The 50,805-nt window shown below is 42.7% G+C and overlaps 1 protein-coding gene across 1 annotated transcript; it reads left to right on the top strand.

Annotated features, from left to right (window-relative positions):
- The first annotated feature begins 3,098 nt into the window (after positions 1–3,098).
- ptk6b (PTK6 protein tyrosine kinase 6b) lies at positions 3,099–30,173 on the top strand. Its single transcript, XM_031283832.2, has 8 exons — positions 3,099–3,678; positions 8,456–8,577; positions 9,468–9,631; positions 10,046–10,211; positions 15,771–15,932; positions 17,501–17,682; positions 18,318–18,471; positions 29,312–30,173. Exons 1-8 carry the CDS (start codon positions 3,275–3,277, stop codon positions 29,497–29,499), a joined length of 1,542 nt encoding a protein of 513 aa, XP_031139692.1. The 5' UTR covers positions 3,099–3,274; the 3' UTR covers positions 29,500–30,173.
- Positions 30,174–50,805: the final 20,632 nt, after the last annotated feature.

Genomic DNA, 50,805 nt, shown 5'->3' with positions numbered 1-50,805 from the left:
AGATAACTATACATGAGCATCAAGGCGTGGCAGCGCTGCGGTACAAATTCCACTCATGTTTAGTACATGTTAACTCAAAGACTCGTAGGAAAAATATAAACGTTGGAGGCCATTAATCGGCGCGCAAAGTCCTTGAAATCCATTCGGCAGTTAGCATTGTATAGCCATGGCAAAAAGAAAACAAGGCAGTTTAATTCATTTTGGTTTTACTAAGAAATTGTGTAGCGATGACGTTAATAGCACGACCGATTCACCTGCTGCAAGCCCTGTTTGCACACCTCCCGCCGGGGTGACAACACAAGAAGAAGCTGAAGAAATAATGTCCTCTCTGGCTGAAGATGGTGGTGGTAATGGCTCGTCAGAGGCCGGTCACCATCCTAACCTCTCTGGCTGAAGATGGGGGTGGTAACAGCTCCTCAGAGACCAGTCACCATCCTAACCTCTCTGGCTGAAGATGGTGGTGGTAACAGCTCGTCAGAGGCCGGTCACCATCCTAACCTCTCTGGCTGAAGATGGTGGTGGTAACAGCTCATCAGAGGCCGGTCACCATCCTAACCTCTCTGGCTGAAGATGGTGGTGGTAACAGCTCGTCAGAGGCAGCAGTGGAGGGACTGGAGGAGCTGATATACATGGCTGTTTGTTAACCCTTGTGTCGTCTTTAACCCTTGAGAGAGATTATCTATTGGTTGATGGAATAGCTGACAGTATAGCGCCTTTGCTTCTTAAGCAAAGTCACACTTGGCCATTGGCTGCATCCTTTGGTTTTATTCAGAATCGATGCAAGTAACAGCTGCATGTTTATCACTTCACCTTTTCACATTTTAATAGCAAAGTTCTTATTGTTTATTTTCAGGCTGGAGGCAATTCCATGTTCAACTCCCAATACACTTTTGTTTGCAGAGTAAAGTTGAAGCTCAAATGGAACATGTTAGAGACCGTTTCCCCTGCAGGGAGATCAACAACTAAAACCTAAGTGTTGCTCCTCCAAAAGGCCTCAGGCAATCCTGTAACTGCAGTCCGCACACACTGTGGACACACAGCACTTTGTTCAAATGCCAACACGCTGCTGGCAAAACGGTTAAGGATGGAAGATTGGGGTGCGTCGCTTAGGCCTAATTGAACGCCTGAGTAACTTTAACCGTTGTTCATGTGAAATCTCAAAGACAGCCTGATGTTTATAGACTATTTGTGGGTGGCTGTTTGCTGTTTGACCTATCAATTCCTGTCGATAAAGTATAATAGGGTAAATCCTGTATAGTGCATACACTTGTAGCTGTTAAGTATCTTTGTAAGTCATTGTAAGTCGCAAGCGCATGACCCAACAGTTTTACAGGTTTTTATTTTATTATACTGACTTACATTATTTTATAAACTTTTATAAACTAGACAAAAGTTGCAAACAAACTCCTGCAAATTTTCTAACTTACAAAAGACAAATTTAATGTCAACATTTCTGTACTTACTCAATTTCCGGTGATGCTGAACGTAAAGTTCGTAAAGTTTAAAAAAAAAACTAGCTGTTTACTTTTACAGTATTTTCAAAAGGGACATGAACCCTGGTCTCCTGGGTGAAAATGCTGTGTTTGTTTGATCCATCCACCAACCCAACCTGAACATGGCACCATTATACTTCGTCACCTTACTTCCTGCTTTACTCCCGTTATTATAACTAGGGCCACTAGAGGGAGCCAACACTAGAAACATTAATATCGTATTATGTCGTTATGTCGTAATTGCTGCTTGAACTAACAACCTTTTCCTGTTCTATAAACTAGCCAGCTTTTAATTTAGTCAGCACTAGTATTGATCAAGCACACTGGTGGTTCACCTGGTTGAACGTGCGCCCATATAAGTATCAGTCCTTACCACGGTGGCCAGGGTTCGAGTCCAACCCGCAGCCCTTTGCTGCATGTCGTGAAATGAAGACAGATTCAGCAACTGCACGGCCTATTTCTCGCTTAAAATGTTTTCAGAAACAGTTTCGGTGAACTATTTCCGTAATATACAAGATCATATTTCGAACTAGCCGCCATTATGGTCGGTTGTAAAATCCGGGAGCAGCCAGACCCACTTGACGTGTTCGTCCAATCAGCTGCCAGTTTTCATTTTTTGGGCGACAATACAGATTAGCGCTGCCTGCTGTTATGCAGGCACGTGCAGAACGTACGCTCAAGTCGGTGTGTTCCGAAGCACCTTTTTGACCAACTCGGGGAGGCAGTCAGTCTGACTGCCTTTTCTGCCGAAGGTCGGCAGTCGGGTTGGTGTGTCAGAGCCTTAACACAATCAACGGAGTGTAATTTACATCTCCTTTCAACAATGTTGGTGTGTCCAGTTCTCCAAAAACCTACCCAAAGAATGTGGTTTGACAGACTTTTACTACGTTTGTCTCTTAATGCAGTCTACGAGTACCACACTATTCCTCTAAAATAATCATCTTAATCAGTACAGTATAACACCTGATCTGTTCCATATAAGATAGATGCTTGTCTCGCTTTTAACGATCACTATATGTTATAAGTATTACATTATATTGGCAGTCATTTTACAATCTTAGAAAATAGCAAGACTCAACATGAAGTTAGTTTAATAAGACTATCCTGGGAGCAAACAGTTCAATGATGAGTGATGAAGGTTGTTTCCAGAGATAACTTCCAGTAAGTGGACCTCGTGCTAAGAATTTAGATAGAAGTGCTTTCCCCCCAAGTTTAATAGTAGAACCCTCTACAGTGTAGAAATACTCTCTTACAAGTAAAACTCCTGCAGTCAAAATTCTAGGTAAAAGTATTAGCATCACAATTAAGTACCAAAACTTAGAGTACTTATTATGCAGAATGGCCCATTTTAGAATATACATACTAAATGATTACATTAGAATTCTAGATGCATTATTGTGCTCATCACTTTAATGTTGCATCTGGTAAAGGTGGAGTTCATTTAAATGACTTTATATACTGTTGGGTAGCTTGTAAACTGAATGATCAACAAAGTTTGTACATCATTACCCACCTGGGATTTATAACTAGACCATTTCTGAGATTTATGACTCGTCTGTCAGATAATAGGCGTGGCTCTCGTGCATTTTATCATAGGAATCAGGAAGTTTGTGACAGTCCTTTGAGTAATAGTCTCCCTCTCAACAGCACAACCCAGAAGCTTCGCTGCAAAGGCATTCCGAGGATTCCTCTCCCCCTGTCCGACAGGTGTAGCCGGCTGCGCTCAGTCGGAGGCACACGGGGGCACGGCGGCTGACAGAGGGGGTCATTCATACTCATCTATGGGTGAGTGTCTGCGGAAAGCTTGCCCATGTCTGGACGCACTATGGCAGAGGATTTTCGGCGAAAAGCCTCCAGAAGGAGAAGGAGAAGGAAGAGGAAGCGGGGGTGGTAAAGGAGAAGAAGACAGCAGCCGTCCCGGCGGCGGGGAGGAGAGACCGAGACCAGCCAGTCCTCCGCCGCCGCCGCCGCCGCTGGAGAGCGGCTTGATGTACACGGCGCTCTGGTCCTTTCAGTCCCGGCACGTGGATGAGCTGTCGTTCAATGAGGGGGATCTGTTCAGTGTTGTCAGCCGCAGCGGGGACTGGTGGACCGCACGGAAAATCGACAAGAACGGGTGCGTCCTGGACACCGGGATCGTTCCCAAAAACTACCTGGACCGGGCCGAGTCCCTACAAATACAACCGTGAGTGGTGACGCCTACTTTTTATAAATAGCCTAATAAACATTCTAAGTAGTCTTTTTCTCTTGCTCATGTCCAACCATTGGTAACTTAACAAAACATTTCTAAATTCAGCAGACCTTGCTGTAGGCGTTTACAATTTGACTTGTTATGCAATGGAAATTATTTTTATTTTTATTCTAACAAAATAATGGTGAAAAGTCATGAAACAAGCACACTGCTTCGCAGCATAAAAAAATTAGGAAATTCTTGTCGCCTGGAGGCATTGTGGGAAATATGGACATAAACATACCCTGCTTCCATTACCCATAGGCTACAACGATACTAGTATGCCAGAAAAAAATGTAGTGGGCTATGTCCCAATACATAGTAGGCTATGTCAAATGCAGAATGCCAAAAAAAGACAGGATGTCCTAATGCATCTGGTCAGATTTTGCAGTATGCAAGCCAGCATGCTTTCTTGGCTATTCTGACCCACAGCATATGAACAACAGGGTCAAAGATCAGGGCGCAATTCTATGGAGAAGTAGTAGCCTATGTCCCAAACAGTATGCACTTTATAAGGACAGCTGCAATACATTAGGGGCAGGTGGGGCACAGATTATTATCATCTATAATTTATTATCTTCTATGAATATAACATCTTCCTAAATTGCATATAATTCATGGTAGGATTTTTTTTTCACATTCTGCCACATAGAATGGATTTGTACGCATCGCCGCATAACGTTAACCTTTTCTGGCTAAACTCCTAACATTACCCCCCTAAAAGCACCGTGATCTGGCGGGGCCTGTAGCCGGGCTTACAGTCACCTATTGACGGCTAAACAACTGGCGCTGGTAGGCGTTCAGGTTACAACGCTGTCTGTTTGTGGAGCCAATGCTGTTTGTTGACATGTTAACAGAGTGAGATACAGAGTATTCTAGCGTTACTGGTATGTAGCCTAGCTTTTGAAATTGTGCTTTATCTTTATCTTTAGATATGAAAACACCAATGTACATACTAAAGGTAAAAATAGTCTCCCTACCACTGTCAAACTTTAAAACAAGGCTGCTTGAGGCTGTAGAGATTGTGCAATAGTTTCATGGGTTATGTGTTATATGTGTTACGTGCAATATGTTTTTACCATGGGATGTGTACTGTGTACAATACTGTGATTGTGACTGCTACCGGTGCTGTATTGTTTGGTTTATAATTGTCAAGGCATTATTTATTTTATGTCCCTTAAGGGACAAAAAAAGTGTATTGTATTGTATCATATCGTAGAACAAGTAGGCTATGAGGTTTGGAACTCAGCCACTAGACTACATTATAAACTTTAAAAAAATGTTCTAATGGATTGCATTATATGAGTTCAGCTCGAAGCTCCGTTCAGCTCCAGCCACATGAGTCAGTTTGGGGTATGCCTGTTTACTGATTGTAAAACACATGCACATCTTTCTTGTCCACATACTCACAGCACTGTGGAGCACTCCCTTTTCAATTTCTATTTCATTATATTAGGCTAGTAGACCAGATTAAGAGTCAATTTGGGATCGAAATAGTATTTTCTTATGTAATAAAACAGAAATGTGCGAGTTTTTGGAAGGCACAAAAGCTAGTTTAGTGCCAGTGATAAGGTTAAAGCTTTAGGGTTAGGGTATTGTTTGATAAGCAGAACTTTGCTTGAGTTTCCTTGTTAAACTCAAGTCTTTTGCATTTCTCTGAAAACTTGTAAACACGTGCTGTTAAACACACTTTATGGAGTGGCTGAACTGCAGTAACGGAACCTGGACAACATTATCAGGTCAAACAATAGGAAATGCAAGTTAATTATGTACTTCCACACATAATTACGAAATTGTAAAAGTATAAACATTGTTGCTGTGCTACTCGTTGGACTTGTATGTGTGCATTTGTCGCATGTTTCAATGTTGTGACAAACTGAGCAGGTTGGTTTGATAGTTGCCAGAGAAGCTGACAGGAATGTCCTTTGTATGCATCTCATTAAGCTACAGAGACACCGTAAATAAGATAATTATACTCTATACTTAGCAATAAGATACATTTGGATGCTATTTATTTATCTACAGAAGATCTAATATGAAAAAAAAGCTACAAAATAAATATGTCCATCATCACTCGGCCGCATTTATATTTTAATATTGTGTGCTTGGGGCTTTACTATAACATGTCACCTTCTACTAATGTCCCTTTGTCTCTAACAGCAAGTGAGCATTTATACAGCATTAACTTCATGACAAACAGGACATGCTTCCCTACATCACACCCCTCAACCCTCTGTTGTAAGCAACACTGTGAGAAATGTAGATTACATCTTTCATGTCAAACACATTGACAGCCAGCGCCACCACTTCTTGTTTTGTCTCTCTCTCTCTCTCTCTTGCTCTCTGTTTATTGCTTTGACAGAATGGGAAGTGTGTAATGTAAGGTTATTCTCACATGTCAACAGCTGCTGGTAGGCTGGAATCAATTACAGTGTTGCTGGTTTTTATTTCATTACAATAAATGTTATTTATTAGGTGATTTTATACGTATATTGTTTATCATTATTAAGTGTCCACTTTAAAACACTTCAGCCATATTCATACAACGTACGATTAGCAGTAAGAACAGTTATTTTAGGGCTGCAACTGATTATTGTCATGAATAACTGATCTGATAATGAAATTTAGAAATGTCCATTACAATTTTCAAGGCTCATTTTGAAATCCACTAACTGTCCACAACCAAAACATATTCAATTAATAATCATATCAGTATGACAAAGAAAATCTGTAAAATGTCACATTTGAGATGCTGGAACCAGTGAATGTTTGCTTGCAAAATAACAAACTATTAACTGATTATCAAAACAGCTGGTGATACATTTTTAAGGTGACCTATTGTGCTCATTTTCAGTTTTTGTTGTGTGTACTCTACTAGAACATGTTTCTGTGCTTTAATGTTCAAAAAACCCTTTATGTTTCTCATATTGCCCACGGCTGCTGCACCTGTATTCACCCTCTGTCTGAGACGCTCTGTAGGGGCACCTGTCTCTTTAAGCCCCCCCTCCCGAAAAAGCCCAGACTGCTCTGATTGGACAGTGTTTCCGGGTCCGCATCTGTTCACTTGCTGTCTCTGTACTGTCTGTCATTGTAGCCGGGGAATGACTGTAATGGAGGATAGCAGCACTTTCTACCATGAAAAACACCAATAAATGCCCGTTTCAGAAAGCAGGTTTAGTGAAAACTCTGAGTTAGTTAACCCTGAGACGAGGGAAACAGAAAGGGAGGTTAATCTAACCTGAGAGAGAGGGGCAACTCCAGCTGTTTCAGAAAGATAAGAGGTAACTTAACCTCAGAGTCAGTTACTATGGGAACTGAGCCTGTGAACCTAACCTGGTCGGGAGCAGGTTTTCTTCCCTCAGTCTCCTCCCTCTCACACAGCTCTCTTTCATTTCCTCATTCATTCATTCAGTCTGTATCAGGCATCTTTGAGTGCAGTTTGTTATCTGCATGCATACATAAACAGGGTTGGTTTATTATCTGTAAACAGGCAGACGAGAAGAAGAATGCCTTTATTTATCCCACGAGGGGAAATTCACAATGTTCACTCTGTTAGTACAGTTGTACACACATTGAACACAGGCCTGAATTACTAATTACTAAAATGAATGACCTTTTTTTGCAAACGGCTGTTTTCTTTACAACACTGGTGATGCGGGACATTGTAGTAAAGCTGCTGTAGCAAAGCGCCGTCAGAAGAGTGGGACTTGCTCTGAAACGTTTTTTAAACGTTTGTGTAGTGTTCCCTGGACACAAACCAGTAAGAGCCATTAGAAAGGAGTTCCACAGTATTGCAGGTGAATGATGTAAACCCTTTGAAATAAAAGATTAGGAATTATAATTCTGTGAGTGATGGTGTTGCAGCCTCAGAATGGGATTAGTAGGCCTAGTATTTTTATAGATTATAGGTCCAACACCATTTCACCAGCAATATTATACTTGCGATTAAATATGAAAATAATACACTATATTGGAACCAACGCATTTACTCTTTACACTTCTACACTTTGCCAGATCTTGTACACAAAGATACACAAAGTGGTCTCACCATTGCATTGCACTCGCACGCTCAAACGCTCTGACTTACCAGAACTACATAAACAGCCACACTATTGCATTTCATTTTCAGATTCAAAATTGCACTTCAGCAACACTTGCTGCACTCCTCCCGACACACAATATGAGACCAGTACGCCTCACTAGGTCAGTCTCACAGGCACTCATTCCAGTACCCCCCACCCCCCCATACAAAAATAACTTTGGTCAGAAATCCTTTTTTCATACATACACCAACATTTGGAATGACATTCCCCATCACATCAGAACACTACCATCCATCACATATTTCAAAAAGACATACAAACTGTTCCTTCTCAACAGTTAAACTTGCACACATTGATTGTTCATGTATTGTTGTCTTTAGTTGTCTGTATCTGTCTAGCCCATGCTAATGTCCTGTCCATGTGCCATAACTATGTTCAATATTCTATGTTTCTGCAGAACAGGAACCAAGTTTTTAAACTGAGTCAGACCCATTTATATTGTAACTTAATGTTACTTTTAACGTTCCTGTATAATGAAATGAAATTTTAAAAGATGATTTCAGAATAGATCATCTACCATGTGCAAGATATCTCAGATGATTATTTTAAGTGTCACACAGTTAAAGTGTGAAACCATGCAACCACTTCCTAATAATTACTTTCATCTATGGCTTTCTGTCTTAAACCAGGTGGTATTTTGGGACAATGAACCGCCATGAGGCCCAAAGCCACCTGCTGGGATCAGGAAACGATAACGGAGCTTTCCTCGTCCGACGCAGCGCGAAAGATGACATTGGATACGTTCTTTCACGTAAGATAAGAAGAGAGAGGGGAGGTGGAGAAGCCCAAAAAGAGAATAAGAGGCGTGTGGTGTGGTGTGTGTGTGAGGGTTTAAATAAAACGGAGGGAGGAGGGAGTTTCACTTCAGTTCAAAAACTGTGCAGTATGTACTGTATTTATTTATAGTGTCAAATCATAACAGGAGTTATCTCAGGACACTTTACAGATAGAGTAGGTCTAGACTACATTCTGATTTAAAAAAAATATATATGTTAAAAACAAGAACTAACATAAAAGTAAAACAGAATGCCCTTTTAAGCATGTGCATATATACAAAATTAATGTAATTATGAGTTTTAAGTTAATAAAAAGATGTATTACACGGTGCCAGATGGAAAATGGAGATGCAGTCTTTGAATAGCGAGTCCAGAGCATCATCATCAACACATTACCTGACCTTATTTTGTGATCGTAACCTAATTTCGCCAGCGTGGGTTCTGTTTGAACTAGTCTCGCTTTGCCAGACCATCCTCCAAGGTACTGCGGAGGAAGGTCTGGCTAGTCCACGCAGCATCCTGGGATGGGAGAAAAACGTGTTCTGGTTTATTGGCATTTCTTTAAACCAATCACAATCATCTTGGGCGGTGCTAAGCTTCGCACGGTGCCGCGGTAAAATAGTCTCGGGAAGGAACTTCTTTTGATGGAACATGTGTGCGTTCAAAACACTTGGAAGAAAAGTGTTAGGAGACAAACACAAACACCCTTTGAAATGTAAATGTAACTGCATTAAAATAAAATCTTTGCATTCCTGTTGGACTCTTGAAAGTCCCTCAGCATTCAACTTTTCATTGGAATCTATTGGGGATGGATTTGTAGCAGCTTAAACTACAACTTAAGACTTGTGTGTGAATCTTCCTGCAGTGAGGTCGAGCAGTCGGGTGAAGCATTTCAAGGTCCTCAAAGCAGATGAGAGGAATTTTTACGTGGAGCACGGCCTCCATTTCACCTCTCTGATCGACTTGGTGGAGCACTACCGCGCAAACAGCCTGAACAACACCGGCACATTGGGAGTCTCCTGCAAGAGGGTAGGACAGGCTCTGTTGGTTGTTTGTATCTTCTTGCTTCTTAGTTCCTCTTATTTTCTGGTCAAAACAAAAAAAGGGTTGACAGAGAATTCACTCAAACACAGTTGTTGCTAGAGCGATGTACTGTACATGAATGTGCTTCCTTGTGTTTGTAGATGTGGTGTTATTTACAGTAGTGTTAATTTTGTCACTTATTTTTAATTTAGTCTTAGTTTTTGTCGCCTTTTTTGAGTATTTTTTGGATAAAAATTTTACCTTTTTTCAATCCATGCAGCCATGTCCCGGGACCTCCCTAGATAGTTGGAGATCTCAACCCTCTCCCAATGTTGAACCAAAAGTTACGCCCTTGAATATTTGTATGTACGACATTTGTGTCCCTTTATGAAGTGTGTGCGTGTGTGTTCCCTCCATCAGAAAAAGCCCAGCACTCGGGACTTGAATCATTTTACGGTGGATGAGTGGGAGCTCCCCAAAGAGGAGTTCACCCTGGAGGAGGAGCTGGGCAGCGGCTACTTTGCTGATGTCTACCGGGGGCGCTGGAAAAACCACATTAATGTCGCCATCAAGATCATCAAAAGTGGTATTTCATCATCTCTGTTGATCTAATGAAGCGGGCTTTCATCAAGGTGATGAAGGCCTGGGAGCGCGGGCCGTGACTGCAGTGCTTGCGTGGCCATGTAAAGGGATACATATGTTGGCAGCAATCCAAGGATGGATTTGTAGATGAAGTTATACCGGTGCAGAAGTCTACGTATGGATAATGATGGCCAATTGAGCAGAGAGTACAGAGTGCAATGATGGGTGGGGGGTTTACAACCAGTAATGAATCTCAGGGCACTATACCTGCCACATAAATATAGTGGAGTAAAAAGTACTATCTTTCTCTTTGAAATGTGGTGAAGTAGAGGTATAGCGTAGCATGAAATGGAAATACTCCCATACCTCATAATTCTACTTTAGCAAATTAACTTAGTTACTTTCCACCACTGGTGTCATTCCGCTACTGTGTATTTAGTCTGGTTTGTGAAAAGTGCAAACGTTTGTTGGCTTTCTCATCAATAATTTGTTGATTGATACTGAAGTGCTTGGTTGGTGTTAAGAATTTCAATTTCAGGCTTAATTGAGATGAAAGACTGGAGGCTTTGAAACATCATTACAGTCAAGATTTAAAGGTGCACTATGAGTTTCTGTGTGGTTTCAGCACAATTTCATTTTTGTCTCAAATCGTAGTCATCTTTTCTTGATCCAATAGCTGCCTGCCCCCTGAACACACTGTGAAAAAGCCCGGTCTCGGGAGACAACACGGGCGTAAACGTCAAACACTAGGGGGACAGGATAGGCACCCAAATAAAACAAACACATTCAAGCTAGTAGTCCTTACCTAGGTACTGTCAGGGCACGCCCTCATACTCTGCTTCTGACTGGCTAGTAGTCCTTACCTAGGTACTGTCAGGGCATGCCCTCATACTCTGCAACTGACTAGCTAGCAGTACTTACTGTGCATGTTGAGGTTGTGCGCTAGAGTTGTAGTTCCGTAATGGTGGCGGAGAAAGATGCGAGCGAAGCCATTCGGTCCGTTGTGGCAACGCTGCAGAATATCCAGAAGTTAAAGCCCGAGCAAGAACAATCTTTGCTGAGTTGTGTTGGTGGCCATGATGTTGTGGCCCTCCTCCCCACGGGGTTCGGGAACAGTTTGATTTTCCAGCTTGCTCCGTTAGTGGTGAAGTAGTTGGCTAAGGCTAACGCTAGCCATGCTAGGCCGATGTCACGACTAAACGTTAGTGATTGGTTATGGCAGATCCAGAGTGTCTCTGGGCAGATCCAATAGTTTTAAACTTCAACAGAGTACCCGCCTTCAAAGAAGGTCACACTTGTCAATGGAGAGTGGCCAGACTCTCTGTATAAATGAAATGTACCAGAGTCTGGTAGGACCAGGCTAGTGGACCAGAGTCTGGTAGGACCAGGCTAGTGTACCAGAGTCTGGTAGGACCAGGCTAGTGTACCAGAGTCTGGTAGGACCAGGCTAGTGTACCAGAGTCTGGTAGGACCAGGCTAGTGTATCAGAGTCTCGTAGGACCAGGCTAGTGTATCAGAGTCTGGTAGGACCAGGCTAATGTACTAGAGTCTGGTAGGACCAGGCTAGAGTATCAGAGTCTGGTAGGACCAGGCTAATGTACCAGAGTCTGGTAGGACCAGGCTAGTGGACCAGAGTCTGGTAGGACCAGGCTAATGTACTAGAGTCTGGTAGGACCAGGCTAGTGTACCAGAATCTGGTAGGACCAGGCTAATGTACCAGAGTCTGGTAGGACCAGGCTAGTGGACCAGAGTCTGGTAGGACCAGGCTAATGTACCAGAGTCTGGTAGGACCAGGCTAGTGTACCAGAGTCTGGTAGGACCAGGTTAGTGGACCAGAGTCTGGTAGGACCAGGCTAATGTACCAGAGTCTGGTAGGACCAGGCTAGTGGACCAGAGTCTGGTAGGACCAGGCTAGTGGACCAGAGTCTGGTAGGACCAGGCTAATGTACCAGAGTCTGGTAGGACCAGGCTAGTGTACCAGAGTCTGGTAGGACCAGGCTAGAGTATCAGAGTCTGGTAGGACCAGGCTAATGTACCAGAGTCTGGTAGGACCAGGCTAGTGTATCAGAGTCTGGTAGGACCAGGCTAGAGTATCAGAGTCTGGTAGGACCAGGCTAATGTACCAGAGTCTGGTAGGACCAGGCTAGTGGACCAGAGTCTGGTAGGACCAGGCTAGTGGACCAGAGTCTGGTAGGACCAGGCTAGTGTACCAGAGTCTGGTAGGACCAGGCTAATGTACCAGAGTCTGGTAGGACCAGGCTAGAGTATCAGAGTCTGGTAGGACCAGGCTAATGTACCAGAGTCTGGTAGGACCAGGCTAATGTACCAGAGTCTAGTAGGACCAGGCTAGAGTACCAGAGTCTGGTAGGACCAGGCTAGTGTACCAGAGTCTGGTAGGACCAGGCTAATGTACCAGAGTCTGGTAGGGCCATGCTAGTGTACCAGAGTCTGGTAGGACCAGGCTAGTGGACCAGAGTCTGGTAGGACCAGGCTAATGTACTTGAGTCTGGTAGGACCAGGCTAATGTACCAGAGTCTGGTAGGACCAGGCTAGTGTATCAGAGTCTGGTAGGACCAGGCTAGAGCATCAGAGTCTGGTAGGACCAGGCTAATGTACCAGAGTCTGGTAGGACCAGGCTAGTGGACCAGAGTCTGGTAGGACCAGGCTAGTGGACCAGAGTCTGGTAGGACCAGGCTAGTGTACCAGAGTCTGGTACACCCAGGCTAGTGTACCAGAGTCTGGTAGGACCAGGCTAATGTACCAGAGTCTGGTAGGACCAGGCTAGAGTATCAGAGTCTGGTAGGACCAGGCTAATGTACCAGAGTCTGGTAGGACCAGGCTAATGTACCAGAGTCTAGTAGGACCAGGCTAGAGTACCAGAGTCTGGTAGGACCAGGCTAGTGTACCAGAGTCTGGTAGGACCAGGCTAATGTACCAGAGTCTGGTAGGGCCATGCTAGTGTACCAGAGTCTGGTAGGACCAGGCTAGTGGACCAGAGTCTGGTAGGACCAGGCTAATGTACTTGAGTCTGGTAGGACCAGGCTAATGTACCAGAGTCTGGTAGGACCAGGCTAGTGGACCAGAGTCTGGTAGGACCAGGCTAATGTACCAGAGTCTGGTAGGACCAGGCTAGTGTACCAGAGTCTGGTAGGACCAGGTTAGTGGACCAGAGTCTGGTAGGACCAGGCTAATGTACCAGAGTCTGGTAGGACCAGGCTAGTGGACCAGAGTCTGGTAGGACCAGGCTAGTGGACCAGAGTCTGGTAGGACCAGGCTAATGTACCAGAGTCTGGTAGGACCAGGCTAGTGTACCAGAGTCTGGTAGGACCAGGCTAGAGTATCAGAGTCTGGTAGGACCAGGCTAATGTACCAGAGTCTGGTAGGACCAGGCTAGTGTATCAGAGTCTGGTAGGACCAGGCTAGAGTATCAGAGTCTGGTAGGACCAGGCTAATGTACCAGAGTCTGGTAGGACCAGGCTAGTGGACCAGAGTCTGGTAGGACCAGGCTAGTGTACCAGAGTCTGGTAGGACCAGGCTAGTGTACCAGAGTCTGGTAGGACCAGGCTAATGTACCAGAGTCTGGTAGGACCAGGCTAGAGTATCAGAGTCTGGTAGGACCAGGCTAATGTACCAGAGTCTGGTAGGACCAGGCTAATGTACCAGAGTCTAGTAGGACCAGGCTAGAGTACCAGAGTCTGGTAGGACCAGGCTAGTGTACCAGAGTCTGGTAGGACCAGGCTAATGTACCAGAGTCTGGTAGGGCCATGCTAGTGTACCAGAGTCTGGTAGGACCAGGCTAGTGGACCAGAGTCTGGTAGGACCAGGCTAATGTACTTGAGTCTGGTAGGACCAGGCTAGTGTACCAGAGTCTGGTAGGACCAAGCTAATGTACCAGAGTCTGGTAGGACCAGGCTAGTGTACCATAGTCTGGTAGGACCAGGCTAATGTACCAGAGTCTGGTAGGACCAGGCTAGTGTACCATAGTCTGGTAGGACCAGGCTAATGTACCAGAGTCTGGTAGGACCAAGCTAATGTACCAGAGTCTGGTAGGACCAGGCTAGAGTATCAGAGTCTGGTAGGACCAGGCTAGTGTACCATAGTCTGGTAGGACCAGGCTAATGTACCAGAGTCTGGTAGGACCAGGCTAATGTACCAGAGTCTGGTAGGACCAGGCTAGTGTATCAGAGTCTGGTAGGACCAGGCTACTGTACCAGAGTCTGGTAGGACCAGGCTAGAGTACCAGAGTCTAGTAGGACCAGGCTAGTGGACCAGAGTCTGGTATGACCAGGCTAGTGTATCAGAGTCTGGTAGGACCAGGCTTATAAGCTATGTCCTGCTGTGCAGCTAAACAGTTTTTAGACACCTAAAAACTCTATATTAGTTTAAGTGTATGGTATATTTAGAATATTTTCACAGCTTTACCTTGCTGTCAGACAGCTCTTGACGACGGGGAACTGAAGCTGTTATCTCTGCTCTCTGTTGTCTTTCCTTTATTGTTCAAGAATGCAAATATGCATAGTCAATAACATGTTAGACCACTGAAACTAATGAGAGACAGAATAAGAATGTAGAGATATGCATCATGGTAATCCCTATTGATACACCTATTTCTTATGTGTGGAATTAATTTGGCACCCAGTTGTATTGTTCATTTAAAACTGCTGCTGCTGTGTTGTGCAACGCTCAGTAAAACCCTTTTCTGGTTGGGTAGAAACCCATCATCTGTACAACACCTGTCGAGAGTAAAGTGGGAGTAGTCGGCTGAGCCATTTTAGAAGCATGAAGCAACTTGCAGTGTATCGAGTAGCCCTGAATAACCTGATGACTCATTGTACAATAATAATTTAAGGAAGTAAATGGTTTATGCGTCTTGTTATTTCCAGGTATTACTATAAAAAAAATAAATAAAAAAAAACAACTGTGAATGATTCATAATATCATGTATGATCAGTAGTTTATGACACAGATCAACACTAATTATACTGTTTGAATCTAATAAAGCACAGCATTTTTAGGCCGCTATTATCTCAGTATCTGTGTCTAAAACGTTGGAAAAAATAGAGCGGATAATAAATAACTTACACTCAAAGAGCTTAAAGGCAAAACTTGCTAAAGAAGCCAGCTCCAATCATTAGATCTCTGAAAAGCTTTTCAGTTGCATTCATTCTTAGGGCTAAGGTGCTGCCCAAAACGTCTCGGGTGCAGCACCTAAACCTTATAATGGCCTGCCAAGTAGTACTGTACAGTCCAATTTTGAGGTACTTTTGAACACTGACTTTAAAAAAAATGTCACACAATTGTTTGTTTTGTCCAACCAACAGTCTAAAATCCAGAAATATTAAATTTTTATTGGTATGAAACAAAAGTTCAGCAGCAAACCTTCACATTTTAGAAGCTTTGTCTCATTTTTTCAGCATAGTTGAGGACACAGTCATGTCAGTGTTCCGTTCTTACGTTCAGTATGATCATGGTCATTTGATCTGTACAGTGAGAGCATGAAAGCCTTTCGGCCAGAAAGTCTGATTTCAACTTATATATATATTGTCTTTCTCTCTCCCTTCAGATTCCGAGTTGAACCACCGTGAATTTCAGAGTGAAGTTCAGATCCTAAAGCGTCTCCGCCATCGTCACCTCATCTCTCTGTTTGCCGTCTGCACGGCCTCGGCACCGTACTACATCATCACCGAGCTGATGGAGAAAGGCAGCCTGCTCAGCTTCCTCAGAGGTAAAAAAAACTCAGTCTACTTCAACTTCTCTCTTTTGTACCAGTCAAATATCACAATATTTTTGACCAAGTACCTCAATATCGATACTTAAAATAGAAGTATGTTAAACTAAGTAAAGCGCTGTAACGTGGACACAGAGGGCCAGATGTTCGTACATTTGCGAATGTAGCGTTATCAGCGCCATGGCCAACCCGCAGAAAGCGCACGCTGTGATACTTCAGCTTATGTCGTATTTACCAAACCTGCAGTTCATCGGGTAATCAGCGCCTTTCTCCGCCCACTATACCGTAAATTGTGCTGTAGCAAAGCGTTAAGTACTGGTGCTATGATACGGCTGAGTGCAGACTGAGATATTCCCACTGCTGATGCTATGACTGTTTGAAATGATCCTGATGCCAGTATGTGTAATGTAGCGAGGAGTTTAACAGCTGCTGGAATGGAATGTGAACGCTGAGTCAGAGATATGATGTCATCTTTGATTTCTTCCAGTAACTGTAATATGCATGGCTGCTTAATCTGTTTGTACATACCTCGCCATGCTTTTACACGCACGTTGCGAAACAAATGCGCCTGAAGTGGGCAGAAAAGCGTTAGTACATCGGCCCATAGTGCCATAGAAGGATAAAACCCGAGCAGCAGTTGCTGGTTGTATTTAGCTACTACAGAGCTCCGGGACGCCGGCTACCAGCAGCAGTTGTTTAGCCGCCAACAGGTGACTGTGAGCCGGCTACAGGCACCGCCAAATGACGGTCCTTTCAGGGGCCGTGGTAGTGGAGTTCAGCCAGATAAAGTGAGCGTAATGCACCGCTGACAGTTAAACGTATTGTTAAGTTTAGGAAAAAGATCATGGTTTGGGTTAAGATTTGAGCGTTTCCGAGCGTTTCCTAGGTGAAAGTATTTTGTTTTCGCTGCGAAGTGAACTCCGCTCTCCTGCTTGAAAGCACTGTATTTTCCATTGAATACTGAAGTGCATATTTAAGTGTTTGGCATGCCTGGCTATATCCATGGTGGTATTGAAAGGGGGATTTAATTTGTGCATGTTTAGTTTTGTTGTGCATGATCAAAAAACATCCCCCTCTCTGCTATTTTCACAAATCGCACCCTAGATCGATTGATAGATAGATAGATAGATAGATAGATACATTATTTATCCCAAGGGAAATTTTAGGCGTCCAGTAGCTTAGACAACCATAACACAACAAACACACATACACACATACATTATATATATCAAAAATCTATTACGATATCATATCACGATATTGATATAATATTAATTGCCCAGCCCTAGCCGAAGGGTTAAAGTAAAGAGTTAGAGGCTCTGTTTGTTTACCTTTTGCCTGTTATTAAATTAAGGAGCGCATAAAGAATTTTAGGGGCGAAATTAAAATGTATCAAATAATGTTTAATAAAAAGGAATACGAGGAGACATTAACAAGGAAAGTGAACGTATTTATTTGAATACCATACAAGAGGTTTTGCAAATCTAAGGTTATCATCTAGACCTTTTTGGGGTCTGATTCTCTGTGCTGATTGTTTTCTCTGTTATTTTCTTGTCCTGTTTCAGGTCCAGAGGGGCCGGACCAAGATGTTGTATCACTCATTGACATGGCGGCCCAAGTGGCTGATGGGATGGCATACCTGGAAGAGCAGAACAGCATCCACAGAGATCTGGCGGCTCGAAACGTTCTGGTGGGAGAGGACAACATCTGTAAGGTGGCCGACTTTGGACTGGCCAGAGTGATCAAGGTACGGGCAGGGGCGTAGCACCAACTTCTGGGCCCTGTAGAAGGGCATTCTCTATGGGCCCCTCCCCACATCCACAGCTATTCATTCTAACATCTTTTTGGGTCCTCCTCACCCAAAATCCATATACCAATATACCATATACCGATACCAATACTGTAACTTTGATACCTAACTTTTTTACCGTAGCTTTTTTCGATACCAATTTTATAAAACAAAAATAAATTACCAAATGATACATTACGGCACAAATCTTTTTATTTATTTTTCAGCTCCTACTAGCCCCTACTCTGTGTGTAACAGAGTTTTTCCTGCGAGGCTCTACGACGCGTAAGGTTAGGCAGCCAATCACAGACATTATTAGATCTTGGTAGAAGCATGCTGCAAGCTTATTGGCTCACTGACGCTGATGAGATTTACTCCTTAGGTATTGAAATTGGGTATTGAATAAGGAGGCATTTTATTAATACTCGATACTTCGGTACCCAGCCCTACTCCTCACATGAGGGCCCTGGGTACTCGGTCCCCTTTCCACTCCCAGTCCGACAACCCTGGGAACAGGGGAGGAAGGGATATGGAGTGTCGTATCTGAAATCAAGTCAAACCTGCAGTTTTTAAGACCAATATTTCTCATCCAGGAGCCGTTCTACATCACAGAAGATAAAAAGATTCCCTTCAAGTGGACCGCTCCTGAGGCCATCAGCCATGGGAAGTTCTCCAACAAGTCAGACGTCTGGTCTTTTGGTGTATTGCTCTATGAGATTATTACCTGTGGCGGTGCTCCTTACCCAGGTTGGTGGAATTAAGTGGTTTTTTGGATTAGATGTTTTAAATATTTCATTTATAGCACTTTCAGTCAATGATGAAAAGTAACTATATGAAATGATGAAATAACAAGTCGAAGTCCTGCATGAGAGATCAAAGTTTGTAACAATTCTCCATCATTTAAGATCAGTCAGTACCACACAGTAGTCTATAGTACTGCTTGGATGTGTGTCCTCAGGTGGGATGAGAGCTTTCACGATCCTTATTTATCCACTGTTCTCAGCTTTCCTTGAATCATACTTTGTTTTTGGACACCCTTTTAGGCTGTAGGCAGACAGAACAAACAATATCATTATTTGTAGTAAAGGACACATTTTTTAACAGCTGTTTACTACTATCACTGTATGGATGTGATATGATTTCTATCATTGTTCTTATACTCTTTGTGAAACATGAACAAACACAAATAATGAACGCCGTAATACTTTCTTTTACTATCCAGTTTGACAGCGAGTGATAACGGAAAAAGAACATAAATAAACTATTTTTAAGTTGATTTTCTTCAGAGGTTAGGGTTAAATTACGTGGTATCAGATCGGTGCATAAACTCCAGTACTTCCGATACCGATACCAGCATTTTAGGCGGTATTGGAGGCTTTTCAGATACTGGTATCTGTATCGGAACATCTCTACTTTCTTCTCTTCTAATCATTTACTTACAGTACATTAGGCCCATATATTGTTTTGGTTAAATTTATAATAAACATCAGATTTTATAAACTACATGTGTTTTGTGTGCAGAAATCTTACAACAATTCCAGTAATTCCCCCAAGAGCAAGCATTTAGTGTGACAGTGGCGAGAAAAAAAGTGGTGAATAAAACTTCCTATTAGGGAGAAACCTGGGACAGACCCAGGATCTTGGTGGGCGGTTGTCTGCCGGTGCCGGTTGGGGGTGTGATGAACAGTGGCAATAACAGTCACAATAAAGATAATGGAACTATGACTATAAATGGTAGTTGTAGTAGTTCATGGCGTAGCAGGGCACTGCAGGGTGTAGCAGGGTGTAGCAGGGTGTAGCAGGGCGTAGCTAGGCACTGCAGGGCACAAACCTCGGTTTTGTCTAAGTTTAACATCAAAAAATTGTAGGTCATCCAGAATGTTATATCTTTAATGCATGCTTGAAGTTTAGCTAACTGACTGGTTTCGTCTGGCTTGATTGATCGGTATAATTAGGTGTCATCCGCATAACAGTGAAAGTTAATTACTATTAGTGATGAGTAATAGTCTGATCTGGTATTTCTGAGGGCCTTCCTTTACGTTTTCAGACTGTCTTGCCAAGCTAAACGAGATTCTTCCAGATTGGTGGAACGCCATTTACTTTCAAGTTTTTGTGAGGTTTGTTTTAATTTGCGAGTTTGGCAGTTAGTTTTGGCAGTTATACATATATATATATATATATATATATATATATATGTAACCCAGGTCCCATGTAGTTAGAAAATAAAGCTGGAGTGGTTAATACAATGAGACTGGGCCTGGGCTCGTTGTAGGGAAATACAACTTGTTTTGTATGTTACTTAATAAATGTATATTTGTAATACTCTTTGCTGTTCTTATAATGACCACCACAACTGTATTTTAGATGCAAAAATATTCAAAAGTATTTATTTACAACATGAAATAAAAAAAATAAAAAAAATGTATCTTAGAATAAAATAAAACAAATCACAGGGGTATGGAAAAAGAAGTGAAAATAAAACTTACAAGCCAATAAAGCTTCACTTTCCCAAAAGGAAAAAACCTTTCTGTGGTTATATTAAAATTAAATAATTATTTATTCCCTCTGAAAATGTCCACACCCGTTGCAGGCCTGTTCGATGACACTTTGTGTGCGGTGGGGCCTAAAAACTGGAATGGCCGCTTCACTCAGAACTGAGCATAAAGAAAAAGCACGTGCATGTGAATGTTAGTACTCACGAATCCAGGTTAAGTCAGTACAGCAAAGGCAATGGTAATGGCGATGGTAATGGCGATGGTAATGGCACAGCACCAAAAGTCACGGGCCGGCAACAGGGCACGCAGAACAGCAGGGCAGAAACAGCAGGGCCTTCGGTTGGAAACCCGTCTCTCTCTCTTTCTCTCTCTCACCAACGTCCGTCTCCTCTTGCAGGTCACACCAAAGTTTTTGTCAGGACCACGAGTAGTCGACCTTCATAACAAAACATTAATGCTTCCCACACCACGATGCCTCCTTCATTAGCTCTCTCTCATTAGCGTCTGTTCTCTCTCCTCATGCGTGCTCACTACTCCTCACACAAACCTGTCCCACTAGTCCCGCCCCTTACACGGTGATGTTACTCTGATTGGCTCAAGTATTAACACAACCAAAAGCAAAACAGGAATTAAATGATTGACATGTGCCAGGTAACAGGTTAGGTTACACAGATAAACACAGCTTCTTCTTCTCTACTTTTCTCGCAGATGAAACTTAAAGACTTTTATGTGAATTTATCTTTAACTGTAAATAGTCTTATTTATTAAACTCTACATATTATATTTATACTTTTAACCAGCACACCTTTTAACCAACTTTAACTAACATGAACTCTATTTATGAACTTTTCTTCTTTTATTTTTTTTTGTGTTACACTGTTAATGATCTTTTATACTCTGTAACTTATAGGAATTTTGTACAGGGCTACACCCTCCCTCTTCTGAATGTGTAGATGTCCTCATCACACCTTTTGTCCCTCTTCAACTTGAAAGGGTGATTCCTTTTATCCTCCTCCATATACCTTTGGGATGTTTTGGACTTTTTCCTTGGTTTGTTGTCTTGGTCTGGAGGGTTTAACTTGAGTTGGATGACCATGCCATGGTGCATGATGGTAACTGGTTCAAAAGATGGATGACCAGGTTTCTCATAAGTAAATCTCATAGGTGGCTTTGGTTTTCTCAGGGATGTCCGGACTGTAGAAGACCTTTCACTTTTTGCACTTTCAGCAGCTATATTACGTCTGTTTCTTTGTAAGGGAGGTGAGCTTGCTCCCTCTTCTGAATCTTGAGAATCTTCTTCCACAGATTCAGTATTTGTCTCTTGGATATCGGAGTGTGACAGAGGAAGTGCAGCACCTTCAAGCGGTTCCTCATACTCTGTTTCTGTAAGTTGTTGAGTTTCTGTAACTTCACAGCTTTCCTCCTCAGAGTTTTCACTCTCATCATTCTCCACAGAGTGATTTATGTTTATCCGTCTCCGGACCTCATCCATATCAAAATCGGGAGATTTGTGGACAGTTTCAAACTCTGAACCTGATGACTCTGTGTCACTTTCTTCAGACTTGGTTGGTTGACGTTTCTGAGCACGTTGAGTTCTTGTTACAGGTCTCCGAACAGAGCTTGTATCATCTGATGGGTTAAACATCCTGACCATGTAACCGATGGGCAACAGTTGATCTCGATGGAGAGTCTTCAGCACACCTGAACCATGCTCCGGTTTGACCTTATAAACAGGCAGGTTAGGCAACTTCTCCACAACAACATATGGTATTGATTTCCAACGATCTTGGAGTTTATGTTTGCCTTTTAGACCCACGTTCTGTATGAGAATTCTGTCTCCTTTCTCCAAAGGTTGGTCTCTCACACGTTGGTCATATCGGGCTTTATTTTTCAGGTGATTCTTTGTAGCAGCGTCAGATGCCAACTGATAAGCTTTTTGCAACTCTTTCCTCATCCTGGCAACGTACTGTTGGTAGGAGGTTTCACTTTCACCATTTGGTGAGATTCCAAAACAGATGTCAATGGGTAACCTTGCTTCCCTTCCGAACATGAGATGATAAGGGGAGTATCCCGTGGAATCATTTTTTGTGCAATTGTATGCATGTACCAGGTAGGTGATATGTTGACTCCAATGTTGTTTCTGTACAGCATCCAGGGTACCAAGCATGGCTAAAAGTGTTCGATTGAATCGTTCTGGTTGGGCATCCCCTTGAGGGTGATAGGGAGATGTTCTTGACTTCCGAAACCCCAAGCATGGACAAGAGTTCTTTTATCAGGCGACTTTCAAAATCTCGGCCCTGATCCGAGTGTATCCTTGCAGGTAGGCCATAGTGCACAAAATACTTGTCCCACAATACTCTTGCAACTGTGATAGCCTTTTGATCTTTTGTAGCGAATGCTTGTGCGTAACGTGTATAATGGTCTGTCACTACCAACACATTAGCAACACCTTTAGAGTCAGGCTCTATTTGCAAAAAGTCAATACAAACTAAATCCAAGGGGCCATTACTTGTTATTCGGTTTAAGGGCGAGGCATGCTGAGGGAGCGTCTTTCTGGAGATACATCTACCACAGGTTCGAATGTACTGCTCGACCTCAGCTGTCATTCGCGGCCAATAAAATCTGTCCTTGATCAGTTCGGTGGTGCGTTCGACTCCCAAGTGTCCACACTCATCATGTAGAGACCTTAACACCATTGGGCGGTATCTTGTGGGCAAGACAAGTTGTTTGATCTGTTTTCCACACATCTTTTCTTTTACTCTGTAGAGTAATCCATCTCTTAACTCCAACTTGCGGCTTTCACGAAGGAGCAGCACAGTTTCAGGTGAGTCGTTCTCTGAGCGTGTCAGGCCTTTATTCTTCTCCAGTGTTTTCTTTAATTGTCCAATTGTTGGGTCCATATCTTGTGATGCTTGAATGTCTTTTGAGCTCAATTGGTCAAGTGTATTCATGCTAAGGTTCACTGGAAACACATAAGCTTCAGGTACTGCGGTGGCAGGAGCTCCCAACTGATCAACTAATCTGTCTGGCACATCAGCCTCTTCACTGACACAGGCTCTTTTGCAGAGGGCTTTGATGCCAGCAGGTGGGACACTAGTCCACTCTTTTGTCTCCTCTGAAGAGTACTGTCTGGACAACAAGTCAGCATCAATATTGTGTCTCCCAGGTCGATACTGGATGGTGAAATCGTAGGTGGCGAGGGCGGCAAGCCAACGATGTCCGACTGCACTGAGTTTGGCAGAGGTCAATACATATGTTAATGGGTTATTGTCAGTTCTTACTATAAACTTTGCTCCATACACGTAATCGTGAAACTTGTCCACGACAGCCCATTTTAATGCCAGAAATTCCAATTGATGGACTGGATAGTTGTGTTCTGAGTCTTTAAGCTTACGACTGGCAAAAGCTACTGGCCTGAGGCCCTCAGGATATTCCTGGTTCAGGACAGCGCCTAAACCATCCATACTGGCGTCCACATGTAAGATGTACGGTTTTGTGGGGTCAGCGAAAGCTAGCACTGGGGCATTGATCAAACAGTCACGAATACGCTCAAAAGCATCCTGGCAGGCCTTAGTCCACCGTTCTCCGAATGGCTCTGATGGCTTGAAATAGACTTTGCTTGGGTCAACACTTTTTTTAGTCTTGGGGTCTTTCCAAGTGGGGGCGTAACCCTTGGTGAGCTCGGAGAGGGGACGGACAATGGCAGAGTAGTTTGCAATGAACCTCCGATAATAACTGCAAAATCCGAGGAAGGACTTCAGCGGTTTCAGGTGAGTGGGCTCTTTCCAATGCTTTACTACCTCCACTTTGTCTGGATCCGTAGCTATTCCGTTAGCAGAAACAATGTGACCCACATACTTGACCTCGGGCTGACAGAATTGGCATTTGTCAATAGAAACTTTCAATCCGACCTCCTCTAGTCTGTCCAACACTTTGAGAAGACGTTGCTCATGCTCCTCAAGTGTCTTGCCGAAAATGATGATATCATCCAAGTACACGAGAGCTTCCAGAAGATGCATATCGCCTACAGCCTTTTCCATTAAGCGCTGAAATGTTGCTGGCGCTCCGGTGATTCCTTGTGGCATGCGCTCAAATTGATAGAAACCGAGAGGGCAAATGAACGCTGTCTTCTCTTTGTCCTCCGGAGCCATCTCTATCTGGTAGTAACCACTGCGCAAATCCAGAACTGAGAACCATTGGCTGCCTGATAGAGAATCCAAGGCGTCGTCAATGCGTGGCATTGTGTACTGGTCTGGTGTGGTGCGGTTGTTCAGTGTTCTGTAATCAATACAGATTCTTATCTTCCCATTCTTTTTGCGGACTACAACGATTGGTGAGGCGTACGGGCTACGGGACTCAGTAATAATGCCAGTGGCCAGTAGTTGTTGTATGTGTCGCCGCACGTCGTCTATGTCTGCAGGGGCTAGTCTCCTTGACCTCTCCCTGAAGGGTCTGGGGTCATGCAGACGTATGTGGTGTTCAACACCCTTGGCACGACCAACATCCCACTCATGCAGTGAGAAAACATTCCGCCTCTCAGCCAACTTCTGCTGAAACCGACATTTCCACTCTTCGGGAATGGGAGAGTCCCCGAAATTGAAGAGACTTGGGTCTAGGGTTTCAGCTGGGAGGTCGGAGAGCCGAACTGGGGTAACTGTGTCCACAGCATACATCTCAGCAACGATGGTCCCAACTGGGATGGAAGTTGTCCTTTTGGACTCATTCTGAATGAGGACAGTGAAACTGTTATTGTCTATGTTGGCGTCTGAGAGCACACCAGGCTGTACCAGCAGACCGGCGGGGAGCAACTGTTCAGTGGGTGCATCAATCAGTACAAGGTCTTTGGACGGGGCACTCTGTCTTTCCACTCTGCACGTTGCATAGTACTTTACACCTGGAGCAATGGAGAGTAAACCGGGTCCATTCCACTTTATCTGTCCCAAGACTTCATCTTTTGCAAACTGCTCTTGTGCTTTGACAGGGGCGTAAACAGACTGAATCCTCATTGAGTGCACAGTGTTCTCGTCACCTTTTGTCTTCACCAGCTCCCATAAGCGGCGAAACAAAGATGTATTGGTGCCAACCAATACAGGGACTTGTTGCTGGTTTCTTGGCTCAGGGCAGATTAAAGCAAGCACTTCTACTCGTCCCGATACACCAGTGATCTCTTCAGTGAACTCCATCTCAACCACAACATATCCTTTGTAAGGAAACTCAGTGTCTGAAAGGCCCCAGAGTCCAAGACCAGAGAGGGGTTTTATCGGGACATCAGGTAAGTGTTTGTTATACCAGCTTTCAAAAATAATAGTCACGTTAGACCCACTGTCGATGAGAGCATCGCAGACCACATCATTAACTTTGATGGTGTGAATAAATGATGGACCTACGAGACCTTCAGGTAAGTCAGTGTTAGGTTCTGGGACTTCAACCTTATTGGTTCTAGCTACATGCTGCTCTTCAGCTGCAGGATTTGGGTTCTCTTTGTTTGGTAAAGGGGAAACTCGCACCAAGCGTATGAGCTTTCTAATAACTTTCTGGAGATTCTCAGGGGCAGTACATCTGGTGGCTATGTGGCCATTTTCCCCACACCGATAACAGAAAAACTCATCCTTGTCTTGTCGGGGAGGAAAAACTTTGGAATGAGCGGGCTTGTGAACTGGAGCTGCTTTGTATCGGTGAGGCTGGGGTGTGTGTTCTCGTGGGGGGTCTGATGTGTATTTCACTGCCATTACACTCATTTTATTTTCTAGGGCTTTCACTTGTTTCCTTAGCGATTGCAATTCACTCTGTGACTCATTTTTCTGTTTTTGTTTCTCTTTCAGACCTGTAAAGGATTCATCAGAGGTTGGCTGAGGTGGTAGGTTGCTGCTCTGCTCTAGCTGCGCTCTCAATTCTCGAATCTGAGCCTGCAGTTCACTCCTAGAGACTGATTCAGGTTCTTTCTCCTTTTCAGCTTGGACAGTGCGTACGCGCTGAGGACGCATGTGTGACACATGGCTTTGTCTGGCTGACTGGCAAACCTCCTCTTCCATCACTTCTCTTAACAGGTTCAAGAATGTAGGGGGATTACTACTCCGCTCCCTAATTTTCAACTGAAGCAACATGAGTTCAGAGGTAGACCCTCTAAGAAGCTGCTCTAAACGAGCGCTATTGGCAGCGTTAACAGGTAAACCACCTCCCTGTACTACTTTGACAAGGGATTTTTCTACTCTTCGTAGGAACTCAGACAGACGCTCACCAGGCTGTTGGTGGAGGGCTCTAAACGACAAGTATAGTTCTTCGGGGGACTCTACTGTACCAAAAATGCTCTCTATAGCCTTTATGTACTCACGTGGGCTAGCATCAGGTTGAGTCAGGCGCACAGCTTGAATGATTTCAAAGGCGGGCCCTTTGAGACTTTCCAGTATCCGACGTCGTTTTTCTTTGTCGGAGCACTCACCTTCCTCTACTAAGAGTGTTGCTTGTTCCAGCCAGTTATCTAAGGTCTCTTCTCCAGTTGGGGTGGGACTGACCCCGGAGAATGTCCGCAGACGTCTGTATGGATGACCGTCATGTTGTTTGTTTGTTCTGCTCATAACATCACCGACCGCACGGATGATGTCTTCAGGGTTGCTGTTACCCTCTTTGGTGGGGGAACATAGACCTTGTATGTCCTCTAAGGTTCTCCCTTCGCTCTGCAAAAAGGTAAGTAGCTTCTCTTCAAAGTTATCAAGCTGAGGCTCTGTGTAATAGACGGTTTTCCAACCACTTCCTTCACTTATAGGCATTATCTCAGGTGGGATTTTAGAGGGGTCAATCTCTTCACGACACTCACATAGCACCATCACTGATTGTTGTTGAGGGTGAAACATTTTGCCTCTCACTTTAACTTTTCCCAATGCTTTGATGGTCCCTGCTGTTTCTTCAATATCTTCTCTTGAAACACCTTCTGGCACTCCGTGTAAAAGGAGGGCATGCTTTAAATCTAATGATTCTCCTTTGCACCAGTTAATTAGCTCACGTTGTGATGAACTACTTGTTTGGCTTTCCATTGCTGTACTTTACTTAAATTGCTTTTAGTTACTGTTAGCACGTTATTTTTATACGAATGCTCTATACTACTGCTCTAAAGTTGTGGGGTCTAGTGGCTTGTACTCTATTATAAATTCCCGTTTATATTAAATAATCCCAGCGGTGCCTCCATTTTATGTAACCCAGGTCCCATGTAGTTAGAAAATAAAGCTGGAGTGGTTAATACAATGAGACTGGGCCTGGGCTCGTTGTAGGGAAATACAACTTGTTTTGTATGTTACTTAATAAATGTATATTTGTAATACTCTTTGCTGTTCTTATAATGACCACCACAACTGTATTTTAGATGCAAAAATATTCAAAAGTATTTATTTACAACATGAAATAAAAAAAAATAAAACAAATGTATCTTAGAATAAAATAAAACAAATCACAGGGGTATGGAAAAAGAAGTGAAAATAAAACTTACAAGCCAATAAAGCTTCACTTTCCCAAAAGGAAAAAACCTTTCTGTGGTTATATTAAAATTAAATAATTATTTATTCCCTCTGAAAATGTCCACACCCGTTGCAGGCCTGTTCGATGACACTTTGTGTGCGGTGGGGCCTAAAAACTGGAATGGCCGCTTCACTCAGAACTGAGCATAAAGAAAAAGCACGTGCATGTGAATGTTAGTACTCACGAATCCAGGTTAAGTCAGTACAGCAAAGGCAATGGTAATGGCGATGGTAATGGCACAGGTAATGGCACAGCACCAAAAGTCACGGGCCGGCAACAGGGCACGCAGAACAGCAGGGCAGAAACAGCAGGGCCTTCGGTTGGAAACCCGTCTCTCTCTCTCTTTCTCTCTCTCACCAACGTCCGTCTCCTCTTGCAGGTCACACCAAAGTTTTTGTCAGGACCACGAGTAGTCGACCTTCATAACAAAACATTAATGCTTCCCACACCACGATGCCTCCTTCATTAGCTCTCTCTCTCATTAGCGTCTGTTCTCTCTCCTCATGCGTGCTCACTACTCCTCACACAAACCTGTCCCACTAGTCCCGCCCCTTACACGGTGATGTTACTCTGATTGGCTCAAGTATTAACACAACCAAAAGCAAAACAGGAATTAAATGATTGACATGTGCCAGGTAACAGGTTAGGTTACACAGATAAACACAGCTTCTTCTTCTCTACTTTTCTCGCAGATGAAACTTAAAGACTTTTATGTGAATTTATCTTTAACTGTAAATAGTCTTATTTATTAAACTCTACATATTATATTTATACTTTTAACCAGCACACCTTTTAACCAACTTAACTAACATGAACTCTATTTATGAACTTTTCTTCTTATTTTTTTTTGTGTTACACTGTTAATGATCTTTTATACTCTGTAACTTATAGGAATTTTGTACAGGGCTACATATATATATATATATATATATATATATATAATTATATATATATATATATATATATATATAAGGTGTTAGTTTCCTTTGCTTCATCATCTTCTTTTTGAGGGAGCAACGGGTCTAAAGTCGACCGTAGGCAGGCCGTAGCACCGTCTACAAAATTATCAATTTGGGAGGGACTAAAGTTAACATAACTTTAGTTAACTCTGTTATATTAAGGCACAGCACTGAATTAATGCTGCTGGAATATCTTCCTTAAATCTAGCTATAGTACTTCCAGCTAGGCATAGTGTAGAAGCTTTTTATCTAATTTTGTATAGTCGGGTAGTAAGAATTCAAAAGTTATTAAAGAATGGTCCGATAATAAAGGATTCTGCGGAAATACTATTAAATCTTCAATTTGGATGCCATATGCCAGCAAAAGGTGGAGGGTGTGGTTAAAACAGTAAGTGGCCTTATGCAAACGCTGACTGAAACCAGTTTAATCTAAATGTAGTAGTGAGTTGAAAGCATAAAGCATGTTAGTAGTCAAAGTAGTATTACCAATTTTCAAGATCACCCCCATCTCAACTAAAGCTTGGACAGGAATACATTGAAAACAAAGCCTCCATGTGTATCTATAGGTATTTTAGTGGAAAAAAACATGTTTAACCTCTCCTCACTATTTCTGTTCTCCCTCAGCCTTTAGCAACCAGGAAGTGTACCAGCAGGTTACCGACGGGTACAGGATGCCAGCCCCGGCCAAATGTTCCAGCTCTCTCTACCAACTCATGCTGAAATGTTGGAGCTTGGAGCCCGACGACAGGCCAGACTTCAAGACTCTCAAGGCCAAATTGGACAGCAGCTCTTACGAGTTGGAGAGTGACTAATTTTCTTTTTTGTCTGACTAAACAGAAAAAGCAGCAAATTGTCACGTTAGGGAGGCTGAAACCAGAGCTTGTTTGGCATTTCGACAAGAGAAAATTCAATTCAATTTTATTTATAGTATCAAATCATAACAAGAGTTATCTCGAGACACTTTACAGGTAGAGTAGGTCTAGACCACACTCCATAATTTATAAAGACCCAACAATTCTAGTAATTCCCACAAGAGCCAGCATTTAGTGTGACAGTGGCGATTATTGGTAGTTTCAGTTTTACAGTCAACAAAACAGAATATTTTCAAAGGTCTGTTTTCTGTAGTTTCCTACAGAAATACATTTTGGGTGTCTTTGTTAGATTTCTTTATGAACCTTTCTCACTTAAGACTTTTCAGCCTGGACCCCATTTTCCTATGCTTATGTTTGTACGTGACTGATGAGAACAACAAGCTTTGAAATCGGTCCAGTATTGAGTGAGAATGCTGTGACATCCAGCTGCGAACCGGGCTGCTATGTCATCCTATGGGTCAATTTGGTCCACTAAACGTTCTGTTTTTGCCACTTATTATTCTAAGTGTCTGACAACATTATGGAAAGAATCCCTAAAGAGATAGAGTAGAATCTTCTTTGTTTAACCAGAAGCAGCTCTGAAATCGCTATCGATAAACCCCCCAGACTCCATTAACAAAATCAATACTTTTAGCGTGTATAGAGCCAACATATTTTCAAATGTAAATCGGTAAACTACGTGTTTATTTCAACCAAAACTAGAGTTGTGATGGTTGGAAAAGGGGAAAGACGACCAAAAACGGCTTTTCATAGTTTTATTTTGTGGTTGTTGACTTTGAATGAAGTGTGTTTTACGATGCTAAAATGACTGGTGGGTTAGGAGACAGCAATTTCACGGATGTTTTTATGTTTAAAAAAAGGATCTTACTCTTTAACAGAAAGGTTGTTCTCCTTAGATATCCTTTCTACAATGTTGTCAGACAATTAGATCAATAATCTGAGTCTGTCAGCAGCAAAACGAGCACTTTTGTGGACGTAAATTGAAGGTGCGCAATTGCCCATTACAATTGCACATTGTAGCTTGTTTTTTCGCTGACTGCCGACTTCAGCAATCTATATAATACTGGACCAATGTCAAAGATTGTTGTTCCCGTGAGTCACTTAGACACAAGAACATAGGAAAGTAGGGTCCAGGTTGAAAAAAAAAGTTACCCTTTAATGTGAATTTGAACGTATGCTTCATCTTGCCTCCTGTCACACTCTATCATTCTTGACCTTTTGCAACAACACTTGACAAAAAAAATCTTGTCTGCAATACCACCCTTTGGCCAGCAAGGGGCAGCACAACCACAGTAGTGAAGGTTTTATTGCACAATTTCTTTATTTTACAATTCAGTTCAACCAAAGAGTGATGTTTCCCTTTGTTTAGAATCATCCAGTCAGGTCCCGAGAAAGTCAAATCATCCAGATTGGAGGGAGGTCTAAAAAGATAGCATCAATTTGTGTTACGTAAATGTTTTTTTTTCTATTTTATTAATCATCTTGAGAATCCTCAACTTAACTTGTGACAGCTTGTGGGGGGGTCCAAATGGGAATATGAAAAACAGACCAAAATGCACACATCAACAACAGTTAAAGTTTCATCCCAATCTCGATTTAAAAGCGTATCAAAGCCTTAACAGCTGGCATTAAATGTAGTGACGTTACCCATGGGAATAATTGTGTTTAAAAAGAGTTTGATCCAATGTCAGTGTTTGATTTCCAGTTCTTTTAAACGTTCACGTGTTTAGTCAGCTATGCTGCTGATGAAACGCTTGGAAAAGATCTTATTTTTAGTGTCAGACTAGTGGAGAAGCATTATAAGCCGTTCCTCTTGTGTCTTATCAAAGCACCAGACCAGCAACTACTACTGTCCAAGTGTTGGTGCAAACACAACCTCACTTTCTGCACATATACTGTATGTACAGTCCTCTGTATAGGCTTATTTTTGTATTCTGCCTGTTTGTATGTCATTTAATATGCAATAAGGAAACGTTTCATATGCATGATATGCATGTGCATATGTGTGTTAAGTAAATTGCTTTCCAGCCATAAATACACTCTTATCTTATGTGTGTGTGTGTGTGTGTGTGTGTGTGTGTGTGTGTGTGTGTGTGTGTGTGTGTGTCCTCTCCTGTGTGCTATGGAGTTACCTGGTCAGTATGGCCAAACACTTTATGAATACTGACATAATATGTTGATCACTTGTAGTAAGTAATTTACGACATTTCATAAGACTTTTATGAAGTGAAATTCATATATTCAATCTGTGTGGATGTCAGGGAGGTTGCTGGTTGGTTGGTGGGTTTTTGAGGGAGGAAGGAAGGAAGGAAGGAAGGAATGAATTAATGAAAGACGGAAAGCCAACCTGATAAAGGGTATAAAGTACAACTGATAAACAGTTATGGTTGGTTCACAGTGCAGCACCTGTATGTCTCTTAAATCCACACACACAAACTATTTGTCCTTAACAATGACCTCCTTTTGCCATTCCAGTGATGGTGCAGCATTTTTACAAAGTACACACAAAACAACCCACATCCCCATGCATACCTGAAACAACATGCAGACACATACGCAAGACTTGTGTCACATATGCACACCTATCTAAGTCATTGAGGTCCCTATGGTAGCCTAGGACAAGATGGTGCAACAAAACTGTATATGTGAGTGAGTGTGTATAGGTGATTCCTGTAGAGTCATGTCACCCAGTTAGCCCAGTTCAGCCATGGAGGACGGTCAGAAAGAAGGTCGGTCCCTTTAGTTTACTCCGACCTCAAGAGGAAAACTCTGACACTCATCTGATCTCCTAAACTAATCCACAAACGGCTCAAAAGCTGAATAGAAATACTATCTTTTCTGACAACAATGCTAAAGCCAGTATTTTCTCCTTTGAAATTTTCGTTCTCTATCATATCGAGACCATTTCTCCACCGTTGGGATGAGCCCCCTAAGGTCAGGTACGAGGTCAGGTACGTGGATACTTCTTTAAGACACACCGGCTTGCCCGGCCACACCTGTGCTGGCGTGGAATCACTCATTGTTTAATCTCCACCTGAGGAGTATGGTTACGTGTGTGCAGACAGTCTCATAGAGAAAAACAGAAAGTGTGGGTTGCAACAGTGAATCTGCTTACCTGTTAAGTTAGGAGCCCGTCTGTGGACAGCCTCCGTGGACTGTTGTTCCTGTGTTGCAAACAAAGTAGCCTACGTGACAACAGTTTTTACTCTCTCCGGGAGTCCGGTTGCAGCGACTGCTTGTCCTCACGTGTGTCTCCCTTTACCGGCGTATTGCTCGTGTCCTTGTGAGCTGACACGCCATGTGTGCTGAGCAGGCGTAAAGTCGGCTAGCAGACTAAGTCCGGTGAAGCTGGCCGTTGGCAAAACCGTACGTTACTTTTCTCCGACATGAAAGAGTAGCGAAACAAAGGGAAGTTGAGAGGCCTGTTGCATAGCTCGTATCACCGTTCAAGATGACAGGCATGAGGTCCACTAGTTGTGTGAGCGTGAAGCTATCCGTCACTCTGCTTCCATTCGAGCTGTGATTGACTGGTAACCACAACAACAACAAAGTCCGTGTTGGCTGGATTGGTTGGTTGGTTGACGGCTTACAGTGTTTCCCTCTTCCATTAAGAGCTTCGGGGAGAATTCCGTTGAAAGAAAGGCAGAAGTGGCTGTTATTTGATTTAGTGATAATAGTACATGTAATAACTATAGTTAATTTGTCGTGTTGGAGGCGAAGCTCCACACCAAGGAAACTCGATTGTTAACGTTAGCTGCTGCATCTTAGCCCCCAGTGATGTCAATCGGTGCAGGCTGAACTAATGTAGCTCCCGTCCCCTGGCAACAGCCGGGAAGGTTGGGCGACTGTCCGAAAGAAGCACAGCCCATCAGATGTCAGATCCATGGAAAAGAGACAGAAAACTGCTTTGTAATAAACATTAAGGATTTAAAATTCACTCGTCACTCCTGCTGATTAACTGGGCACAGCAAGCAAACCTACCGCTCCACCAGAAAATAAACAGTAGGGCGCAGATTTTAGATATTATAGTTGTGATAGTAAGTTGGTTATGATCGCTTTAAGATATGCGTAGGAAAAAACAATCGATGATCATTCTTTCAATCGCCAATATACGATCTGATCACCTGGCTGGGAGACAGTTAGCCTAGTTTAGTATAGGGAGAGTGCTAGCCTGACTCTGTCCAAAAAAACACCTACCAACACTGCACCAAAGCAATGTCTCAACAACCACTGGATGCATTTCCATCATCAGGTCAACATTTACATTTTTTCCAATACTTTGCTTTATGACCAAATACCTGCAAAACTGACATTCCCATCTGTGACGACCCCTCCACTCCACTAAGTTTAGCTGGCTACCTTTCTTGCAGGATCCGGATCGAGGCAAAGGGTCGTCATTGACTTCATGAGCCACACCTGGGCCCGGTGTGGTTGGACATAAAAGCTTACCACCTTTCCACCAGGTGTTTGCTCTTCCCTCACCGCAGCTGTCTTTTTGGGACATTTCCACACATGCATACATGACTGATTACTGACTTCCATGTTTCTTTTGTTTTTAGTATGGTTTCTGTACATAAATGCCTATTTTACACTACAACTGCACCTGGTTTGGTCTCCCGATCTTTGTTGAAGCCTATAAGCTGGGTTGTGAGCCTCAGCTGTACTTGGGTTTAGTGGAAATTAGCATGCTAACCAGTGTTGGGAGTAACGCAATTACAGTCATGTATTCCTTTTTGCTGTAACGCAGTAATATAACGCATTACTAATGAAAAATTTCATTGGCATTTACATCAAGCGCTGCCAGCCTCACAGAGCTGCTACCGTGGCTCCAAGTCTTTTTGAATTTAGAAACAGCTAGCCTGGAAAACAGCTCGGCTAATCGCCTTCATGTTGCAACAGCGCACAAACAAGCTTGCAAGGCAAGGCAAGGTATACATTTTCAGATGAAATGACAATTACAACTACAAGATTGATGTTTCTGACAGGTTAGAAGAGAGCAGGTGATGCTGATCAAGTAAACACATTGGTCCAACTATAGTCAAGAAATCTCATGTTCACTGTCAGTATAGTCCATATCTATGGCGTTCCACTTCCGGGATTGCTCCGTTGCCATCGGAAATTCCACCTGATTTCACTCTTTTCAGCCGGACGTCCGTTACTTTCCGTTTGTATTAGTATTTACTGCTTAGTCAAGTAATACAGTCTGACTGTCTGTTCTTCTTCTTTCAATTTCCGGCAGACTAGATGCCTTTACAGTACATATATTCCCATTTAGTATCCTATTTCCATAGGAATAATCTGGTTGATGAATTCTAGGACAGCTTTAATGGTCCCAGGTTGGTTCTCTGTAGGATTCAACAGGTTTTGTAATGATATTGTTTTTGTGCCGAGGCTTTTCACTACTGCATACAGTCTTTCTCTTTCTTCTGTGAATCCAGTGCATTCCATTAGTAGATGTTTAACTGTCTGTTGTTGTTTACATGTTCCACATAGCCCATCTTCATGCTTTCCCATTTTTTCCAAGTCCCATGCAAATCCACAATGCCCCACCCTCAGCCTAGTCATCATAACAGTTTGTCATCTTTCCTTCCCAAATAACAATGGCTTCAACAAGTGGCTCTCCCACTCCCCCTGCCACACAGCCGTGATGCTTTTATTAATAGTTGACCTACATTCAGTTGACCCCAACTTCACTCTCAAGTCTACCTCCCTTTTGCTGCCCCAATCAGTGAGCTCATTCCCCTCTATCCCAACATGGGCTGGCACCCACAGGAACCCCACTGACTCTCCCGCCTGCTCAATCCTGAATAATGATATTAAAAGCTCTACCATAACATCAGACCTGGCTCCAAACGTTCCTTCCCTCAGTGTCATCAAAACTGATGCAGAGTCTGAGCATATCGCTGCTCTCCCTGGTTTTTCCTCCTCTACCCACTGCAGAGCCCATATTATAAACATCAACTCTGCTGTATATATACTGAAACCCCCTCAGACAGACAGACATTTTACTATCCCCAAATGTGGGATGGAAAATGCAAACCCAAAACCAAACCCCGGTCCAATGTCTTTTGAAGAAGTCATTTACCATGACTTTAAAGAGCACTGGACTGATTACGCTTCCCTGTGGTGTTCCATTTTCAATGCATGTACCATCCGATAAAGCCTCTCCCACCCTAACCTGAAATACCCTGTTTTTTAAAAAGTCCTGTATCCAGTTAAGTATACGCCCTCGTATCCCTGCACCATACAGCTTTATTATTAGCCCCTCTTTCCATAACATGTCATAAGCCTCCTCAATATCCAGAAACACTGCAATTACTCCCTCTCTATTTACTAAGGCTTTCTTTACATCCGATTCCAGGGAAATCACAGAGTCCATGGTGTTCCTACCTCTACGAAACCCACTTTGCATTGGCGTGAACCATCCCTCCTTCTCCAGTTTATACACTATTCTATCTGTCACCATTCTCTCCATTATTTTCCACATCACTGCCGTCAGTGCACTACGTCTATATGACGCTGGATGTGCTGCCTCTATCCCTGGCTTCAAAATTGGGAGCATTACTGCTTGCTTCCAGGCTTCTCCAACTGATGTGTCCACCCCCAATCTTCCACAGTATCTCCTCCAACACTCTTTTTTTGCAGTCTTAATCACTCTTCTTGGCTTAGCCCTCAGCCTTTTGTACTCTATTGCATTATTCTCTGATGGACATCTTCTTAATACTCTGTAAGCACAGTTCCTATTCCTCACTACTTTATCACATGCCCTATTCCACCACGGGACACCCACTTTCGCTTTATGGTCTTTCTTTAAAGGGATGCATTCATATGCTCTACTTAATATCATTGAACATAAACTGTTGTTCCACTCATCTATTGTTCCCTCCCCATTCACACTAGCAAGTCCACTATCACATCTATTACACTCTTAAAACAGATAAGTTATGTCAATTCCCAACACCCTAATGTGTCTATATAAGGACCACACATTACTTTTAACACACCTACTGTGTTAAAAACGCACACACATGACGTTTCATTGGACAGTGTTTACTTTTGCACCCAGGGCAGCGCAAAGCCCGACGAAAGTGTCTTTTCTAGTTTATTCATTTTAATATTAATTTCCTGTCCAGCGCCTGCGTCATTTAAACAGCAAATGCACCTGCGCCCATCTTTGCGCCCATGGGCGTGCTGGTCTTACAGGGAGGTGTGTTCAGGTGCATTCTGGGCGTGCTGGTCTTACAGGGAGGTGTGTTCAGGTGCATTCTGGGCGTGCTGGTCTTACAGGGAGGTGTGTTCAGGTGCATTCTGGGCGTGCTGATCTTACAGGGACGTGTGTTCAGGTGCATTCTGGGCGTGCTGGTCTTACAGGGAGGTGTGTTCAGGTGCATTCTGGGCGTGCTGGTCTTACAGGGACGTGTGTTCAGGTGCATTCTGGGAGTATTGCTATCTTGAGGCAGTGGGAAGTGATCACACCATTGACCAACAAAAACCTGGTCTAAAGTCAATAACGGAGCATTTCATTGTTATTTTAACAGAGCATTAGTAAAATGCTCCTAGGCTCGTACACAGCGCACGCACACTATACTTGTTACACACACAGGGACGCACAGCAGCACACACACATGCAGAAGATTATGAATAAAAATATTACGGTGCAAATCCTCCATCATAATAGCAATGCTCCAAGGTCCAAACGCGCCTGGCTTTTAAAGGGAATGGGAGATGATCTCTGATTGGTTGATTGCATGTTACGCCCAAAACACCCCTCTGATTAATGAAGACACTAAGTACAACCCTTTAGGACCATGCACCCGGCATACGGAAACTTTTTTCCACCGTCAAACTAGCAAAAGTGGATTTGGACACGCCCTAAACGCACCTCCGCCAGGCGCTTCACGCCGTGCACTTAGATCGTTAAAATAGGGCCACTAGTCCGTTTGTGACTACAGGTGCAAATATTATACTGCATATTTCTCTCAGAAGAAGAAACCGTTTCCAATGTGAACTCTGCCTACTAACTAGGTCCCCTATCTTTAGTGGCAAAGTACTTCCAAAGGAGCAACACCTTCTAATACATCATGCATGATGTCTACACAAACACCCTCTGTTACATTGAAGTATTTAAGTGTATTCAAACAAGAGTCCAGCCATTTTCTACCTCATGGACTTTGTGCAAGTACATTTCTGTCTTATGACTTTTTGGTTCACTGAACCTCCTGATGTTGTGTTGTGGTCTCCTCCCCATGCTGGTTTCCTAATGTAGACTCCTGCACCTCCAACTTCTGTCTCATGAACATGTGCAACTCATCTTCTACCTCCTCAAGAAACCTTTCAGCAGCATCCACCACAATTTTAACAGCATCTGACCTTTTAGTTATATTTCTAGCTGCCCATATCACATCTACCATGAATGCAATAAGTGACTGCTTTTCCTTTATCTGCATTGTTCCCCTTTTTTCTGCTAGTGCAGGGACACTGGTCCCCACACTGCTCCCCACTGGCCTGTAAGCTTCCCCTGAGCCCGTCACTTTTCTTAAATTATCTGCATACGACATGTTCTCTCCAGCTCTAACTTTTTCCACTTCCACAGCTGTTATATGATACCCACAACCCCTGAAAGAAGTTACATGGTTACCACCACAATTGCAACACGTTGTTTCTTCAACCTGGCATTGTACAAAGTCATGGTCCCAACCAAACTTTCCACATCTCCTATTACCGGACTCTCATGGTTATTTATTTGAATTTTGTTAACTGGGGTTTATTAACTCAAGCATATTATACATTTTTGTTTATCAAATTGTCAGAAATGACAGAGGTAAATGCATAGATTTTAACCAAATAAGGTAACACAGACTCATTGCCTTCACTGTACGCGGACCGATCATGCTTAGGCCTACTGCCGTGTGGAAAAGGCAGCTAAATATTCAGCTATATATTCATGTATTTCAGTGTCAGTTTGTTCTTATTATGTCAGATTACAGAAAAGTTGGCAGGAACATCTACTATATACACAATAAGTCTGACAAACGTCCAGCTCTGGCAGTGTCGGGCAAACAGCCAAAACTAAATTCAGTATCCATTTTTGAACCCGATCACCCTGACACGGCTGGCAGGGAGTTCCATTCAGAGCAAATACACAGACATGCCTGAATTATATACAGTACATGAAAGCATATGAAGACAGTTTAATACTGCGTCCCAACTCGTCACTACAAACTTATTCTAACTGAGAATGAAGCACTGTCGCAATGAAGAGACATGTGAAAACATGATAATTATAAGGCAATATCGGAAGTTATAAGGGTGTTCATCTACAATGTATACTGGAGATATGACCATATTCTGACATTCTTATGATATTTGTATGCTGTTGTCAAGTTAGTTGAGATCCCTGACGTAGGCCAACAAGTGGGAAACAAGGGACTTTCTATCATTGGTCTTTACCCAGGAAGATTGGGGACTCTCCGCCTGAGTAGGTGATGAAATGCACTACGAATAATAGCTAAAAGTTAAAAGGTGATTTTAATGCTACAAGCAAAACATGTATGGTAATTCAAAAATGATTATATGAAGAATGTAACCATTTGAGGAATGATTATTGGTTGATTATTAAGTGTATGATAATGATAAAAATCATATGACAAAATATATTAAGCAAAGAGGAAGTAATGTATTAGGAAGTATGTTGAAATGTTGAAGCTACGAGGGAGAAGGCACGCACACCAAGAGAGAGAGGAAGTGACTCGTGCGCATGTACAGACACACAAACTTGCCAACACATACACATACGGACACACATACAGACCACAGCGCACGCACATTTTTGAAAGGATAAAAAGAAGCAACTCAGGGTGGATCGGGGTTCAAGACTTGCTGTTCGATCGACCACATCGGAGCAACTCATTTTTGGACTTAAAAATGCAACTCAAGAGACAGAGCAACGAACAAAGCTACTATCGCAGAGAGAGAATCTCCTATTACTTAGGGCCGGCACGGGAGCGTCGGGCAGAAGGAGGATTAACCATCCCCACCCGGCCTAAGGACTACAATCTGGATTTTAAGGAGCACTCTTTCGTTCACCCTGCCAACAGTGACTGTTTTGGATACGAGACTTTGCGGACTTTTGGATTGAGTCGGGAGTTTCAACAGCAATCCAGCAGTACGGCAGGCTAGGAAGGACTGTACTGACGAGCACATCCCTTCCCTCTCGCTCCCTACAAAATTGGACATTCGACCTTCCAGCCACCAGCCTTTACATCAGGGGTTTGGATTTCAACTGTTTTTACTTACGAATATTAGGTTAAGCTAATCACCTTGATACATAAATAATCAGTATTAAGAATTAAATGCATCATGCAATTCCCTTGCTAAATCCTGCAATAAAAGCTCTTATTGAAGTTAAAGAAGATTTTGTGGACATTGATTCCTGACGTCTCGTCCTAGGTAATAAGTAACAGGAGGTGTGTTCAACAACTAAAGAGGTTCTGATAGGTTGCTCTAGCCATAGAAATGAAACAGACCCTTGGGGCTCACTGTACGAGCCACTAAAACCAAACGTAGCAACTACCAAGTGCACAGATCATTAAGAGGAGAGCTGCCGTTAACGTGCGTGACTGGTGCGGTACCTGACCCAGGGGCCATTCGGTTGGGTGCGGTGCTAGAGCAAGCAGGGTAGACGTACGGAAGAAGGCAGTTAGAAGCTAGGCGTGTCTCCTCGCCACCAGCTTAAATAGTCCCTTGACCTAGCAGAGTAATAGACACTCCTTGTTTACTGCAAACAAAAGATGCTTTTAACTGGCAGTAAGTTAGTGCAAGGCTTGTATAATTTCCTGTTAATACACAAAAGAAATTATGGATTTTTATTTTTTTTGTACACTAACTGCAAAAAAAACTATACTATTAAGATGAACATAATATTCAGCAAATTCGTGCCCTGTAAAATAATAACAATGGCTGCTTTGTCTCCTCAGATCTTATTTCTTTTGAATGGTTTACACTCCTGACCCAGAGTGCTGTTGTACGATGGTTCTGCGTTGGGATTGCGTTCCATGATGACACTTGATTCCTAAAAATGCATGTGGTAAGATGGACGTGAACCCAGATGGAGTCAAAGTCAAACTCCATCCACCACCTCGACATCCACCCTGTTTTTACTGATATATGTCTGTATGTACTGTATGTATGTATGTACGAATGCCACACTAGTTTCTGTATGAACACTGAATTAATACAGCAAAGAAAGAAAAACAATGACAAACACTTCAAAACTTTAACCCAAACTGCAAAAATTGAATTTAAAAATGTCGTTCATTCACATCAAACAAACATGCAAATTCACAGTGATGTCAACGTTTGTCTCCTGCTCCAGTCAGCTTTTCCTGCCAATCCAGTCTCCCATCACCTTTATACAGAGTAACCTTTGTACAGACTTAACTTTGCAGCAAGTGGCATCGAGGAAAAACAAAATGCCGCAGGGCGCTCCTGTACATTGGGTTCATCTGTGTTATTAATGTCACATTTTTTATGTGTAATGTGAGTGTAGCACGCTTACTGATTTGTTGTTTAACTGTACTGGAACCACATTTTCTGGTTTTAAAGGTGCAATATGTAATATATTTACTGTATTAAATCCAAACATGACCACAACATGTCATCAGATATTAAGGAGATGAAGTTGAAATGTCTTTTCTCCTTTTGAAATTTCCGTTCCGTGACAGAATTTCTGTTTGTGTTTTGGCCTGTGTGTTGGTATCAACTGCCCAGTTTGACAGCTGAGACAGGTCGCCTGTAAACACACAAACACAGTGGGCTGCATCTGGAGAACAGCCATGGAAGCAGCAATCAAACGAACGAGATCAACAGAGATAGATTCTACCGGACCTAAAAAACCTCAGTGTTTCTAAACAGTTGCATGACCAGAGACATAATTTTAAGCCGAGAAAGTGTGTCTGTCAGTCGGGTACAGAGCTCCGCGTGAGCATGGGCTTTCATGACTGTTAACATAGCCAGCATCTAACGTTAGCTTCTCCGCCGGGCTGTGAAGTAATGTACAGCTGGTGCAGTAAATGCTCTGAAGACAGGGGAGATGGTTGTGGAATTTAGGAAAGACACAGCCCCGCCCCCATCACCCTGGGTGACTCCACAGTCAACATTGTCGAGTCCTTTCCCTCAGCTTAAGTGGGAGGTGAACATCAGCTCCCTCAGCATCAAAAAGCACAACAGATGATGTACTTCCTGCAGCAGCTGAAGAAGTTAAATCTGCCAAAGACAATGCGTAGGCTACATTACATGCACACCAATATTCCACTATTATTCCAAATATGACAATATTCCAAATTTGATACAGTTCATGTAAACAGCATATTCCGGTTGGATATTCCGAATAAGGCCTTTTCCCGAATATAGCATCTTGTGATTAAACGTGAGATATTATTCAGGTTTTAGAGGCATTCTTTGCGTCTCATTTAGGGTTTTTACCACAGTTTACGCCCAGTTTAAGGCCTCTTGCCTGTTTACGGCTTACGGTCAGCTCTGTGCGTTGCTATGGTTGCTGTACACAAACCAACCAGCCAACAGTTTACAAGGCTGCAGACCAGATAAGAAGGAGAAACACAGCTACTTTTAAACATTATCAAAGACTTGGATATCAACAGGTGTTTTGATATTCGCACACATCGCTACGACAACCTTTTCAAGAAGCTGGTTGAGGTGGGAAGGAAAGATGGCGTCGTAGAGGAAGCACGATGTTCAACGAGGCTCTGGTGATATTGTCCAGTTATCCGGTTACTTTACACATTCGCGTGGCGAAAGTGTCTTTTTTACAGAGGGGTTGACTTTAATGAGTCTGGACAATTATTTCATTAAAAAAACAGACAACATGTCCAAAATTAAGAAGAACTCTACAAAGCACGTAGAGCAGAGCGAGGAAGCTAGCTCTGTGGATATGGCCGAGTGTGAAGATGCTAGCGGCAGCAGCACTGACCATGCCACTGACCTGAACATTCTTCACACAATGGACAGATTATCTGATAACATCACCAAGGTTATCGAAGCTCAAATAAACACGGTGCTTGCAGCTATAAGGGACAACCCAAATACAGGCGTTGGAAACTCGAGTCGGCGAGGTGGAAAGCAGAATTGCTAACGTAGAGACCACGACAGGGTCGTTACAGGCTAAAGTTACAAGTCTGGAGAAACAAGTGAGCTTCATGTTGGACCACATCGATGACCTGGATAACCGTGGGCGCAGGTGCAATGTACGTTTAGTTGGGCTGGCTGAAGGTGCAGAAGGAGCTGATCCTGTGAGTTTTATGGAAAAGTGGATACCTGGTTTTCTTAAAGGTCCCATGGCATGAAAATGTCACTTTATGAGTTTTTTTAACATTAAGATGAGTTCCCCCAGCCTGCCTATGGTCCCCCAGTGGCTAGAAATGGTGATAGGTGTAAACCGAGCCCTGGGTATCCTGCTCTGCCTTTGAGAAAATGAAAGCTCAGATGGGCCGATCTGGAATCTTCCCTTTATGACGTCATAAGGGGAAAAGTTACCTCCCCTTTCTCTGCTTTGCCCGCCCAGAGAATTTGGCCTGCCCATGAGAGAGAGAGAGACATTATGGCTTGCAAACAAGCAAAGTGGCAGTTGGTCAAGGCCACACACTTTCTCCCTCCCCTCTCTCTTCTCCTCAATAGCTACAGACACAGAAATGGCACATCCTAAGGAAAGCTCATTGTGGGACTGGCTCTAGTGGCTGGAATTCTGCACCAAGGCTGAATTTAGGGAAAGAGACTTCAGATACAGTATTAGGGGACCACTAAGGTCTATATAAAGAGACTTCAGATACAGTATTAGGGGACCACTAAGGTCTATATAAAAGAGACTTCAGATACAGTATTAGGGGACCACTAAGGTCTATATAAAAGAGACTTCAGATACAGTATTAGGGGACCACTAAGGTCTATATAAAAGAGACTTCAGATACAGTATTAGGGGACCACTGAGGTCTATATAAAAGAGACTTCAGATACAGTATTAGGGGACCACTGAGGTCTATATAAAAGAGACTTCAGATACAGTATTAGGGGACCACTGAGGTCTATATAAAAGAGACTTCAGATACAGTATTAGGGGACCACTGAGGTCTATATAAAAGAGACTTCAGATACAGTATTAGGGGACCACTAAGGTCTATATAAAAGAGACTTCAGATACAGTATTAGGGGACCACTAAGGTCTATATAAAGAGACTTCAGATACAGTATTAGGGGACCACTAAGGTCTATATAAAAGAGACTTCAGATACAGTATTAGGGGACCACTGAGGTCTATATAAAAGAGACTTCAGATACAGTATTAGGGGACCACTAAGGTCTATATAAAAGAGACTTCAGATACAGCTAGCTGACATGATCTACATCTGAGCTACTGCATGTGAAAGTGCAATCAAAGATAGTACAGAAGAAGAAGAAGAAAAGAGGTCTCACTCTGTAGCTAAAACAGAGACCAGCTGAAAAGAGGATCTGCAGCAGTGAGAGAGAGCGGTGCAGTACAACAAAAATATGGTGTTTTTTGAAAATTAAACCATGTAAACCTATTCTGGTACAACCTTAAAATACAATTATGAACCTGAAAATGAGCATAATATGGCTGCTTTAATGTCATTTGACAACTGATAAAGAAATATCAGCTCCCAAAACAAGATTTTTTTTCCGTTTCTTACAAATAAGTCATTATATTACTAAGATCACTACACTTATTGAACACCCTGACATTTCTGCTATTGAGAAAACGCTGTTCCAACCTCCAGAGAAGGTGTATATTAGTGTGCTTTATGATGTAATATGTGGTACATCTACGACCAATACACAGAGCATTAAAGGTGTGTGGGAGAAGGAATTATGAGTGACTATTGGTGAGAAGACATGGGAGGATATTTGGAGTTACGCTAAAACGATTTCTATCAGTACTCGGACGAAAGCAATCCAGTTTAAAATAATACATAAGATGCATATATCTCCTAATCGCTGTTTTCACACGGTCCATCAAGTCCACCACCGCAGGTAAACTTTGAAAAAATTGTATTTTGCACAGCTACATGTAAACGGGAATATTATTGGAATGTTTTTCAGTAAAAAAACAGCCAGCAAGCTAACATTAACCAGCAGGCCGAACTAACAATGTCCTTTGACAACTTCAAACCAGTCTTTTCCACTCTGTCGATCACTTTGAGGAGTCTTGGTTTGTGCTCTTCTGAGGTTTTCCTTCAGATCGTGTGAAGGTGGTTTTCTCTTTATCCTCTTCTGCTGTCGGGATCTGGTAGTAACCACTGCGCAAGTCCGTCACTAAAAACCACTTGCTTCAAGCCAGGCAGTCTATTGCATCATCGATCAGTAGCACTGTGTAGTGGTCATGGATTGTTCTACGGTTCAGCATTCGATAGTCCACACACACACACACACATGCAATTGTCCAGATTTCTTTCCTGCCAAGACAATGGGCGAAGCATATGGACTTATCCATTCTTTTATTATCTCTGCTGCCTGAAATCCTTGAATGTGGCATCAAAGGTCATCTAGCGCAACAGATCTTTCTTTGAATGGGGTATTGTCATTGACTCATATACAATATGTAAGTCCTTTGGTTAGTCCCATTCATCAGTTGAGGACAAGTTGGACCCCTCAAAGAGTTTCTGTCTTAGTCGTTCTTTCCACTGATTTGGAATAGGAGAATCTCTAAAGTCAAACAGTGATGCATCAATCTTTAGTGGAGTCTGTGTCTTTGGACATGGGACCTCAGTCACCATATCAGCCACATGCAGATGTGCAATCACTTTGCCCATGGGAATGGAGGAGGTCTTATGACGTTATTCCGCATCAGCACTTAGAACTTGTTCTTGTCCATTTTATTTTTTTAAATCACACACTGACAAGAAATGATGATTTGAGACACAGCGTAACACGAAGAGATTCATGGGGAAGGATGAGGGAGGGGTGAGGGTGGAGAGAGAGAAAGGATAGGTCTGCCCCCCTTAGCAAATACAGGAGTTGTGTTGTGCTGAGAGGAGACACTTCACTGCTGAGAAGAAAAGTGAAACAACGAGCAATTGATTGACCTCCTGATGCTCCATCATCCCTCTACCAATCATCCCTGTTTTTCACCGTGTTACTCCTTTCTGCTGTGGACTTCTGCTCACAATACTTTTTTAGATTTATCTGAAATTCTCAAAGTATTGGCTCTAAAAAGCCTGATTAACATCAAACACTGAGTAAAGGTAAGACTTTTAAACTTCTCTAGGTTGTTTCAGTGCACAATAAACACAAAGACAGAAATATGAAAATGTCCTTGTAATAATCTTGACCTTTGCTATTTTTGTCCTACACGAACAACCTGTTTCTTGAACAGAGCTGGTGTCTAACTTGTTGCTGAGAGTGAATAAATGCTCCAATGCTTCCTTCTTGCATAGTTTGATAAAAAAGTGCAGACTGAAAGGAAAGATAAAATGGGTGCCAAGGGTCATATTTATTGTAAAAAGCATAGGAAGTGAAGGGAGTTTGTTTTGCATCCTTTGCTACAAACTAGTATGATCTATTTCATCCAACTAAATATGAAGATTAGTGAATTATTTAAGTGGCGCTTGCACAAAAATATGAAAATAAAAATTATTCAGGGAGACAGCTGTAGTATGATTTGGCCAGATTAACTATAACTTAATAGATTGACTATTTTTTGCAGCACATGGTAACCTATGTATTTGTGTGTCATGTTTCTTGCTCCTACATTTTAAAACATAACATCAATCACTTTCCAAAGTAATAGACTTGTGGTTGGTTGGAATTTGCAGGATAATTTATTTTTGATACTTATACTTGGCTTTCATTTCAGAGTCTCCTCATTTGCCCTTTGGCTTTTGGGCTTGTGACTTGTAGGGGACACTCTTGGCCTGAGTGCAGCTCTGCTCTCAACCAGCTCCAGTTACACTTTTACTCCATGTTCCAATCCCAGACTGTGTCTGAAACTCTCCTGTCCTGACCTGTATTAGTTCTATTCATCAATCTAATATTTGGTATGAGTTGCCCAGTGTTGGAGATATCAGCCCTACAGGTGTCTGCCTTCTCTCCATTATAATGGAACCAGATGGACTTGGCTTGTGGTGCTTAAATCGCCAAAACAATACGTTTGGAAAAACTCAACATCAATGGCTCTTTCCAGAAATCATGACCCAGTTACTCAATAAAATCCACACATCTGGTTTTAAGCAATTTCATGTAGGAAAAATGTTCTTTGTACCGAACTACACTATCCAACCGTATCACTGCGCATAAGGAAGTGTACTCATGGACGAGAGGTATGAGTGCTCGTGACAGCATGAAAACATGTAAACATTAATGGCGTCCTCCTTGGCTGAGCTGTAGCTTTAGCTAGCTCAGGTGAGCTAGCAGTGTTGGTTAGCTACAGTTACAGCTCAGCCGTGGGGCACGAGCCAGCAGCCACACGACAGTCACTGCCCAAGCGTCTGTATTTTACAAGTTCAGAGTGGGAACGGGTTGGCACTACAGGTAAGAGGAAAAATACATATTTTCAATTTTGGGGTGAACCGTCCTTTTAAGAGACATTAAAGGTCCTATGTCATGCTGCTTTTTGGATGCTTTTATATAGGCCTTAGTGGTCCCCTAATACTGTATCTGAAGTATCTTTTATATAGACCTTAGTGGTCCCCTAATACTGTATCTGAAGTCTCTTTTATAGACCTTAGTGGTCCCCTAATACTGTATCTGAAGTCTCTTTTATAGACCTTAGTGGTCCCCTAATACTGTATCTGAAGTCTCTTTTATATAGACCTTAAAGGTCCCCTAATACTGTATCTGAAGTCTCTTTTATACAGACCTTAGTGGTCCCCTAATACTGTATCTGAAGTCTCTTTTATATAGACCTTAGTGGTCCCCTAATACTGTATCTGAAGTCTCTTTTATATAGACCTTAGTGGTCCCCTAATACTGTATCTGAAGTCTCTTTTATATAGACCTTAGTGGTCCCCTAATACTGTATCTGAAGTCTCTTTTATATAGACCTTAGTGGTCCCCTAATACTGTATCTGAAGTCTCTTTTATATAGACCTTAGTGGTCCCCTAATACTGTATCTGAAGTCTCTTTTATATAGACCTTAGTGGTCCCCTAATACTGTATCTGAAGTCTCTTTTATATAGACCTTAGTGGTCCCCTAATACTGTATCTGAAGTCTCTTTTATACAGACCTTAGTGGTCCCCTAATACTGTATCTGAAGTCTCTTTTATATAGGCCTTAGTGGTCCCCTAATACTGTATCTGAAGTCTCTTTTATATAGACCTTAAAGGTCCCCTAATACTGTATCTGAAGTCTCTTTTATACAGACCTTAGTGGTCCCCTAATACTGTATCTGAAGTCTCTTTCCCTAAATTCAGCCTTGGTGCAGAATTCCAGCCACTAGAGCCAGTCCCACAATGAGCTTTCCTTAGGATGTGCCATTTCTGTGTCTGTAGCTTTAAATGCTATTGAGGAGAGAGGGGGGGGGGCAAGATGGGGGTGTGGCCTTGACAACCAAATTTCCAACACGTATTTTAGTTTTGGACAGCAGTTATATCAGTCATGATAGTCTCTCAAAACTCATCCTGGGGATGGCATATTACGTGCACATAGTTTTTTGATCTGTACCTTGTTGTTGTCACCCCAACCCCCAGCTCAACTGGTAAATATTGTAATTTTTCTAGTATTTGATTTTTATCCTAATGAGACTATTTGAAGCAAGTAGGTGATGTACATTTGCTCTGCAGAGGAGAGGCTGCCCAGCCCACAAGTGAAGCATGTTAGAGCCTTTATGAGTTAGAGTACAGAGTTACTGTTCAACGTAAACCAGCAGGAGGTAAAGTGCACTCTGAGGTGAGGGGGTTTAAAGCTTGTTATTGGAAACTCCCTGCAGTCAAAGATCTTATTGCTCTGCAATCTGCTGACAATGCAAAATCTCCTTGGCATTCCTGTCATTACAGGATTAATAAAGATTTGTTGTTTCACAGGGTTCAGGGCAAAGTCAGCGCTTCTGTCACCGGGGGAGACCTGTGGAAACAACCATTGGAGCTGCAGGAGGTGAGAGACAAAACTGCCCACACCAACTACACTGTAGCCTGTATACGCCGCTACTGTTTTTAGTGCAATATCGTGGTTTGGAGTCCCCATCTGCCAGTTTAGACAGACAAGCAGAGTAGGTATTTTATCAAAATAATCCAGTGAGATTAGGTTTAATAATTAAATTTTTACTTGCACAAATGGAGAGATGTCAGAGTGAGGGGGGCTGCGACTACTATACAGGTGCCCTGAGCAGTCGGGGGAGTTCAGTGCCTTGCTCAAGAGCACCTTGGCAGTGCCCAGGAGTTGAACTGGCACCTCTCCAGCTACCAGTCCACACTCCGTACTTTGGTCCGCATGGTGTAACCACACATTTGTTGTAAAAAAAGCAGGTTGAGGAAGTATTCAGATCCTTAAATACCCGTAAATACTAATACCACACTGTAAAAATACTGTTACATGTAAAAGTCCTGCACTGATTGTGTTAAGTAAAAGTATCTAAGTATAATCAAGAAATGGACTAAGGTATTATTAAAAGTAAAAGTACTCAATGGAGAAAAATAGCCCCTGTAACTGCTTTGAAGTGATTTAAACGATGATCAAAATAACAACTCTGCACCGTCATGCTGATGGAAGGAGACCCTCCATTTACGTCACTTTGACCTCTGACCTACATCCATATTAGTATCCAAGTATCTGTGAGGTAAGAACAGCTGCTGACATTTTGACTTGGATGCTACATGACTCCTGCGCTGCACATGAAACCTAAAACTACACCATGATTCCCCTCAGAGAGGAGCATGGATGTATTATAATAACTGGATACCGGATCTTAAAATAGTGCCTATTCAGTTATATTAGTTGCTTACCTGGCGCATACGGCAGAAACCTTTCTAAGGGGCCATCCACACGGAAACGCTTTTTGGTGCAAGCGCACACGTTTTGCATCGTTTTGGCCGATCGAATCCTGTAAACACACCGCCTGAAGACGCACTTTTTTGAAACCTGGTCCCACCGTGGAAAAAATTCGAAAAACGCCGCCCTCGCGGCTTCATTTGGCAGAAACAGCGCCACCTATAGGCCTGGCATATGAAGTATAGCGTGTTGTGTCATTTACAAATGAATTTTCTTGGAACGATGCCGGGGAAGACGGGGGAAAAAAAGATAATTTTGGTACGTGTGGACGTGGCCTAAGCTTCTGGGTTTACTTCCGTGATATGCGGCCCAATGAATATGTGCAGTAGTGTTTTCCCCCGCTGGCCCCGCCCAGGAGTTCCCGCTCAGCCCACACAGCGCTCATCTGTAGTATGCTGTAGTAGACGGTTAAATCGATTTATTCTGCAGTATGCTAGGCCAGGCTGAGCCTTTAAACAACCTCTTAAAGCACTGGAGAAAAAAATAAACTCACACCACTATTTAAATGAAAAATAGTCTCAACTTCTGCGCAAATTTGCAATTCGCCGTCAATTTTCGTAAAACTGCCCTTATTCAAATGACGAAAATTGTAAAAAGTGTCCAGTTGTTGGCCACAACGGCAAGCCACGGTTGTGACTGTCCTGACGTTTTGAATTGTGAATCAGTACCGGGTATTTTTGGCAGATTTTGCTTTTGTTTGCATACGTCATACTACATGCTACATTTTGGCCAAATCAGTACGTAATGCTAGTATATAGTATGCGGTTTCAAAAACGTCCAAACAACGAAAGCATGTGGGCTCTGACAGGACTCCATGGTGCATTCATGTGCACCTTTTTTGAAATAATGGTGCCTTCAATTGCACCTCGCAAACTCTGAGAAACTCAAACTGCTGTTGCAAAAATGCCCTTCTGCCATCTAGTGGCTCTAATTGTGGCATTGACTCGTCACTGCTGAAAAATAAATGTTTAAATTGGAAATTGACCCCTAAAAAGAAGAGAGAACTACATCCCACTTTGTGACAGATATTGTGGGTTGAGTGGTGCTGCAGTGGCGGATGTGCACCGTACACACCACAGATGTGGTGCAGCACAGCACTTAGTATTGAATGAGATTTCAATCAGCCTTAGTGTGTGAAGGGTCACCCACATATGAAATACCACACGGACTCAGAGCTGTAAAGTCTTTCCAGCACACACACATGACCAAAATGTATTAACCGAGATTATAGGTG

This window comes from Sander lucioperca, chromosome 12, assembly GCF_008315115.2.
Source record: "Sander lucioperca isolate FBNREF2018 chromosome 12, SLUC_FBN_1.2, whole genome shotgun sequence".
NCBI classification, from domain to species: Eukaryota; Metazoa; Chordata; class Actinopteri; order Perciformes; family Percidae; genus Sander; species Sander lucioperca.
The sequence above is the reverse complement of the archived record's forward strand: the minus strand, read 5'-3'. Positions and strand labels throughout refer to the sequence as shown.

Bases quoted from the DNA above. Each gene is read 5' to 3' on its own strand.
- ptk6b (XM_031283832.2), top strand. From the start codon at position 3,275: ATGGGTGAGTGTCTGCGGAAAGCTTGCCCATGTCTGGACGCACTATGG. The intron at 9,632-10,045 runs GTAGGACAGGCT...TCCCTCCATCAG, and splicing joins TGGGAGTCTCCTGCAAGAGG to AAAAAGCCCAGCACTCGGGA. The intron at 10,212-15,770 runs GTATTTCATCAT...CTCTCCCTTCAG, and splicing joins CATCAAGATCATCAAAAGTG to ATTCCGAGTTGAACCACCGT.